This window comes from Cetorhinus maximus, chromosome 14 (assembly GCF_964194155.1).
Source record: "Cetorhinus maximus chromosome 14, sCetMax3.hap1.1, whole genome shotgun sequence".
In the NCBI taxonomy this organism is placed as follows: domain Eukaryota; kingdom Metazoa; phylum Chordata; class Chondrichthyes; order Lamniformes; family Cetorhinidae; genus Cetorhinus; species Cetorhinus maximus.
In genome coordinates, this window is record NC_135892.1 from 86,586,849 (window position 1) to 86,658,937 (window position 72,089).

The 72,089-nt window shown below is 43.8% G+C and overlaps 1 long non-coding RNA gene across 1 annotated transcript; it reads right to left on the reverse strand.

Annotated features, from left to right (window-relative positions):
• Window positions 1-337: 337 nt before the first annotated feature.
• LOC144690157 (uncharacterized) lies at window positions 338-26,666 on the reverse strand. The gene is made up of 3 exons (XR_013578778.1): window positions 26,466-26,666; window positions 12,545-12,595; window positions 338-3,550 (listed from the first exon to the last, which is right to left on the reverse strand). It is a non-coding gene; the product is annotated as an uncharacterized LOC144690157 (long non-coding RNA).
• Between the last annotated feature and the right edge of the window lie 45,423 nt (window positions 26,667-72,089).

Here is a 72,089-nt window from a genome sequence, read left to right on the forward strand (position 1 = left end):
AGTGTGTCATGTGATCCAGTTTTAGTTTCACTTTTGCTTTTGCGGGCACACACACAGCTCTGCTGCTGATGTCTTCAAGCTTTCTTTCCTTGTACATCTGTTCTCATGTGCCTAATCTAAATAAATGAACCCACACCATATTTACCCAATCTCTTATGGGTGATTGGTGCCTTCATATCATTATAACTTGACACTTGTCATGATCCAACCTCCCAAATTTGAACAATTCTCGCCTTTTGTGATCAAGTTAAGTCTCATTTTTAAAAAAATGTGTCATTTCTTTGACACATCCTGCTGTGGTTACCAATTTGTAACAGATTTGATGTGATACCAAATTGTAATTAATGTCTCATTTATTAATAGTTAAATCATACATATAAAAGTAACGAACATTAGAAGATGATTCTGCCAATACAGAAGTCAACACCACATTAAGCTCACACAGCAACAATGGAGATTAAGACAATATTACCCCATTTGGTCTCTGGGCAGGGTGCCATTGTTTTTAAATTCTCTGACTTCTGGGTAGCCTGGTGAGAGTTAGATGTTCCTCTGACAGCTGGATAGTCTTCACTCATACTTTTGCCTTGAACTCAAAAGGCACTGGATTTTGTTGCCCCCCCCTACCCCCATGCACAGAACTTCACACCATATATTGTTACTCACAAAACCCTTATAAATTAATAGTTTGCTTTTTAAAGAATTCAAGGTTTAACATTTATTATCAGGTCCTATCACTATCTTTGGACTTTTGTTCCATTTTTTGAGCCCTTGTTCGTCCTTATCATTTAACTGGTTTGCCTCACCCCTGAGTGTAACAAGGGCCAGTTATTAGTTTGGAATTCAGAAAAATAAACTACCCACTTAACTAAAAACATAGCACAGCCTGCAGAGAATGGTGGTAAGCAGTTTTAAGAAAATTATGTCAAATTCCCCCTATTTCCAGTATTCTTGCAGACCTTCACAGAAGAACATTTCTGGGACTTAAGACATCAATACCACAGGTTTACAAAAACTAACCTGCAGTTGATTAAAGCAAATTGGATGTTTAGGATACTGTATATTATAATCACATACTATGTCTTTCAGATTCAAGGGACAGAAAACCACAGGTTCCACTGAATGTATTTGGCAACAATCCCTGTGAACATTGAACCATGCCCTCTGATTTAATGGTATTAAGCCATCCATTTGGCAATAGCATTAGTGATTGTCAAACCATACTCTGTGGTTTATCACCATTCTTAGTATTTAATTCTTATTGTTGAAATCAAAATAACAAACAGAATGAAAACAGTAGGATGGATGTCAAGCAGGGAATCTGTATACAGCAAAATTAAATGTTTTAATTAGTCACACACTTGCCAAACATTTTCCTTTAATTATTTGTATCTCCCCTTTTCAAAGCTATTTATTCCACCACTTGGGTTTCATTGCACTCACCCTGTATCCCATCCCCCTGTCTAGCTGGATGACTGAATGGGATAAATAAAAAACTGTGGACACTGGAAATAAAAATAGAAAACGCTGGATGTGTACAACAAGCCACTGAGCACTGGAAAAGAGAAAATGCAGTTTAATGATTTAAGTGAAAAGCTTTAATCAGAGCTGAAGGATATGTGTTTGCAGTATTTATCTATTTTTATTGGGATAGTCAGATGAACCTCTCACACCTGTGCTTACAGGAAGTCCAGAAGAATAGTCTGTGGTTAGTAGCCTGTCACCATTCTTTTATTCTCTATGTAGTGGAACTGACACTCAACTTGGTACTTCCTTCGGTTACAGCTTTACCCTTATTTTCCTTTTCACTACCATGTTACAAAGATTTTTTTCTCTATCTTTACCATTGCAAGCTGGTGGAATATAAATAGCACTTGATAAATTTAATAGCTGCTGACTGGAAGATCTAGGCCTATATGTAAATACATATCAACGAAATGAGTACCTGAGTTTTGTAAGGGATGTTTTCAACCATAACGCACTGCTCCCCAGTATGTAGTGCATCAGAGTCTTAGGTATTAACTTGTAAATGTGGGTTCTCACATGTTAACCACTTAACTTCACTTGCTTTTTCTTTGGCAGGTCCAGAATAGAAAACAAACCATGAGGGAGGCCAGATAATCAAAAGGAGAATTATTTTTCCTCTTTCCTTACATCTCTAAGCAACTTGCTTTTACACAGACTGCTTTTCAAAACTACGTAGTTCTTGAATAATTTGCAACATCTTTCATTGTGCTGCAACAAGGGTTGCAATTTTTTTCTGGATTTGTTTTTTTTTAGAGGACCTGTGGAAACTTTTAAAGGAGTGTAGAAATGCCTGAAATTGCTATTTTGGTTGAAAATTCTGAGGATATGTTTGAGGAATTTTCATTACAGAAGGCCAAATTAATAGCAAGCAAAAATGACATTGTTGTGAAAGTTTCACAGTCTTAATGTATAAATATCTTACAACTCTTAAGGCAATATTATTTTTGTCTGCCAATTGTGAATCAACAATAAATTAAAATAATACATCTGTGTGCACTTCCTGTCAACTCTTTTGATTAAAGATTCCTATGTCATATTTAGAATGGAAATTGGGAATGTAAATACACCCTCCTGCCAAGGGCTATAGTGCCTCCATTGGTAGGAAGATGCAATAACTGTGACAAGTTTATATAGTCAGCTACCCATTTTATTTGTAGATAGAGGAATTCAAAATGAAAATATATAAGATGAGGACTAAATGTGTGACCTTCTAACTCTGCTTCAAGTGAAGGTTGTGCTTGATCTTGAATTCCTGTGTACCAATGTATTTATGGAAAGTTTTGCATCTGCCAGGCAGCTATCATGAAAATCATAAATGTCTCAAATTCCCCAAGAAACAATCAACAGCACTGTAGCTATCACTAAATTACTTTCCAAATTTTTTGTGTTGCTATATTACTTTCTCATTCTCTCTTTTCATATAATACAGTATACCCAACGATTTACCATCAGCAAGGCTGGTTTTATAATTAATAGCTTATGTTGCATATTGCAAAGTAAAATGTGGCTCTAAATTTGAATGGGGATTTTCTTAATCTCCTGCTGTAATCTCAGTTGGACATTGGAAGTATACCCTTAGAAAGGTATAAGTGGCTGAGAGCAAGCGTTTGTGCTATTCCTCTTGGAATTGTGCCAATCTCCTGCCAAAGTTATGATGGAGCTCAGCACAATCCCCACACATACTCAAGGCTTGTATAAAAAACCTGGTCAGCTTGATATGACAATATGGGAGGACTTCCAAGCTAAAGAGGTCTCCAAGTGGAATGTTTCAATCCTTTCTAATGTTCTGGAATTTAAAATGAAAAAAATATTCAAATCATGGTTTCTTTAATTTGTGATGAGCATAAAACCACAAAGGAAGACAACAAATACCACAGCTGCTGCCTGGCTGAATCAACTTGGAGAATGCACTGGTGATTCTACATAAGACAGCATTCTTGCTTCATATCCGGAAAAGAGTAGTTAAATACAGAAAAAAACTCAATTGTTCTTAAGTACTCTTGCAAGAGGTTTGTTCAGAAATCTAAAAGGAAGAGTTAGATAAGAAAGAATAAGGCACAAAACTCATTTAGTACAAAGCATTATTCATTTTGATGACACTTGCCCTTTCTATGCCCACTTTTCTGAGCTAAAAATAATACGGGTTTTAACTACTGGATGACTGCATGCCACATAATATTGAGCTATGCTTTAAAAACATCTCCACTGCACTTAACAATTACTGCATTGTACAGTTGATCCTTGAGGTCTGTTATTGCTTAAGTATATGCTGATACATATTAAATATTTTATGTATCATTTGGTAGCAAAGGAAGAATAAATTCCTCTTGCGAAATGTATTTGTTATAAATAGTAAAAACCCCCTTGGCATTATACTCATAAGTCCAGTGAACTGAACCATGAGATATTGTTCCTGGCTCTAAAAATGGTCAGACTTGCTGCTTGAAAGACATCTGGTGAGATCAGGACCTTAAATAAAATTATGTCTGTCAGACCCACATGCTGGCTGGTATTTTATTGGCAAGCTGTGAGCCCCAATGTCAGGACCAAAAGTGGGCCCTGAGCCTCTTAACTGCCCTCTGAAATAGCCTAGCAAGCTGTTCAGTTGTATTAAAACTGCTGAAAAGCCTACAAAAAAGGAATGAAACCAAATGGATCACCCAGCATCGACCTAGGCACCGGAAGCGACAATGGCAAACCCAACCCTGTTGACCCTGCAGAGTCCTCCATAAGAACATCTGGGGGCAAGGGCATAGAATATACACCGGGTGGGGTACTCCAATATGCATCACCAAGAGTGGCTCGGTAGCACCACTGCTGACCATGAGTTCTAAAGAACTTAGCTGCAAAGCCTGGTCTGTGGCAGGTGGTGAGGGAACCAACAAGGAGGAAAAACCTACTTGACCTCGTCCTCACTAATCTACCTGTCACAGTTGCATGTGCCCATGACATTAGCGGTAGGAGTGACCACCACGCAGTCCTTGTGGAGATGAAGCCCCATCTTCACATTGAGGATATCCTCCATTGTGTTTTATGGCACTACCACCGTGCCAAATGGGATAGATCTTGAACAGATCTAGCTACTCAAAACTGGGCATCCAGCAGGCACTGTGTGCCATCAGCAGCAGCAGAATTGTATACAATCACAATCTGTAACCTCATGGCCCAGCATATCCCCAACTCTACCATTACCATCAAGCTGGGGGAATCAACCCTAATTCAATTAAGAGGGCATGTCAGGAGCTGCACCAGGCATACCTAAAAATGAGGTGTCAACCTGGTGAAGCTACAACACAGGACTACTTACGTTCCAAACAGCGAAAGCAGCATGTGATAGACAGAGCTACGCATTCTCACAGCCAACGTATCTGATCTAAGCTCTGCAGCCCTGCCATATTCAGCTGAGAATTTTAAAAAAAATTCATTTGTGGGGTGTGGGTGTTGCAGGTTAGGCCAGCATTTATTGCCCATCCCTAATTTCCCTTGAGAAGGTGATGGTTAGATAACTTCTTGAACTTCTGCTGTCCTTGTGGTGTAGGTACACCGACAGTGCTGTTAGGGAGGGAGTTCCAGGATTTTGACTTAGCAACTGTTATGCTCCCAGTTGGTGTTATTACTGGACAAGCCAGATCCCAAGGTGGAACTCGGCTAGACAGATCCTAAATTTAATTTCTTGTTTAGAAACGTGGAGGGCGTTGATTGAACAGAGTCTCAGGAATCAGCTGGTGAATTTTTAGCAAAAGAATAAAACATTTATTAACAAAAAAGGATGAACTATATTACAATACTCTTTCACCCATAACTATACCTTTACAGATATATACAGATTCATAACACAAGTTATAAAGGCTATATTATACTCTAATGTTCACAGTAAGTACACAGTCCATATAAACCAATAGGCCACCTGTGGTCAGACACACCACACTCTGAAACCAACTGACAGATGCCACCCTAAAAAGATGCTATGGATCGCTCATCAACTCCCCCCAGGCGCTTGTCTCACCGTGAGCCAACTGGTCTCACTGAACTCTGTCTTTCACATGAGGGTTTCCAATCTCCACTCGAAGAAGCTGCTTTGGAATCTTCTCCCAAATGACGCTTTCTCTCAGATGCTTTACACCAGGGTCCACTTCCAGGGTTCAGAACTTTCCTTCCAATGGTTTCTCTCCCCTGGATTGCCGGTACATTCAAATTTCACCATCCACGCATGCTCTCTCTCAGATATTCGGCCGTGCCAACAGAGCACTTTCATTTATCCACTTATTATTTTTGTAATCCACTTATTTTTATTTTTATTCATTTATCCATGGTTTTATCCCCTTTTTTATACCCCCCTTCTATTCCATTTTCTATCCGGAGGCAGACATGGACCCTGGGGGGTGGGAAGGAGGAGGTCGGGGAGGTGCATGTGGTTGGGGGTGGGATTTTCCTGAAGGAAGGGAATGTGCACATTCACCTGGACATCCCCGAAGGAAAAGGTTTGTGGCTGGTAGGTTCCAGAGGGGAGGTGCAAGGTAACGCTCGGGGGGAAGGTGGGGGTGGGGCGGGGGGGTCAACTGTGATGGAGGAAAGGAAATGGGTGACTGCGGGAGGCGAAAGGATGGGAGTGTGAATGAAAAACTGAATCACCAAGCTGTCTAACTCGAAAGTGAAACGAGAGTCGTGGTGGGCGAGATCAGGCGCTGTATGGGAGTGTGATCAGTGGGTGGGCGGAGATGCAGGTCAGCTCAGATGGACAACTGAAAGTGAACCCCAGCAGACAGCAGTGAAAATGCTTGGGACATTGAGGTGAGTGAGATACGGGAGGGATCCGCGTGTGTGGGAGAGTGCTTGCATGAGGCTTCGAAAGACCCTGCCACACTCACACTCCTCCCTCCAGAATCACTCGTTGGCCAGCTGCCCCCTAGGCGGTGACAGAGGACGAGGTTGAGGGGCTCAAAGGCAAAGGGGATTTGGAGGGAGAGGACAGCCTCTATGATTCCTGAGTGGATGACCCAGGGCTGTTCAGCTGCTGCTCCTCCTCCCTTCGGATGGTGAGGGCCCCAGCCTGACTCCGTAAGGGGAAAGAGCACCTGGAGGGATGTCAATACCACTCTGTTGAGAGCTTCCAACAGCTCTGCATGATGTTCCCATGCCTTCTGCTGACTCTCCAGGATGAGATGGAAGGCCAAATCCAGAGGCTTGTCTTTTGACTCGGGCCTCACAGATGCCTCTTCCCCAGCAGTCCTCCGAGTGCTGGGGAGTTCAGCTGAACCTGCCTCCTCTTGCTGCGTACACATGTCCGTGCAGTGACCACCAGATTGTGAACCCGAGCCTGTTCTAGATCTAGAAGATGCGTGTCTCTGCCTTGTTGGAAGGTGTGGGTAAGCGCTGTGACTGGTCTTCCGGGCTGCTTATTTCCAGCTCTTCAATGGAGAAGGTGTCCTCTTGGCTGGAGGTAAGGACCTGCATGGAGTTGAGGGACTGGCTGGCTGAGGGTGTCGGTCCCTGTGAACCAAAGTAAAGATAATTAGTGCATGGCAGCAGAGTCAAAAGCAGGAGCCAGAGCACTCACATTTACGTTGAGAGAAATGGCATGTTTCCGGGGAATGCATAATTAATGTGATGGGTTTGCGATGATACGGCGTGAGAAGCCGCCATTGCAGTTGGTGGGTAAAATGTCGTTTTCCCCACCCACTCCCACACTTAGTGCAAATGTGGGACAAGTCCGCCCTCTGTGCCTGTGGGTCCTTTGCTCTGGACCCCTGTTGGTAGGCAACATCACAGTTTTTTCTACCTTGTGTTTGTTTTAACTTCCCTTCAAAAGTCATAAAACCTCATTAGAATGCAGGCATCTTTTAAAGTAAAGCTAAAACTCAGGTTCTCCCCTTTCTTCACACACCAATACAGAAACACAAATCAAACTTAAATTTAAAGCTAAAACTAATTCCTAACACTCGCGATATAAATATAACTTACTTAAGCTATCTCTAGTTCCTAACACGACAGTGAAGAAACAGCGATATATTTCCAAGTCAGGATGGTGAGTGGCTTGGAGGGGAACTTCCAGGTGGTGGTGTTCCCATGTGTCTGTTGCCCTTGTCCTTCTAGATGGAAGGTGTTGTCTAAGGATCCCTGGTGAGTTCTTGTAGTGCATCCTGTAGATGGTACACACTGCTGCTACTGTGCATTGGTTTGAATGCATACAAGGATGCATACACTGTGCGTTGGAGGGAGTGAATGTTTGTGCATGGGGTGCCAATCAAGGGGGTTGCTTTGTCCTGGATGGTGCCAAGCTACTTAGAGCTGCACTCATCCAGGCAAGTGGGGAATATTCCATCACACTCCAGACTTGTGCCTTGTAGATGGTGGACAGGCTTTGGGGAGTCAGGAGGTGAGTTACTTGCCATAGGATTCCTAGTCTCTGACCTGCTCTTGTATTTATATAGCTAGTCCAGTTCAGTTTCTGGTCAATGGAAACCCTCAGGATGTTGATAGTGAGGGATTCAGCAATGGGTAATGCCATTGAACGTCAAGCGGAGATGATTGGGTTCTCTTTTGTTGGAGATGGTCATTGCCTGGCACTTGTGTGGCATGAATATTACTTGCCACTTATCAGCCTAAGCCTGTTTAATTTTAGTGGTGAGCAAGGTTTTAGGAACAATTATTTGGGATAAAATTAGTAGTTATATGGAGAAATATGGGTTGATAAGGAAGAGCTGGCATGGATTTCTAAAAGGAAAATCATGTTTAACTAACTTGCTGGAGTTTTTTGAAGAGGTAACAGAAAAGGTTGATGAGGGTAATACTGTTGATGTGGTGTACATAGACTTTCAAAAGGCATTTGACACAGTGCCACACAACAGACTTGTGAGAAAAGTTATTGCCCTTGGAATAAAAGGGACAGTAGTAATGTGGATACAAAATTGGCTGAAAAATAAGAAGCAGAGAGTAATGGTCAATGGGTGTTTTTCGGGCTGGAGGAAGGTTTGCAGTGGAGTTCCCCAGGGGGCAGTTTTGGGACCCTTGCTTTTCCTGGTACATATCTAGATCTTGGTGTGCAGGGGACAATTTCAAAGTTTGTGGATGATACAAAGCTTGGGAATATTGTGAACTGCGAGGAGGGCAGTGTGGAACTTCGAGAGGACATAGACAAGTTGGTGGAGTGGGCAGATAGGTGGCAGATGAAGTTCAATGTGGAGAAGTGTGAAGTGATACATTTTGGTAGGAAGAACATGGACAGACAATATAAAATAAGGGGTGAAATTTTGAAGGGGTGCAGGAGCAGAAAGACTTGTTGCAGAATTTTGCCCTTGGTGGGCATGGGGGCCCCACTGGCTCAGTGGTGGGCAGACAGCTGACCTCCGCCACTGAAACGGGGCCTGCCGCCATTTTGAGTGGGCGGGCCAATTAAGGCCCGCCCAACGGCCTGCCCGACAGGAAGTGCTATACGCTGTAGCGGGGGGGGGGGGGGGGGGGGGGGGGGGGGGAATCCCCAACGTGCGCTCTTTTGCGCATGCACATGAAAGAGAGCACTGCTCCCTGAGACAAAGTGCTGTCTCAGGGAGATTACTGACAGTGCAAAAAACTTTAAAAATAGAAAAATTAAAAAATTAATAACATGTCCCCCTCATGTGACAATGTCACACGAGATGGGAAATGTTAATAAAAAGGACATAAACTTTATTACACTTTTTAAAAACGGACATGAAACCTCATCCCGCCAGTGGATGAGGTTTCATGCATTATCAGGAGCCTGCTGGGGCTCCTGGCCTGCCCACCAGCCTTAAGGTTGGACGGGCAGGTCTTTAATTATCTTAATTAGCCTTTCAATGGCCTCAATTGGCCATTGACAGGTTGGCGGGCAGACAGCTGATTTCGCTGTCCGCCCGCCTTCCTAAACATTTAAAAGGACCGGGATGACATCGGGGGTTCCTCCCAATGGGGGCCCCACCCCCAAATCGCCGACAGGAAAATTCACCAGTTGGTTGTATATGTGGATAGAGCATTGAAGGTGGCAGGACAGGTGGAGTGGGCAGTTAATAAAACATATAATGTCCTGGGCTTTATTAATAGAGGCATAGAGTACAAAGGCAGGGAGGTTATGCTGAATTTATATAAGACAATCATTAGACCTCATCGTGTATAGCTCTGGGCACCATATTATAGGAAGGATGTGAACACATTGGAGAGTGTGCAGAAAAGGTTTACAAGAATGGTTCCGGGGATGAGAAACTTCAGTTATGAGGATAGATTGAAGATGTTGGGACTGTTCTCATTGGAGAGAAGAAGGCTGAGAGGATGCTTGATAGAGATGTTCAAGATCATGCGGGGGTTGGACAGAGTAGATAGGGAGAAGCTGTTCCTGCTCGTAAAAGGATCAAGAATGAGAGGGCACAAATTTGAAGTGATTTGCAAAAGAAGCAAATGTGACGTGAGAAAAAACTTTTTCATGCAAGTGGTTCAGGTCTGGAACGCACTGCCTGGAAGTATGGTGGAGGCAGGTTCAATCAAGGCATTCAAGAGGGCATTAGATGCTTATTTGAATAGAAACAATATGCAAGGGTGTGGGGAAAAGGCAGGGCAATGGCACTAGGTCATAATGCTCATTTGGAGAGCCATTGCTGACATGATGGGCCGTATGTTCTCTTTCTGTGCTGTTTAAATTCTGTGATTCTGTGAATGTTGCCCAGGTCTTGCTGTAAATGGGCACGGACTGCTTCAGTATCTAAGGACTCACAAATGGTGCTGAACATTGTGCAATCATCAGCAAACATCCCCACTTCTACCTTATGACGGAAGGAAGGTCATTGATGAAGCAGCTGAAGATGGTTGGGCCGAGGACGCTACCCTGAGGAAATCCTGCAGTAATGTCCTGGAGCTGAGATGATTGACCTCCAACAACCACAACCATCTTCCTTTGTGTTAGATATGACTCCGCCCAGTGGAGGTGGGAATTGTGGTGCAAAATGCTGCACTTAGGTTTTTCTCGGAGGAAAATCAATTTTCCTCTGCCTTCCTGACTCTGTGCCATTTTTATGTGACCTTATCACAGGTCATGAAGGCCTGATGCGTAAAACGCATACCATATGAGGTTTTGGAAGCTCCAAAAAACACATCTCCTTGGAGAGGATGTGACCACAGGAGGAAGCCTACTGAGGAGTCAGGAACATTCTGACAGGTAGCTGTAAAATGTTTTGACACGTCATAATCTCCATGTGGTATCTTGACAAAGGCTTTCACGGAGTACATATACACAACATCCATATCATTTTCATCATTTACCATATTTTTTGCCTCCACGAAGAATTCTACAAAGTGTGTCACGCACGAACCTCCCTTTGGAAGTCCTTCTGGCTGCTTCAAAGCAGTTTCTCTTTACCTGGATACATGGTAATTACATCTTTAATTAATGAGTCTAAATTATTTTCTTACTGCAGGTGTTAAAATAATAGATCTGCTATTACCCAATTAGCTCTGTCTCCATTTTTAAAAATTGGTAATACATTGGCCACTCTCGAGTTCTCCACTTTCAAAAGAACACTAAAATAAAATTTCCAGGACTTCAAAAACATTCCCCCTTCAACTCCTTTAGAATCCTTGTATGCGTCCCATCAGACCTTGGTTCTTTGTTGTGATTAGCTTAACTAATCTAATATTTTCCTTTTACCCATCATAATATCACTTATTTCACTTTCAACTGCTTCAGGATTCACTTCCTCTCTGATATCTTCCCTTTCAGTAAAGATCACTGTAAAGTAGTTAGTAAACTACTAATAATGTATCTATTCCTTTATCCCTCTGAGCTTATCTAGTTTCTCCTCAAATGCATCTATGCTATTCACTTTGATTACCGCTTGTGGAAGAGAGTTCAACATTCTAATCATTCTTTGGGTAAAAAAGTTTCTCCTAAATTGATTATTGGATTTATTAGTGACTATCTTATGTCTTTGGTTCCTAGTTATGGTCTCGCCTACAAGTGAAAACATTTTCTTTACATCTACCCCAGCAACTCTTACATAATCTTGACGATTGCTATCAGTTCATTCCTCAACCTTTCCTTTTGAGAAAAAAGAACCCCAGTATGTTTAATCTTTCCTAATAGGTATAACCTCTCAATTCTGCTATCATCTTGCAAAACTTTTTTACACCTTCTCCAGCGCTTCAATGTCTTTCTTATGACATGGAGACTAGATAAGTGTAGTCTATTCAAGGTTCTATCCATGTTTAACATAACTTCTCTGCTTTTCAACTCTAGCCCTTTAGAAATAAACCCCAGTGCTTTATTTGCTTTTCTTTTAATGGCTTTGCTAACCTAGTCACTACTTTGGTGATGTGTACACCCCGATCTCTGTTCCTTTACCCCGCTTTGACACTTAGGGACACGTAGCCTCCTATTATTCCTACCAAAATGTACTCACTCACACTTGTCTATATTGAAGTTCATTTGCCAATGCCTTGCCTATTCTGCAAGTTCATTAATAGCTTCCTGCATTTTCTCACAGTTTTCTGTAAATTCTGCTCAAATGAGTAAAATATTTACACACTTCCAATATTTTGGAAATTTGGCTTTATTAGTAGATAGGCTCAATATTCAGTTGTAAAAACTGCAATCAGTTCTAACAGTTTTCATTCAACCTTTGTGATAAATTCTGGTTATATCACAATGCAATTTTGGATCATTACCAAGATTAAAAAAAAATCTCCAGCCAAGTTATTTCACTTTCGTGCAATGTATTCTGATCAATTGTGAGTGGAATGTTCCAGCTCTGAGATTGCCCATAGGCAATGCATTCAGAGGGATCATTGGGAAAATAAATCTTTTCACTAGGAAAATCCGAAGTGGAGCCCTCAGTGCAAGTCAAATTTCAGATCATATTCTTGACTGGTTTCAGATTAATGCTACAATACCATTGCTGTATGTTTTTTTTTCAAATAAGAGACAGCAAAAATCAGACAACCTATGACAGGGTTAATTAAATCCAAGTGGTTGTAGAGGTGCCTATTTATCAGCAGTGATTTCTGGTGCACTTACCGAGTATCATGCCTTGTGCTCAGTTCAATTCTTCCAACGTATCTTTGCCATCTAATGAAAATGACATCAAAATGCTCCATTAGTGTTCTGGCCTCTAGATAGCTGGCTGTAAGAAATGAGAACATTCGCCATCTAGTGTCTCGCAAAATAGCAGCAACAGGAACTTGGGAATGACACCCCTCCATTTTCAATTTTTTAACTGTTTGTTTTTGTTTTATAATTGCTCAGTATTTATACTGTGTCAGTGTATGCCACCTATGCAGAGTTTGGCAATTTATAAATAGAAATGGATGGCTTATGGACAAAGTTGGCAGTTTATGTTAGTAGTTACTATGTTTATCCTGAGGGCATTATTGCATCACTTTTATGGACTTGTCCCATCAGATTCCTGTGGTTTTCACTCTGGTGGGTGATTTGCCATATTTCTTTGCACTCCAGTGTTTTAACTTATTTGGTCAGCATCAGAGATACAATTGTCTACTCTTGGCAACAGTAAAGAATGCAAATAAAAATCCTGATAAATTCTCTTGGTTTAGCCTCAGCGAGAACTCTTTTTGGATTATGCCATATTCTACAGTGCCTCAAAGCATATTGATTGGTGGGGTGGCAGTAGAGGGGGATGGGTGTGGTTGGAAATAGGGAGAGTTATTTATTTGTTCTGTCACAGGATGTGGGTATCACTGGCTAGGCCAGTATTTGTTGCCCATCCCTAATTGCCCCTGAGAAGGTGGTGGTGAGCTGCCTTCTTGAACCGCTGCAGTCCATGTGGTATAGGAATACCCACAGTGCTGTTAGGAAAGGAGTTCCAGGATTTTGATCCAGTGACATTGAAGGAATGTCAATATATTTCCAAGTCAAGTTGGTGTTTGGCTTCGAGGGGAATTTCCAGGTGGTGGTGTTCCTGTGCATCTGGGGCCCTTGTCCTTCTAGGTGGGAGTTTGGGAGGTGCTGTCGAAGGAGCCTTGGTGATTTAATGTAGTGCATCTTGTAGATGGTACACACTGCTGCCACTGTGCATTGGTGATAGAGAGAGTGAATGTTTAATGTGGTTAATGGGATGCCAATCAAGCGGACTGCTTTTGACCTGGATGGTGTCAAACTTCTTGAGTGTTGTTGGAGCTGCACTCATCCAGGCAAGTGGAGAGTATTCCATCACACCCCTGCCTTGCATCTTGTAGATGGCGGACAGGCTTTGGGGAGTCAGGAGGTGAGTTACATGCTGCAGAATTCCCAGCCTTACTGATTTCTTATTGTCACAATATTTATATGGCTAGTCCAGTTCAGTTTCTGGACAATGGTAACCCCCAGGATGTTGCTAGTGGGTGATTTGGCAATGGTAATGCTGAATGTCAAGCGAAGACGGTTAGATTCTCACTTGTTGGAGATGGTCACTGCCCATTGCACTTGTGTGGTGCAAATGTTACTTGCCACTTACGAACCCAAGCCTGAACATTGTCCAGGTCTTGCTGCATTTGGATATGGACTGCTTCAGTATCTGAAGAGCTGTGAATGGTGCTGAACATTGTGCAATCATCAGGGAACATTCCCACTTCTGACCTTATGATGGAAGGAAGGTCATTGATGAAGCAGCTGATGATGGTTGGGCCTAGGACACTACCCTGAGGAACTCCACAGTGCTGCCCTGGGACTGAGATGATTGATCTCCAACAACCACAACCATTTCCTTCATGCTAGGTATGACTCCAACCAGTGACGCATTTTCCCCTAACTCCCATTGACTCCAGTTTTACTAGGGCTCCTTGAATGCACGCTCAGTCCAATGCTGCCTTGATGTCAAAGCAGTCACTCTCAACTCAGAATTAGGCCCTATTTGCTGCCACACAAATAGAATGCAGTTCAAAGAAAGCCCACAGATTTGTGCAGGCTGACATTTATCAGAGTCATTAAGGGGAAGCCACTCAGCTATTTTCATGTCAATAGAGAGATGCTCATTTTTTTAGCTCATGGAAGTCTACTTTTGGCCTTTTCGGTCGGGTCAGATCTACGGATTGTTCAAAAGATGTACAGGATTCACCATCCTCACAGGCCATTGCATTCTTTCCCAAGATTTGGGGAATCAGTTTGCCCAATCTTGAGGATAATATGGAACATGAGATATTTATATTAATCTATTTACCCAGATGAGATATTTAGGGCTGAATTTAATGGAGATGATGGGGGTAGAGCCCCATGTTGCCTCATCTGGGGAAGGCCCACTGAATTAAGCGCCACTCAAGCACTTAACTCAATAATGGCGGGTCTTTCCTAGGATCAAGGACACTGGGCGTGGAAGATCACCCTCTGGGAGCTGCCACCCAGTCAGAGGCCAGCAGCTCTACTGAACAGCAGCACAATCGGGGAGATGTTGGCTGCTGCCTGTAGGACACTCACCTAAAGCCACGGCTCATCACTGGTTCCCAGGCTACACCATGGTAGGATTGGGGCCACAGGGTTTGGGGGGGAGTCACTGGGAGGGTGGTCTGCATCAAGGACATTGGGATGATTTTCAGTGGGCCCACCCTTCCCGATGCTGGGTTCCTCAATCAGACACTGAGTGTCTTCAAACAAAGGAACCCCTGAGGGCCTGCAAGCAACTCCACATGGGTTTTCGTGCTGTTTTCCCCGCATGGCGAGCATCCTGCCCACCATTGCGTTAATACCAGCACCGGGGGAAAGAGCCCCTTAATTGGGTATTTACTGCCCATTTAAGGGCCTCAATTGGAGGCAGAAAGAAGTCATCTGTGGGCCTTCCTGCCGTGGACTTAAATGGGGTAGAGGCGGGAAGGTGGCGGGGTTCCCACCCGCCTCTATCCTGCCTGATTAAATGCTCCCCACCCAATACCAAACTCACCGCGGAGGAGGGCATTCAATTTAGTATGTTTCCTTTCCACGTTCTTTTTGGCGTGTTTGCAATTCCTGCAAACTTTGAAATAAATGCTCTTTTTTTTTCCATTTCACGTGGCTGGTAGGATGGACATGGTTTGGGTGAGGAGGACTGGCAAACGTGCTGGGGATCCATTATGCTGGATTATTGTGCAGTAAAAGCGCTTTTGTATTGGAGCTTCATTTAATGATTTAATTGAATTGTTATATCAGTATCATGAGCATAAGCCAGATTTCCTGATTTTTCTCATAATGTACTCAGTTTGTTGAGATGACATTGGGTGATTAGGGTCAAGCTGCTTTGGGGCAGATGGCAGGTAGCTGCTTAAAATGGAATCCGATATGTTTTTCCCATGATCACTTCAGAAAAGGGAGTGCCAGTGGATTTCTGAGACATGGATTTCTTAAGCTTGTTTTCTAAAAAATCATTTTAAAACATGTCAATTTTATTGGTAGCAAGATTTTTGATGAAAAATTGGCATTTAAGAATTCCTCTTGATTTTCCTCTTTTTATAAAAATTAAAACACAGGAATAATATTTGCCAGTAATAGTATTTTTCCTTCACTTGAGAAGTAGTCCTAATCGAATGTGCCAGCCCTGTTCTCATATCCTTTATTCTTCCTTCCTATGTAACATATTCTTAAGAATTGAAATACTCTCTGCACCAATCACCAATTCTGGTAATGCATTCCACAGTCTGACAAACTTTTGTTCTTTGTCCTAAATCTCAATCATTTTATTGTGCGTTAATGTCCTCTCATTTTAGATTCCTCAACTGGAAGCAACCTATTCTGCCCCATCCCTTCATAATTTTGAACCCTCGCAAAATATCCTCTGTTCTAACGAAGACAAAACAGGTAAAAGAAATTATGCAAGCCAGCTTCAATTGAAAAAGAGCTGAACTGCCCTTGCCTGTCTTTATCCGCACAGTTTTGTGTATCGATCTATGCAAACCTATCTGGAAATGTCTAATAAAAACCGCCTTTGCCAGCTTTGTTTCATCAGGCAAACAGAGATGGACTTGTATCGTCTGCTGGGAGGTAACCTGCCAGCAATCTTCTTTATATCGATGCTAATGCCAGTGGCAGACAAGGTCACCACATCACTGAACCTTTATGCCTCAGGCTCATTCCAAGTTGCAAGATGGGACATATTAAAAATATCAGTCAATCAGTAGGACACAGATGCATCAAAACGGGCCACCGATGTTTGACTCCCAGAGTGAACACCTTCATCATTTTCTCCATGGGGATCTTGCAGCAGAAGAAGAGTGCTTTATAATTCTTTCCCAGTTTCAGGATTTCTAGAGTGTTATTGATGGCATGCAAACTGGTGCACAGAGTGCCATGGTCTTCATGAAACATAAGGGGTTCTATTGCATCAATATACAGGTGGTTGGTGGACCAGCAGTACTGGGTCGTGCAGGTCAAAATCCATTCCCAAGACAGTGATTATGAAGCATTCATTTCATGGCAATTTTATGCGTCTGGACTATTTGAAGAAGCAGGCAACAAGGTTGGATCCTAGGAGACCAAGCTATGCTCTTCAACCTGGCTTGTCATTGTCAAACATAGCAGTTGATCAAACAGAGCATTGAGGCCTATGCAACCACTAGGATCATTGTCCAGTATACTATAAACATTTGAAGCAACTAGAGATGTCAGGACAAAGCACAGGGCATTTTATTATATACCTCTGCTGGTATCTCAAAGATTATCATTATCTGCTACACAATACACACCTTACCATGTAGAAAAGTCTTATCATGAAGCTGGTGGAGGAGATCCTCACAATGAACCTGAAGATATCACTGCTGCAGCAAGAACAATATGGCAATCTCTCACAGAAAAGATTTTAGCTAAGTACCACATCTGCCCAATGCATTAATACTCTGTCCATGTTTGCATGATGCTGGGGTCCAATTCATTATCAATGATACAACAGCAAAATGTGGCAGATGCTGGAAATCTGCAAAATTTCAGTCAATTGTTCTATGACAAGGCTTCCCAAATTGTGGGTTGTGACCCTAGTGGGGCTGTGAGACAAGATTCTGGGCTTGAGTTCTGAGGTAGCGATAGCTGCTTTGAAGCTTGGACTGAGTTCTGACATCTGCGACACCCTATCAAACCCTCGTGTTTTTTTCTGTTCGTTGGTGTGGCCGAATGGACTGCTCTCTGAGGCCCAGTTGATGCTGCAAAAAAAGCCTGTGAAAAGGGGGGTGTTCTTTTTCTTGTGGAAGCCATGCCTTTTCATCAATTCCCTCAATGCTCAATTTGTGATTCGCTGCCACCCCCAATCCCTGATCAAGAACTAAAGCCCCCCACTCAACCAATGAAGCCTTTTTGTCCTCTGCTCGACAACTGAAGCATCCCCCTGCTGAAGCAATGAAGCCCCTCACCTCCCCACCCCCGCTGAACAACAGAATTCTCTTCCCCCACTGCTCAACAACTGAGGCTTCCCAAACAACTCCCTTCCCCAACCCCGAACTCAACAGTTCTTGTACTATCACTCTGGGGTCCCGTGATGTCTGGGGAATTGAAATGGGGTCACACCGGGAGAAACTTTGGGAAGCACTGTTCTATGGCTCTGTCTGCTCCTGCTGTGGCTCACTGTTGCTTGCCACTTCTTAAATGCGTAGGACTGGACTCTCCTCCAGGATGGGACAGGAGTTCCACCTGCCTCCCTAGTCCCTGGATCGAGACGCAATCAAAGTGCAGGGCTGGCATTAAAAAGCCCATCATTGCTGGGCTGAAAAATTCAGTGGTACTGCAGGAGTGTTAAAGAAAAGGTTCAGCAGAATCTGGGGCAGGATTTTACCATCAATGAGCGGGGGCAGGGCCCGCTCGCCGACGTGTAAAATGACGCGGGATGACGTTGGATGGAACTCCCGATGTCACCCCACCCCATTTAAATTTTCAGACCATTGACAGGATCAATTAAGCAATTAAAGGACCTGCCCGTCCAACCTTAAGGTTGGCGGGCAGGCCAGGAGCCCCAGCGGCAACTAGAAAAAACATGAAACCTCATCCACCGGCGGGATGAGGTTTCATGTCGGGTTTTAAAAATTTTAATAAAGTTGTTATGGAAATTATGAACATGTCCCAATTGTCACATGAGGGGACATGTAAGGGAATTTTTTTTTTCTATTTTTAATATTGTTGAAAGTAGGGGCGATCTCCCTGAGGCAGCACTTAGCCTCAGGGAGATGAGCGCGCTCTTTCGTGTGCATGTGCAAAAGAGCGCACTCTCGATTTTAGGGATTCCCCCCCAGCCCGTGCAGGTAGCGCATAGCACTTCCCTGCGGACGTCACGCTGGACGGGCCTTAATTGGCCCGCCCACGCAAAATGGCGCCACGCCTCCAATCGGGGGCACCGATCGGAAGCGCGCCCGCACGCGCCCACCCATCAACTTCCCCCCCTGACAGGGGGAAAATTCTGCCTCTGAAGTGATATTTGATACAGGTAGAGATTCTGGGTGGAATTTTTTGGTGGCAGGATTTTCCGGTCCCACGAAGCCAATGGACTTTTCAATGGCTCACCACATTTTATGGCCCCGCCCCCGCCACAACGGGGCCGTAAATCCCTGACCTCCGAAGAGAAGGAGCAGTGGTCTTTCTCTTTTTCCCTCTCATGGCTTCAATAAGGCTGAATGCATGCAGCATGACATATAAGACAATTAGTCTGGACACCCTTGGGTGTAGAGATTGTGCAGTAAAGCTGATCCTAATCTTTCCAGACATGTGAAGTGCTGCTCAGGATAGCAAGTGTTTTGTTCAAAACTCATGCCGGTTGTGACTTGATCTTTGACACTTCTCCATTGTGTTTTTCTTGGGGTTGACACCTGGTTGCCAGGAACCATACCTGCACAAGGGTCACCTTGGTTACCCAGGAACCATCCTTCCATTTTTCATTCCACCATGAATAACCCTGGTCTTGAAACAAATTCAATACGAGAAATTTTGGGAATCCAGTATTAATCTGCATGATTCCGTGCTGGTCATTGTAACCCAGCAATCTCAAAAAAGCACATTAAGATCAATTATGGCACAATTTTGTGCATGGGGACCCAACTAACAACGCGAAGTGAAGTCAATGACTTTATGGTTTTAGAAAAATCAGATCTGTTGCCCTCTTACGTTGCTGCTGTTGGTCAGAGGCGGCATTGATGAAGTTAGGACTGATGAACAATATTTTGTAGTTTCCTTGAGACATCTGTAGACAGTAAAATTTTCTGCACTTTAGTTGGGCTCAGTGCTTGCCAAAAAAGGATTCAGAATAAAATTGAAGGCCATGCTGACTTTGACAGCTGTTGGCAATGGTTTCAGATGGTAAATGTTGTCCAGAAGACAGCAGTGGTACAGCTCTATCAATGCTTTCCTGCCAATTTTTGTTCACATCGCCAGTTAACTGTACCTGTTACTGGAGACCTGCTGTGTAGCAGAGCGGTGAGACTGATGGTGCACCATATGTGCCATTTGAACAGGACCATCCTTTCCTGCTTTTGCTAGTCCTCCTCCTCTGTGAAATACAATGCTATGAGAGCACTGAGTGCGGTCCTTATAGTGCACAAAAATATGATAAATGGAAACTGATTTTTAATCAACTCACTGTTAATGAAGGCTACAGCTTTCTCACTGTACTCTCTCAATTAATACATACTCCATTTGTGAGAGCACAATGTATCATATTATTAACAGATTATTGCTGTAATAAGAGCATCTTTCAACTTAAGTACCCAATTTGTTGCTTTTAATTGCCCTAAAACATAAATGGATTGCATTAGTAATTCAGCAACTTTTTTGCTTGTTAATTTTAAATGGGTTAAACCCTTCACTAAAATAGCAAAGGATTACCATGGAATGGGCTAAGTGTTCATCCACTAATATTGTCAACAGTGATTTTTTTTTTTACTACTGTTTGCCCACCAGTGTGACTTCTGTCTTTGAATTGTTTATTTTATGACTCAAATGGTTACTCTAATACTGACTGAAATGCTGGAACTTGAGATTCATAGGATGGTTAACAGTACAGGAGGAGGCCATTCAACCCATTGTGTCCGTGCTGATTCTATGCAAGAGTTATTCAGCTAGTCCCACTCTAGGCTGGGATTTTCTGGCCCTGACACCAGCGGGCATCATTGTGGGCGAGACAGGAAAATTTGGAGAGCCATTGACTTTTAACTTCATCCAAATTTCCCAGCCTCATCTGCAACAATGCCCACTGGTGTTGGGGCCGGAAGTTCCTGCCCATGGAATCAGAGAATCATAAAAACTTACAGCACAGATGAGGCCATTCATCCCATCATGTCCGCACCTGCCGAGAGGGAGCCATCCAGCCTAATCCCCCCATCCAGCCTAATCCCGCATTCCAGCTCTTGGTCTGTAGCCTTGTAAATTATGGCACTTCAAATGTATATCCAAGTACTTTTTAACTGTTGTGATGATTTCTGCACCTACCACCCTTTCAGGCAGTGAGTTCCAGATCCCTGCCACATTCTGGGCGAAAGTAGTTCCCATCAAATCTCCCCTAAACCTCCTCCTTCTTACCCTAAACCTATGCCCCCTGGCTATGGACCCCTCATCAAAAAGGAATAGGGCTTTCCTATCCACTCTATTGGGACCCCTCATAATTTTATATAATTCAATTAGGTCTCCCCTCAGCCTTCTCTGTTCCAAAGAAAATAACTCTAGCCTCATAACTACAATTCTCCAGTTCAGTCTTTACCCTCTCTAATGCAATCACATCTTTCCTATATTGCAGTGACCAGAACTGCACGCAGTACTCTAGCTGTGGCCTAACTAGTGTTTTATACATTTTCAGCATAACCTCCAAACTCTTATATTCTATGCCTTGGCTAATAAAGGAAAATATCCCATATGCCTTCTTAGCCACCTTATTGCTTTCCAGCCACATTCAGGGATCTGTGGACATGCAATTCAAGGACCCTCTGTTGCTCTACACTTCCCAGAATCCAACTATGTATTCCCTTGTCTTGTTAGCCCTCCCCAAATGCATTACCTCATGCTTCTCTGGATTGAACTCCATTTGCTACTGTTCCACCCACCTAACTAATCCATTCATATCGTCCTGCAGTCTATAGTTTTCTTCTTCATTATCAACCACATGTCCAACTTTCGTATCATTTATGAACTTCTGCATCATACTCTCTACGTTCAAGTCCAAATCATTGATGTATACCACAAAAAGCTAGGGACCTAGTTCTGAGCCCTGCACAACCACACTAGAAACAACTTTTCAGTCACTACCCTGCTCTTTCCCCATAGCCCTGCAAATTTTTTTCTCTTCAGATGCTTATCCAATTTCCTTTGAAAGCCATGATTGAATTTGTCTCTACCACACTCTCAGGAAGTGCATTCCAGAATCTAACCACTCGCTGCATAAAACGTTCTTCCTCATGTCGCCAATGGTTCCTTTGCCAAGCACCTTAAATTGATGTCCTCAGGTTCTTGACCCTTCTGTCATGGAACAGTTTTTCTTTATTTAGTCTGTCTAGACCCCTCATGATTTTGAATACCTCTATTAAATCTTCTCTCAACCTTCTATTCTCTAAGGAGAACAACCCCAGTTTATCCAATCTATCCATGTAACTGAAGTCCCTCACCCCGGAACCATTCTTGTAAATCTTTTCTGCCCCCTCTCTAAAGCCTTCACTGCTTGAACCGTGTTAAACTGACAATTTACTGATGTCTCCAGATGTGTTGGATGTGGCAGCCCAAATCTCTGCAGATTTGTTGGGCAGTTTAGACAGATAGTGTTGACCAGATTGAGAGAGGTATGTTATGGGAGGAAGGAGAGGGTAGGACAACACCTTTCCTGTGCTGAACTTGCACTTAAGTGGTCTGGTAATTCATTAACCCATGTTACTTTTGTCTGAACTTAGTTGCCCAAAAAATGCTTGTGATAGTTTGGAAGGGCGAGAATACACTTTTAGAACTGACATTCCTCTGTGCATTATTTTGGATGCAGGTGTTATCTGTTTTCTTAAATGGGTTAAAGTCTGACAAAATAGAGACAAAATAATATCACATGAACATGGCAAGTGCTCAGCTACAATATATTGGCAACAGTAATTTCTAGGTTACTGACAAGTAACTATCATCACTCAACAGATTGTTATACTTTTTTAATGCTGGGATTGGCACTGGTGATGATTCAATTTTTTAAATATAAAACATCAAATCAAAGCATAAAATCAAAACATGGCCAGGTTCAAAGTTTGTGTTATCAGACTTTCACTTTTATAAATGTAATTTATTGAAAAAAGATATAATTACATGTTTGCTTCTGTCCATTTAGTTAGTGACTGTTAAAACTACCTTTAGCTTCACAATTGGCAAATACTGCAACATGCCATTTTTTTTTAAAAGCCTTTGAAGGCATCTCTTGTACCAGTACTTAATTTTTTATTTCCTTTAAAAAAAAACTCTTCACTTTTCTGCCATATGCTACTGGAAGACTACTGACATGATTAAAAAAAAAACCTCCTCTCAGCTACTTTTTATATGTGACTTAGATGGATGAGATACGAAAGCTTTAGCGAGTTAAAGAGCAGGACATACTCAGCATCAACAGAAATGGCCCCATTTGAAGAACACAGTTCCACCAGCATTGAGCTATCTGTTAAGCCTTCTCAAACACTTGCAGGCAAGCACAGGCAGTTTTTTTTTAATATGCTTGAGTGAAGGAAGAAGCCAGGATTGAACACCACAGCTGAGTAACTTCAAATATAAATAGCCCCTTCATTAAAGTGGTTGTTCTTTAATTTATAATTGAACTTAAATAAAGAGTGACTTTAAAGCAGCTGTTTCTAATATTGGTTCCTCCTGCACATGAAAGGAACATTATTCTGACAGCAGTCTCGCTACCCTTGGGTGTTATCCGAAGAACATGTTTTGCACCCACCTAATGCATCTGAGGTAGCTTTCATTTATTTTCATTCCGATAAAATAAATGGTTTTGTAATTAAGTTTCTCCACTGGCTTTGTTTAATGGTTGCACTGACAAGTGCTAACGTAGAAATGAGTCGGGGAGCGTGAAACAAATCGCACTGTTTTTCAATCTGCAAGCAATTTTTGCATGAAGGAGCAATCAAATCTTGTGCAAGTGTAGCATTTTCATTAATCTGTTAATTCAATGCATACTGCCCACTCAGCAATAGAACATTTTTTATAAAACAAAAATATCATGAACTGAACCGTTGTTCGAAACCATCTTGTGGTCTCTGGCAGTATGGCTTGTGGAAATTCGCTGACATGACGCCATGAAATGTTGCAGCTGTCTGAAGGGACTGGCTGCCCTGAACATTTCCTAGCGTTGGCAAACTGTCAAACTCAAAGTCTGCCTCTTTCCCCCCCGCCACTCCGTCAAACGCACTTAGAAATAAATCTTGTAGAAGAAAATTGACAGCAGCTATTACTGATTTGGACTTCATCTCCTCCTCATAGTGAAAAAACTTGAAATGATAAAAAAAAATCAATTTAACTGTCATGTTTATAATCCTTCATTCAAGGAAAACACTAAACAAAGTTTGATCTTTGCCAGTGATTCCAACCGGGCATTGGGAAAGGGTTTAGATATAACTCTCATTAAATTAAGTAGGAGTAACTGATGTGAAAATAATGCCAAAAGAGCAAATGCAAAACAAAAAGAGAAATCAAAGCCTGAATGTCAAAGGTAAAGCTGAAAAAAATACTTTCCAAAGCCCTGCATTGCCCTGAAGTGGCCACTAGAGGGTTGATGCTGCCCGCAGCCGAGATTAAATGTACATTAAATACACTGGGCCATATGTGCATGCTTCTCTTGATAACAGGTTGACTATCATTAAACAGTCCCTCATCTAAACTTTAAGGTGTTCTGTTTTACATCAGTTCTTTGCTTTAATAATCGCAACTTCTTAAAAAATATTTGTATTTAAAATTACTAACCAAAACAAGAACTAGTGCTTCCTGATGCTTTGTATTATTTAAACAAACTAGCTAAGCACCCCCATAATCACTCTTGATTACTACTTGCACCATGCTGAGGTAGGGGACTCGGATACAATTCATATACATTTTTCAGTTTCCAGTTTATATGAAACCAATTATTTGAGGGACACTGTCTTCCAAAATCAGAACATAGTTCTAATTTCTCAGAGAAAACAAGACGAACAGAATCTCAGTAACTGGACTCTTGCACTCGGCTACAATACTGGCAGCAATCCAGGCAACCATTTTGTGCAATGTATATTGTAGCTGTGTGATGGCCAAGCAACTAATTAGCCAACTAAACTGGGCATATTTGCTTTCATTTTGTTTGGTTCTCAATTCCAATTTCATTGTCTGCATGAAATAAAAGTAAAATGGACTATCAAACATACGACTCTTTTTCCAGAACAGTTGTCATTACATCATAAGGTTAACATTAATCTCAGTAGTATGTTAATAAACTCCAAGAAGCTTGAGATGTCGAACAAGATTGATGATGGGTCAATTTAGGTTACTTCAAGAGTGTAAGATGGAGTTCATAAAATTTAGAAAAACTTTGTTCATACTTTTCATTTTTGAAATGCACACAGAATAAAAATTCATTGGAAGTGCATTACTGGTCACAAATATGAGAGTCAACCTCAGAATCTGTGAATGCCATTGTTCACAGTAGTAATCTTGTGTCATTTTTCTATTTATGTGGAGTTATAGTTATATACACTCCAGCATGGCTGCAAGGAACGTTTTCACTGCGGCCGCCAACCATAATGAAAATGGCCGTGGGTTGTTCTATCATGTGAAATTACACCCTATAGATGTCTCTGAAGGAATTCTAGATAACGTCTGACTACCGACGTTGTAGGCAAATCTCATGACTATACAGATTCATTGCACTGCCTGCAGCAGTCTAGATTCGAGGTTTGCCTGTAACATTGAGAGACAGAGTTTGGCACAGATTCTTTGGAGGTTTGTAAGTTATATAACATGATGGTGGTTGCTACATCAACAGCTATAACAAAAATGTTGCTTGGCTTTATCATGTATTAAAGACCCCAGGAGTACAACAGGGAAAAAGAATGGCTACTGTAAGTGAATGATGTATACCTGGACTAATTTCAAAACAATAATCTAATCAAAGGATTTAGATGGCTTATAGATATCGAATACTGAATATGTGGGTGAGTACTTTAAGTGGCAAAAACTATAGCTACAAAGCTCCATCTAATTACCTAAACTCGGAGATTAGACAAAAACCTTGCAATTGTTCCAATAAAGCTGTTACTTTTGTACTACCAGTTTGTACAGTTCAACATTATGGATTAGTTTTGTTCTCTTTTCGGATTTTCTGTATGCTGGCACTGAACAGCAGCTTGAGGATATTCACAATGAAGGGTTGGCCAATGCAATATTCTTGCTGGCAGTCTATCAAGAAATTACTTACTATGTCCTACTATTTATAGTTTGGAAAATATATTTATACGAATGGGGCTATAAAGGTGTGTTAATAGATATATTTTATAGTTTTAAGGCGAAACGAAGTAAATGAAGCAAGTGTTCTCAAGACCAGCTAAAATGCTGGATGGCTATTATATATATTGAAATATTTGAATTGGGGGTCCAATTGCAAAGACAAACAAACAAATAAATACTAGAGGCAGCAAAATTTCCAAGTGACCTGGTACTGAAAAGGTTAAAAGAAAATCAATTTAAAGAGTCTGGAACCCTTGATGCACAGCTATTTTGTTCTGATCTCTGGTGTAGCAGGTCAGCATTACTGGAGACAGAGTAATAGAAAACATTTCCAGAATTCCCATTTTAAGAGAATTCTGTACTGCCTGTTCCTTACTTAATCTTCCATTAGGCCTTTTAACGAGGGTACATCACATCTCATTAAACTAAATTAAATAGGATCATTTGCAGCAGGATTTAATGTTTTCCACGCTCAATATCATAGTATGCTTCATTCCAACATTGTTAAGTGTTTTGTAATTAAACCTACCACGAGTATCTATCAGAAACCATTTTTAAATAAAACATATTTTGTACTTACCACTAATTTATGTTGTCTTCTTTAAAAAAAAGAGCCTTGGTTCCTAGCTTAAATGAAAATGAACATTCTTTGCTGATGATGTGTTAGTAGACTCCAGATTAAATTAATCCGTTTTTTCTAATACAGGGATAATTAAAGTGTAGCTCTTTAGTCGAGCAGAAAATTCATGTTTTATTGTTCTCGTTCATATTCACCACAGATGCAACCCAGCACTTGTGCCTGTTGGCGCGTCGATTGCTGCAGACCACCAGCGCAGTTCTAAACAGCTGCAGATGGATGCCAGTTCATGAAAGCAACACAAACAGTGGGCAGCAAGTGTAGGCCTACAGCAATGTGTCAGCGTGACATTGAACCCTTCTTAGAGTATGGATGAAGCAAAAGATATGGAGCAGGGCCTTCAGTTACACTAGCGCTGATTTGTTGGCACAGTTTAGATGTGGCGAGCAAAAAAAAACATTCTTAAGCTTATCAGGTTTTTATAACCCAGCTCTGAGTCACCTCATCGCTTTGTTTCCTCTTATGCTCTTGTTAACCTTGCTAGTATCCTGTGCTTACAGGTCCAGCCCATTCACTTTGGTTTCTCAACACAGTCATGTTAACTGGAGCTTTAAATGAACAGACTATGAGGGCAATTTTTGACTGTACTCTCTTTCCAGAAAAAGCACATAATTGTTTACGTTACACTTTGATATTTTCCCGATAACCTTGATCAACGCAAGAAGACGCATGCAGTTGTTGGGAAGTGGGGTCCCGGTTTTCTCCATATCTGTGACATTTACTCTTTTCCTTCATGAGCAATAGTCAATATATAGATCTGCATCATTACACCATGTCCAACATTTCTTTCATCCAGTTCCAGTTTTCTCCCTCCCTCTAATCAGGCTGGGCTCAGTTGTGCAGCCCCTGTGTGCAGAGTGAGAATGAAACCAGCGGGCAGAATCTTATGGCACATTTGGTGGTGCGGGGGCATTTGATCAGGTGGGAGGGGGGGGCGGACCACCTTCTCACCTCCACCCCCATTAAGTCCGGATGGGAAGGCCTGTAGATGGTCTTCTTGCCCCGCTGCCAATTGAAGCACTTAAGTGGACAATTAATGCCCACTTAAGGGCCACATCCTGCTGCGGCTGATATTCACTTAACGGCAGGCGGGGACTTGCCATGTGAGGAACACGACAGGAAAACCCTTGCGTTCACTTGCAGGTTCCCGGCAGACGGGGTGCAGGGTGCGGTATCCTTTGATTCAAAGGCGCTCAGTGCCTGATCAAGGGACCTGACATTGGGCAGGGGGAGCCACTGAGAGACCATCCCCACTGTCCTTGCTGACTTCTCCCCCTACCCCACCTCCCGCCTCCCCACCATCACTGAGCTGTGCCTGGGTCCCTCCCCGATCCGAGACCTCGGGTGGGTGTTGTACCAGCAGCAGCCTCCACTTCTCCAGTGCTGCTGCTGAGTACACAACAGCTGCCAGCCTCCGATTGGCCAGCAGCTCTCGGCAGGTGGAATCTCCACCCCTGGAGTCCTTGATCCCGGGGAAAGGCCCGCTGCTGGCCTGGCAAGTTCCTGAGTGGTGCAAGATGCAACGGGCATTCTCAAAAAGAGGTGAGGCAGGCTTCTCGCCAGCTCTCCAACTGGCAGCCAGGACCCCTGTTGCCTCCACAAGATCCTGCTTGATGGATTTCTGTCCTGGCCACTGGAGCCCTGAGGAGAGGCAATATAAAATAAAGGATACAATTCAAAAAAAAGGTTCCTGGTACTGTTGGACTAAGCATTTTATGTGCACAAATCATTGGAGGTGGCAAGGCAAGCTGAGCAAGTGGTTCAAAAGTCATATGGGATCCTGGGCTTTATAAATAGAGGCATAGAGTACAAATATTCAAGGAGATGAACCTTAATAGAACAGTGATTTGGCCTCAACTGGAGTATTGTGTTCAATTCTTGGGCATTGCACTTTAGGAAGGACTTTATAGAGGGTGCAGGAAAGATTTATGAGAATGGCCCCATAACTTTAGTTATTTGGATAGAGTGGAGAAGCTAAAGTTGTTCTCCTTCGAGAGGAGAAGATTTGACCGAGATTTTCAAAACCAGGAGGGGTCTAGCCAGAGTAGACAAGGAGAAACTGTTCCTGTTAGCAGAAGAGTCAAGAGCCGATTTAAGGTGATTGGCAAAAGAACCAATGGTGACTTAAGGGAAAGCTTTTTTAATGCAGCGAGTGGTTAGAATCCAGAGTGCGCTGCCTGAGAGTGTTGTGGAGGCAGGTTCAGCCATGGCTTTTAAAAGAGATTTGGATAGCATCCGAAGAAAAAAAAATCCAGGGATACAAGGAATGGGTGGGGGAGTAGGACTAGCTAATTTGTTCTTCATGACTGGCACTGACACGATGGACCAAATGGCCAGGATGTGTTCAGTTTTTCCTTTGCTAGTAAGCATTAACAAATGAGCTGCTCTTAATTTCTGTCATTTCCACCACCCACCACTGCCCCCCACACCCCCACCCAACATCATGTGCTCAACACAGGATTGTGGGTGTGATATTGCTGATATTGCAGCCTGAAGTAACAGACTCTGGTTGAAGAAGGTTTCTACACAAATGCAGTTCATCTGAACTAACCATTCTTCCAGAGTGGGCAATTGGGTTTGTTGGCCATTAGCTGGAACTTCCATTGGCACATGCCTTGAATTACCTATTATGCTCCTTAACTGAGGTCCAAGAGCTCACTGTGCACACCCAGCTAGCCACAGAGCTGGTGGGTGGGACTCTATTCACAGATCACTATATCATACGTGATTGGGACAAAGCATCTCGCATTTTTAGGGTAAAATAAACCCCAGAGCTATATATGTTATGGGAAATGGGCAAGGAAATGAAAGGATTGTAATAAGATAACATGAATGAAATAAAGTGAATTGGCCTGAGAATCTAGGCAAATTCAAAACCTGGGAGGACTGAAATCAGACCATTACAGGCTCAGTAACACTGTTAACCTGTACCTGTGGTGTGAAACTGGATGAGATTGGATCACTTTACCATTCTGTAGACCTCCTCTTTATAAAATAATACACTAACACAACTTTTAATTTCCTAATCCCTGGTTGGTGAAGATTGGATAGTTAATGTTGTGGATAGAACCATACATTAAAGGGTGACAAATTTTCTTTTCAAATATATATTTCAAGGTTAATTTTAATTTATTTTCAATGAATACATTTTTAGGATATTGAACACCTGATTTCTTTTAGCGTGGAGTACTTGCCCCTTGCGGACAAGGCAGTAAATGATTGGATGATCTGCCTGTCAGCTTCTGTCAATGCCACTTTGTACTGACGAGATAAAATGTGCAGCAAAATGAGAATGCCATTCCTTCCTTTTCCAAATTGAAATATCTGATCGCTGTTCAGTGACTCCTGCTTGCACTATGTCTTAGACTTGGGAAGGGATAATTCTGTTATGACATGTTCATTCTCTAATAATTAATTATTTTCTTCTCTCCCTCCCTCCATCCTTTAGTTCAAGCGACGGACTGTTCCCGTGCTGAACCATGGAGCAATAGGATGGGACTTCACACTGAGAATAAAACAGCAGCATTGACTTCCCACTGATATTGGTATTGGAAATCACTTCCTAATCTCAACAGCATCACCACTGAGAAACTTTTGAGTAATGGTCAAATGTGGAGGAACAATTGAGAGAGTGAGAGAGAGAGAGGGGGGAAAGAGTAACACACCTTCAAGTGGCTGTTTGGAGCAGCATAACTGGTGAAAATTGGACAGGAGTTCAGCTGCATACTCACTGTCTGCTCTATTCCCATCTCCCTTTATCAGTCTTTACTTGAACTACATATCTGACCTTTTCTTAAATGTTGACATGGGCTCTTGATGACTTCATACGTCATCCATCTGTTTGCTACTATAAGAGGTTTTTACTCATTTATTTTAAATGGACTAATGTCTCCATTAATGAATGGAGGCACATTATATATATATTTTTCAGTTTGATACTGTTAACAGAAATTTCTATCCTTATATATATTTAGGTTAACATAACACTTAAAAAAAAGAAAGACTTGCAGTTATATAGCACTTTACTGGACATCTCAAAATGCTTTACAGCCAGTGAAGTACTTTGTGAAGCCTAGTTGCTGTTGTAATATAGGACACACTGCAGCCAATATGCACAAAGCAAACTCCCACAAGCAGCAATGTGATAATGCCCAGATAACGTAACACATAGTAGCTAAGCCATTTTGTGAACCTGGACCCCCACCCTTGCACAGATTAGAAGTGACTGAGGTGCAATCATATGTCATGTCAGCAGTAAGGCCTTTTACTGCTTTTCTTTCTTCCGATGATATTTATAGGTATGGAAGGCTGGGGCACTGAAAAATGTTCTGGATTATTCGGGCTTTACCTGATCCCAAACTGGAGACTTTACGAAGCCCAAATTTGATGCTGTCACTAAACTACGCAGGAACACTGAAAAATCCCTCCTCACCTTTAACACACTAAACCACGAGACATCAAGCTCACCAGTGGACCACACAAGAATATGAACGAGTTCTCCCCTTCCCCCCACACACACCCAGACTGCCAGATTGGATAGAAACAGACTGCTAAACCAACAGGAATAAGAGGCTTTCCTCCCCTGCCCATTAGTCCATCAGTTATTAAGTTGAAAAGAAAAATACTTACAGATATTCTACTTTTGGTATTGTTGCATTTAGTTTGTGTGCTGTGGTGAAACACCAAAAGCTATATTATTCTTAATATTATATCATCCATTTGCACAGGTGGATTATAATTTTCCTTTCACTAGACAGGCCTAGCCTGTGCCCAGCATTTCAAAGGAAACCAAGTTCAGGTTTCAACAGTAAACTGGCAATGTCTCAGAATGAATTAGTTTGCACTCTCAATTTAATATCTCACTTTGCTTCATTCGCAAATGCTTCAGACTTGTTTAATTTTTCCTACAACTGTCACGGTTTTCTACAGTGTGAAAAGCAGTACTGAATTATGGTTAAAGGTTGTTTCCCAGCCATTGAAATTATGGGGTATAAATTCATTCTGGGTGTCTGATTGACATCAATAGAAGAATTAATTTGGAGAAGTGTAATACAAACCAGCCAATTCACCGTCAGTTTGGGAAATTGCATTGGAATTCGTATTTAAAGCAGAAAGAAAATTAGAAATAAAATCTCAAAGAACAAACTAGAAATGCACAAATTTGTGGGAGTTAGAATTGTAATCGGAAGATCCTACTTGTAGCTCCATAGTAGCCCCACAAGTTTATCCAGTGAGCAGTTGAGTCATATAGACCATTTTCAGAGGAAGGTCCCAAAGTTGGATCCCTGGTCAGTGCAGAGTTAACTGATCTCAACCTGGGTGGCAATTAAACATTGTAATTGTTTTAGATACCCCTGGGGTTATGGAGGGGAAAATCAGCCGGGTATTCAGTCCTGTTTATTGCTCAGCAACGCCTGCTGGGGATATTGCGTAGACATGGGCAAAGAGTTAGATTTTGTTGTGTTGCTCCCTATGATTGCTAGCCTGTGATCATAATTATCAAGCCTTGTATGTATGAAAGTAATTCAGGAGGGTTACTTTTGGATGCCTGTGGAATTGTATCCTAGCCTGCAGAAAAGCAGCACTGGGAGAATTTGGCACCGAAAATTGGGAAGGAAAAGAAAAGTTCTATTTTTTGGCATTAGACGAAATGTTTCAGGGAAAAATTGATGGGGCTTGTTAATAAATTAGTACAGCTAACGTGTCTGATTATTTTTCATTATGTGCCATATGTGTGCTTGCAGGCATGTTTGCGTGCATGTTTGTGTTTATATCCACAGTTAGGCTGTAATTAATCTGAAAACCCTTTAAAGAATTTTAGACAGTTGGTAAAACTCCTGCATATCAGGATATGTAAAACTAGGCCTGTTCTGTGTCACCTTAATTGCTGAATCATGTTCACAATTACTTATCCTCTAAATAAAACGTCAGCACTGCTAAGAATATTATCTGCCTCCTGCTTGCAGAAAAACTGTTGGTCAAGTAGCCTTCTCACTGACACTGCACAAGTGGATGTACAAGTTATTATAGAGTCCAGTAACTAGGTTTGACTCCAATTAGCTGTCCAGTTTAATGAAAACCTAAAGGCAAAATCATAGTTTACCTCATGAATAATTTCAAATCTCTCATGTAATGACCTAATTTGCTCCATACTTGGTGCTATTAAATCACACTGGCTAAGAAATGACTACTGTTGCCATAACTTTCCCAGTGTGGTACTAAAAAAGCCACAAATCAAACACATGTAGAATAACCCACAACTGAGAGTGAGTAACCCTGCCATAATTTAGTTGAAGGGTACAGCTGATGTTATAAATTATGAGAATGCATTTCAGCCCTGAGATTGAATTGCAGCCTTTTTAAATCAGGCAGCATGACGATCCTGCATTTCGGAACCACAACGCACTACCTGTGTTTACACCTGTGATTCTCTTCAGGGGTGAGTTTGTGATTATAACAACTTGTACTTATATAGGATCATGACAATATGTCTCAAGTGCCGGTCAAGGAGATCAAAGGACAGCGAGTGTGAAATGGTTCAGAAATTAGAAGTAGTGAAGACCTGGCCAAAACTGTAGCTTTTGAGGAGGCTTTTGAAGTTGCAGGGAGAGATTGTGAGGTGGAAACATTGAAGATTTGAAGATTCTGTTATGTAAAGGTGGGATGGCTGCTGGTTTGGACTGAGGTGATTGGGAAAACAAAAGAACACCAGTTTAAACTGGGGAACAACAATACCAGCTTGAATGTGGGGGCGGCAAAAGATGTTCACTAGCTTGAACTGTGTTGTAGGGGGTGAAGAATGCCAGCAGGAGCTTTGGGAAGAGGAGACAATGGGGGTAAATTTCCTCAGGCCTTCTCTTGCTGTGTTGCCGTAACTTCAGAGGAGGTTCAGTAGAAACCCCATTTATGCTCCTAAAGGCCTGAGGAACCCTCACCCGGGGAGAAACAGTCACACACTGGGACATTGATGGGGCCGCCTCCTTAATGAGCACAAAGACAATTAAGGGCAGCAATGGGCTCTTGAAGCTGAAGCTGAAGAGCCAATCACAGAATTTTAACAGCACGGAAGGAGGCCATTCGGCCCATTGTGTCTGCACCGGCTCTCCAAATGAGCATTATGACCTAGTTCCATTGCCCTGCCTTTTTCCTGTACCCCTGCACATTGTTTCTATTCAAATAATCATCTAATGCACTCTTGAATGCCTTGATTGAACTTGCCTCCACCACACTTCCAGGCAGTGCGTTCCAGACCCTTGTGTGAAAAAGTTTTTTCACGTCACATTTGCTTCTTTTGCAAATTACTTTGAATCTGTGCCCTCTCGTTCTTGATCCTTTTACAAGCGGGAACAGCTTCTCCCTATCTACTCTGTCCAGCCCCCTCATGATTTTTAACTCCTCTATCGAATCTCCACTCAGCCTTCTTCTCTCCAAGGAGAACAGTCCCAACCTTTCCAATCTATCCTCATAGCTGAAGTTTCTCATCCCTGGAACCATTCTTGTAAACCTCTTCTGCACACTCTCCAATGTGTTCACATCCTTCACATAATATGATGCCCAGAACTGTACACAATATTCCAGCTGAGGTCTAATGAGTGTCTTATATAAATTCAGCATAACCTCCCTGCTCTTGTACTCTATGCCCAAATTAATAAAGCCCAGGATACTATATGCTTTATTAGCTGCTCTCTCCACCTGTCCTGCCACCTTCAATGATCTATGGACATATACACCCAGGTCTTTTTGCTCCTGCACCCCCTTCAAAATTTCACCCCCTATTTTATATTGTCTGTCCATGTTCTTTCAACCAAAATGCATCACCTCACAACTTCTCCACATTGAACTTCATCTGCCACCTATCTGTCCACTCCACCAACTTATGTATGTCCTCTTGAAGTTCTACACTGTCCTCCTCACAGTTCACAACACTCCCAAGTTTCGTATTATCCGTAAACTTTGAAATTCCCTGCACACCAAGATCAAGATCATTAATATATATCAGGAAAAACAAGGGTCCCAATACCACACCCTGGAGAACTCTACTACAAACCTTCCTCCAGCCCAAAAGCTATCCATTGACCATTACTCTCTACTTGCTGTTTTTCAGCCAACTTTGTATCCATGTTGCTATTGTCCCTTTTATTCCCAGAGGCCTTCAAGCTTCAGCGGAGTATCGAGCTGCAGTAAATGGTAACTGAGAGGGTACTTCAACAAGAGGGTGCCCTCTCAGCCACTTTTTAAAAAGCCCTTCTGCTGGGCAACCTTTGGCTGCACTGCACCCAGGTAGGTAGGGAGGGCCTGTAGGCCTGACTGGAACACTCGCAACCCAGCCTTTTGCTCGGTGCCTGCATTCAGGCAGTTAAATTGCCCTCAATCGCTTTGCAAAACTGAAGTCTGACTGGTAACCCCTAGTCAGACTCCATAATCCCTGGTTAACTAGACTCTTAGCAAACTAATTGCCTGCCTGCCTTGTGGAGGTAGGCAGCCTTGTTGGCCACCGAACCTGCGTCATCCAAAATGGCTGACATTGGAAACATAGTTGGGAAACCTACAGACTGGCCAGCCTCGTAATTTTTGGGTCACACCTGCCTTCCTCCTGACCTCTGCAGGACTGGAAAATTCAGTACAGAGAGTGTTTACACTTGTGGGGAAGAGGTAAACTAGAGGCCATCAATATAAGACAGTCACCAAGAAACAAAATAGGGAATTGAGGAGAAACTTCTTTACCCAGAGAGCGGTGAGAATGTGGAATTCACTATCACATGGGGCAGGATTTTGCCCTTGGCGGGGGTACTCAGCGGGCAGGGGTGGACGGGCAGCCAACCGCTGCCTGAGATTGGCTCCGCACCGCGATTTCACGCAGGCGGGCCAATTAAGGACCGCCCTGCTTGGATCGCGAGCAACAGCACTGAGAGCTGCCTGTGCAGGTGGGAGGAAGAGGGAGAGCTGGGCCTAGAGTGTAGTTCATGCATGCACGCGAAAGAGCACTTCAATCTTCCTGAGGCACGAAGCTGACTCAGGGAGATTGAAGTGCTTTTTTAAAAAAATTAATAAAGACAGTAAAAATTTAATAAAACATGTCTCCTCATGTTTTTAAATCCAAAATAAAGTTTTTATTTAATGTTTATTTGCTTTAGGAAACCTCATCCCGCTCGCGGATGAGGTTTCCTAAAAAATGTAAAGGCCGCTTGGCCTTTTCACCTGCCCGCCAACCGTAAGGTTGGACGGGCAACGTAGAATTGAATTTAATTAGCTTGTTAATGGCCTTAATAGGCCTTTTAATTATCGGCGGGTGTGCAGCTGACACTGGTGCACGCCGCTGCATGAAATATCGTGCAAGTGCGAGATGGCATTGGAGCGCACGCCTGATGTCATCGCGCGTCATTTTATGCTCGAGTGTGTCGGGCGCACGCCTGCACGCCAAGCGTAAAATTCTGCCCATGGAGTGGTTGAGACAAATCATATCAATGCATTTAAGGGGAAGTTAATTAAATATATGAGGGAAGAGAGAGAGCTATGCTGATAGAGTTAGGTGAAGGAGGATAGGAGAAGGCTTGAATGGAGCATAAATGCTGACATGGACTGGTTGGACCAAACAGCCTGTTTTTATGCTGTATATTCTATGTAATTCTATGTAACTACTAAAACAGCACTGTAAATGAGCCACCATGGGAATTAGTGAAAGGGGGCTGGGTTTGAAATTCTCTTAAAATCAAACATTCATTATAATGATCTGTGATATTTGGATCTCTGCTGCGTGTTGGCATTGTTGGAAATGTTAATAGTTGATTTAGTACAATGACGCTTTTGATGAAGATCTTTGTTTAGTGCAGCTGTTATTATGAAATGTTAGGGTACCTCATCTATCCTGATGTATCCTCAATTAAGTTTAAAATGATGGCCCAATTAGATGGTGATTTTAGGGTTCCCCTGAAGTTTGTGTGATTTAAGACTATCCAGCAAGGTTTCAGGTTTGATGATTGGCATCTGTGCTGAGTTGGCTGATCCCAGTTGAGGAGGCTACATGTAATCTTAGTGTCCTTGCAGGTGAAGAAAAATAAGCTAGGATTCTCCTACTGATTGCTACTTAATAACTCTTGCTAGAAATGTATATATGTTATAGCCATTGAATACTTCTCCCCCTCCAGTTTTAGATCCTGCCAATAAATACAAAGGAATATAGGATTGCTAGATGAAAAAGGAGCACAGTGTTTTAGTACTCCTTCTACCATTCTGGTAGTTGCATGATACAATGATAATGGTGCTGCTGGCTAATCATTGCAATCAATCTCTATCAATCAGATCCAGACAAGAGGTGAGGAGAACCCCAATGAGGCAAAGCTTTTAGAATCATAGGCCCAAATCAACCTGTTCCTCCCAAGCAACGTACACTTATCACATGATATGTCTCAGATACCAAATCCCAAAATATAATTTTCTGTAAGAAATCTATCTAATATAAGACACTAGCATAAGACACTAGTTAGGCCTCAACTGGAGTACTGCGCCCAGTTCTGGGTGCCATACTTGAGGAAGGATGTGAAGGCATTGGAGAGAGTACAGAGGAGATTCACAAGAATGATTCCTGGGATGAAGAACTGAAGCTATGGGGGTAGATTGGAGAGATTGGGAATGTTTTCCTTGGAGAAAAGAAGGTTGAGAGGAGACTTGATAGAGGCATTCAAGATCCTGAGGGGTATGGACAGGGTGAATAATGAGAAACTGTTCCACTCAAGAAAGCATCAAGAACTAGGGGGCAAAGATTCAAAATAATTGGCAAAAAGAGTAAACGTAATGTGAGGAAAACTTTTTTCACCCAGGGGGTGGTTGGAGTCTGGAACAAACTTCCTGAAAGAGTGGTGGAGGCAGGTTCGATCGAGGTCTTCAAAAGGGAATTGGATTGCTACCTGAAAAGAGAGAATGTGCAAGATTACGGGGATAAGGCAGGGGAGTGAGACTAGGTGGAATGCTCTTTCAGAGAACCAGTGCAGACTTGATGGGCCAAATGGCTTCCTTCTGCACTGTAAGGATACTGTGACACTGTGATAATCTGCATTTGATTTAATCAACTACATCTGCTTTCATCATCGCCCTCAGGAGCCTGTTCCATAGATTTGGCACTCACAGACTGGAATAGTGTCTGCAGATTAGCTTTGAATTTAGATTCTTTCAAGTTCAGGCCATGTCCCCTGATTCTGCTTTTCTGGACGTGGTGAAGCAAGAGGCTTGCTGCTGCTCCCCATGGAATCGTGGCTTAGAATGAGTGAGCATTGTCCAGGGATCAAAAAGGTGAAGTTGTCTACAAGTATACAGGGTAAATACAAAGTGTAAACCCAAGCATAATTGAAGCACCCATTACCCGAATCAATGCCAGTTATGTCTAAAATGTCAGAGTACATATGGGTGTAGCTCCCACATTCCTTGTTGACTGAAGCTGCACAACCCCATAATGTTTTCCTAACTGAAAAAATACATTAGACATTGAAAAAATATGTTATTAATTAGAATTGACACTTAAATATTCCCTCTCTGAAAAAAAAACATTTTTAAAGGATTGTTTACAGTAGTGCACTGTTTATTTCTTTTCTCTGAAACTGACATTCCCGCCACAGGCACTGAGTCCCACCCGCAGAGACCGGGATTTTTGTCCTGCTTGTTTGTTGAATGGGATATGGAGCCAATCCTTAGACCTGCAGTTTGGCTGGCAGCTGAACTGTGAGTGAAATGCAAACTAAAGCGTAATCATTTTACATTCAAGTCAGAAGCCTTTTCCAGTTCCACAACTCTGAAATAAAATTGGGATTGAGTCATGCATCCAGACTTGACTCTTTAACCTTTCTGGAGATACTGAATAAAGTAAAAAAAATACTGTGATTTATTTCAGCTTTTAACAAAGATAATGGAAAGATGCGAACAGGGGATAAGGGGATAAGCAGGCTTAAGGGGCTGAGTGGCCTATTCCTGCTCCTAATTTTTATGTTCATACCTATCAAAGAAAGTATACAATGTGGGTGGGGAGAAGATTGCAGGTTGGTAGGGGAAATCATAGCTCGACAATCTAATTCTACTTTTCCATAATGCAAAAATTTTAATTTGAGTTGATGTAACTGCAACTGGCTCAAGTTATCCACATCCTATCAATGGCTTAGACCTTGTAAATTCAAGCACAAGGAGTCAAAGGCTTCAGCTACTGGAAAAAATTAGCAAAACGATTCTGACATGATCCTGGTGCATTCAAATTGTATTGCTGAAAAGTAGATTAGATCCTTTTGTTTATAGAATTTGGCAGATGATTTGTTTGGACAACCTGCTTGCACTAAATTGCAGACCTGGTTTTAAATATTAAGATTTGCGTAATATTCCCAGTGAAAAGAAAATTCAGGTTCTAAATCAGACAACCTTGAACTAGCATCATATTAATAAACATTTAAGAAAAAAAGCCTTCCTACCCAGATGCATAATTAGCACAATTTTTCACATATATATATTAACTGTGAAACAAAAATGATATATTAGCGTGCTTCGAAAATATCCATATTAGGACATATATTAACAGAGTAAATAAAATGTAGCAATTGCTTTTACAGAAAGTTTAATTTAACCACCTTTTTCTACTCATCTGAAATTAATTAACTCCATAGGGCTGTGTGGACCAGGACTAAGTTTACCGCAGGCAGCAACTCAGGGTCTAGATAATCAAAAGGGCACATGTTGAATGAATACAATTTAGTTAAGGTTAATCCAGTGAAGATGATCCCTTACTGTTCTTAATTAGGTGATAGATTGAGGAATGGGAGAATAGGAAGGAAAGGAAATGCTGTCCTGCCGGCCTAGCAGGAATTTCTGATTCAATTTAGCACAGTCTGTTTTCACAGGAGCACATGGTAACATGGCCAGGAGGGCTGCATCCCCTCAGTCTTAAAAAAAAGCTGTTTATTGCAGAGCTTCCTGTTGAAGTAAATCAAAAAACTTGTCAAATAACTTGCCCTTATTATCGGTTTAGTGACATATTTCTGCTCAACTGCAGTATCTATTTCTGATTTATTAACACATGATCCCTGGTTTCCTGTCATTGATCAACCCTGACTAATACTGTGCTCAGCTGATGGCTTTAAAAGAAATTTGATCTCACAGGAAAAAGGAAAAACTAGTCCCATTTCTAGTTCTTTTTTCAGAACATGACATAAATTTAAGATATATGTTTATTAAAAAATGCTCAGCTTTTTAATTCAGAACTTTTAGACTTCATCTTGAAAAATTTGTCTTCCTGGTACAGATAAAATCCAATCCAAATGAAAAAATCTTCGGATTCATCACTTAAGCCAGTGTTTGTTCAGTGTCAGTCACATTTTGTAAACTGTATATAAATTTACACCCCATCGGCATAACATAGTTTCACCTCACTACTGACCAGCTGTCTGCCATTCAATATGTAGCTAAGTCATGGTCAAGGAGGTCACTCCTTGCCAACATCTGGATTTGATCACTCTACACGTAATAGGGGCCTTCCTAGTGCTTGACTGCCTCACAATTCTTTAAGAACTGTGAAGTATAATGCCCCGAGCCACCCTCAACCCAGTCGCTGCACCATCCTTTTTTTTCCCAGAAGGGATCTCCACATAAACTTTATTTGTGCTACTTCAAGAAAGTGCACTTAGCTACACAAGATTAAAGCTTTCCTTCCATTTATGGACATGTTCAGAGGGATTCTGGAAATTACAGCCTTGGAAGAAGATTGTTGATGTCACCCATTGTTACTGTGCTCCTCATGGACATCGGTAATTGGTATAAATATTGGCATAGTCAATGATTGGATATGTAACAATAAAGCAACATAATGGTGAACTTAAATGGGGAATTGCAACGTGGTCTGCATTCATGGTTCATATTGTCATTGTCAGTTCAGTTTATGATAGCACTGCAACCAAAGTTGGTGCCATAATGTTAACACCACATAATACACTATGATATGATTAGAACTTTGATCTGCTTCATACAGAGAAAAAGTCAACATTATGACTAGCTGCTTGAGAGGGTAAAGTGAATCTCAAATACATTCAGGAAAATTCGGATTAATTCTTAGTCACCATTAAAATAGTCACTGCATTACCAAATCCCAAGTTTGGAATTATCTGTTGCCGTCATGAGCCTTTTATTGTCAAACGACGATGAAAATAATTCCACTAAGTAAAATTATTGAAGAGATTTTTAAGTTAATCTCTTCAATGGTCATTAAAAAGTTATCAGAGAGATGGAGTAAGATTTCTTTAGCCGAAACTTCATTTTGCTTCCCTGGTTTTTTTGTCTGAAAGGGTGGATGAGCTAGCAAGCTGTTTCCACGTCTTTGGCTATACAACTATCAGGAGGTATGTGACAGAGGCCTGAGGGTGTTTCTTTCTTTACTTCCTATCCCCTCTCATCCCCCACCTCCCCTGGGAAGCACCTGATCTCCACTTGGCACTTCATTGCAGCGCAGCTAGGTTAGAAATTTATTAGAGTGGAATATCAAACCTGCTACCCCTACAGAACATCCTGCTTTTCAACTCACTGCAATACCTTGCACTCATTTCCTACAACAAAACTGTCAGAAGTCCCAATTTCTTGTACCGAAACATGCTGCTTTTCAACTAAATTTCTGGCAGCATTCTATTTGAGACAGGTACGAGACTGTTGTGCAGTAAAAATGAGATCCCTATAGCCTCTTCTTTGATTAGATTTTGTTAGAAAGACTAAATTTATGGAGATTAGATTTACACTTCAAGAACCCTAAGATTTGATAGGTAATAATTAGGCTAAAAAAGGGATTCTATTTCCTTAAACCTAACCAAATATAAAAATGCAATTCCATCATAATGTATGTGATCTTTTGGTGAATCATGTAAAAACTTTATTGCAATACATCACAATACCTATGATTTAGTTGCTTCCCCTCTTTAAATTTTGGTAAGCTATAGACCACCTTCTCAGGTAAGCAATAGACCACCTCCTCAGGTATGAGAACAAAACCTTCCCAGGTGCCATCTTTTAAACGCGACCCCTGTGAGGAAAGCTTGTAAAAAGTATACTCTTATTAAAGTCAATCAAATAAAAAACACAATACCCCATAGAGGCACAACACATAGGGAACCATGTCAAAAAGAATATCACATCACAGAATATCACACCACAGAGAGTATCATATCAGAGAGTGTATCACATCACAGAGAATAATGCACCACAGAGAGTATCGCACCACAAAGAGTATCGCACCACACACAGTATCACACCACAGAAAGTATCACACCACAGAGTTAACACCACAGAGAGTATCACACTACAGGCAGTATTGCACCACACGCAGTGTCACAACACACACTATCACACCACACACAGTATCGCACCACGCACAGTATCACACCACAAAGAATTAATACCACAGAGGGTATCACACCACCGGCAGTATCACACCACGCGCAGTATCACATCACACACAGTATAACACCACAGAAAGTATCACATCACAGAGTATCATATCACAGAGAATATATCACAGGGAGTATAAGACCACAGTGAGTAGCACCTCACAGAGTGTATCACACCACAGAGCGTATCATTCCAAATAAGGTATCATACCACAGAGGATATCATACCACAGAGGATATCACACCACATAGGGTATCACACCACAGTGAATATCACATCACATGGAGTATCACATCACAGAGAGCATCACAGCACATGGAATATCACACCACAAAGAGTATCACATCACAGAGAGCATCACAGCACATGGAATATCACACCACAAAGAGTATCACATCACAGAGATTATCACAGCACATTGAGGTTCTCACCACAAAGGCTATCACACCACAGAGAGTATCACATCACAGAGTATTACATCACAGAGTATTACATCACATAAGAGTATCACACCACACAGAATATCACACCTCAGAGAGTATCACACCACAGAGAGTATCACACCACAGAGAGTATCACACCACAGAGAGCATCACATCACAGAAAGTATCACTTTACATAGGGCAGAATTTTCTGCCTGTCGGGTGGGCAGGCCTGGCCCAATCTCCGGCAGGCGGGGAGACGATCCCCGCCGGAGAAGCGGGCTGCGCCGCCAATTAAGGCCCGCCCAGTGTGATGTCCGGTGGGAAGAGCTTCCTGTGCGGGCGGGGGGGATTCCCCAAAGGCGAGAGTCCGCTCTTTCGCACATGTGCATGAAAGAGCACACACCTCCCTGAGGCAGGGAGATCGCTTCCACTTTGAAAAAGATTAAAAATAGAAAAAAAAGTCCCTAACATGTCCCTCTCACATGAGATGGGACATGTTCATAATTTACACTATAACTTTATTAAACATTTTAAAACCCTGCATGAAACCTCATCCCACTGGTGGATGAGATTTCATGTTTTTTCTATTTGCCGCCGGGCTCCTGGCCTGCCTGCCAACCTTAAAGTTGGACGGGCAGGTCCGTTAATTGTTTAAATGATCCTGTCAATGGCCTCAATTGGCCATTGACAGGTCAACGGGCCCACAGCTGATTTTGCTGCACCCCCGCCTTCCTGAAAATTTAAATGGGATGGGATGACACTGGGAGTTCCGCCCAACGTCATCCCGCGTCATTTTATGCATCAGCGAGCAGGCCTCGCCCCCTGCTTGCTGACGGCAAAATTCTGCCCATAGGGTATCACACCACAGAGAATATCACACCGCATAGAATATCACACCGCATAGAATATCACATCACATAGAATATCACACCGCAGAGAATATCACATCACATAGAATATCACATCACAGAGAGTATTATGCCACACAGGGTATTACACCACAAGGAGTATCACACCACAGTGAGTATCACCTTACAGAGTATATCGCACCACAGAGAGTATCATGCCACATAAGGTATCACGCCACAGAGGTTATCACACCACAGATTATCACACCACATAAAGTATTGCACCACAGAGAGTATCACACCACAGAGTGAATGTTACACCACGTAAAGTATCACACCACAGAGAATATCACACCACATAAGGTATCACACCACTGAGGGTATCACACCACAGAGAATATCACACCACATAAGGTATCACACCACAGAGAGTATCACACCACATAAGGTATCACACCACTGAGGGTATCACACCACAGAGAATATCACACCACATAAGGTATCACACCACAGAGAGTATCACATCACAGAGAGAATCACATCACTAGAGAATCACATCACTAGAGAATCACATCACAGAGAGTATCACACCACACAGAATATCACACCACAGAGAGCATCACATCACAGAAAGTATCACTTTACATGAGGCAGAATTTTCTGCCTGTCGGGTGGGCGGGTCCGGCCCAATCTCCGGCAGGCGGGGAGACGATCCCCGCCGGAGAAGCGGGCTGCACTGCCAAATAAGGCCCGCCCAGTGTGACATCCGGTGGGAAGAGCTTCCTGTGCAGGCGGGGGGGATTCCCCAAAGGCGAAAGTGCGCTTTTTTGCACATGTGCACGAAAGAGCGCGCACCTCCCTGAGGCAAAGTGCAGCCTCAGGGAGATCGCTTCCACTTTGAAAAAGATTAAAAATAGAAAAAAAAGTCTCTAACATGTCCCTCTCATGTGACAATGTCACATGAGATGGGACATGTTCATAATTTACACTATAACTTTATTAAACATTTTAAAACCCTGCATGAAACCTCATCCCGCTGGTGGATGAGATTTCATGTTTTTTCTATTTACCACCAAGGCTCCTGGCCTGCCTGCCAACCTTAAGGTTGGACGGGCAGATCCTTTAATTGTTTAAATGATCCTGTCAATGGCCTCAATTGGCTGGGAGTTCCGCCCAACATCATCCCGCGTCATTTTATGCATCATCAAGCAGGACCCGCCCCCAGCTCGCCGACGGCAAAATTCTGCCCATAGAGTATCACACCATAGAGAATATCACATCACATAGAATATCACATCACAGAGAGTATTATGCCACACAGGGTATTACACCACAAGGAGTATCATACCACAGTGAGTATCACCTTACAGAGTATATCACACCACAGAGAGTATCATGACACATAAGGTATCACACCACAGACAGTATCGCACCACAGAGAGTATCACACCACAGAGGGAATGTCACACCACATAAAGTATCACACCACATAAAGTATCACACCACATAAAGTATCACACCACATAAAGTATCACACCATATAAAGTATCACACCACAAAGAGTATCACACCACAGAGAGTATCATATTACATCACAGAGAGTATCACAGCACAGAGAGTATCACATCACAGAGAGTATCACAATACAGAGAGCTTGAGTATCACACCACAAAGAGTATCACACCACAAAGAGTATCACACCACAAAGAGTATCACACCACATAAAGTATCACACCACATAAAGTATCACACCACACAACGTATCACACCACAAAGAGTATCACACCACAAAGAGTATCACACCACAAAGAGTATCACAATACAGAGAGCTTGAGTATCACACTACAGAGAGTATCACAGCACATAGAGTATCACACCACAGAGGGTGTCACACTACAGAGAGTATCACATCACAGATGGTATCTCATCACGTAGCAGTTTCAGGGTTGCCCCACTAGAGCTGATTCCATGGAAGCTGGAGGCCCTCAAAATGGTGCCGGCAGCATGTTCAGCCACTTATGACACCCATGTGGACATAACACATGTGCCAGAAGGATGCGGAGTGAACCGTCATTGACATTAAAAAACCTCCCAGGCTGTTCAAACTTGGACCATGTAGGTCCAGTTAATGCCCTGTCATAATCTCTCTCAGCTGGACATGGGTACATTGCATGAGGCCTCCTTTGCCCTTCCCCAATGTCCCTTTCCCCACAAACTGGCATTATTTAGGGGGCCAATCATTCAACTTGCACGTAACTGGCTTTTGATGTCTGCTTGCTCTTGGAAAGTTTGTGGAAGTACTGTGTTTGGTTCTTGGACAAGCTTTGGTTACTTGTTGATTTTGTAAGGGAGTGTTGTTGCATCCTGACAGGGAGGTCAGAGGAGTTTTACGACGTGTCCACAGAAAGGCTGCTACAATTATGGGGACTATAGTTATGGTCTTGCTGAGCCCCCACCCAACAGGGAGATGGAGTTGTTGCTGCAGAGAGACGAAGCTCTGTGCAGAGGCAGGAGGACGAGGGCTCTCCATAGAAAGCCTTACCCACCAAGGGTCTTCCGGAAGAATTCTTCCTACCTTCACTTCAGCCAGAAGCAATGCTTGCCTGTGACTCATCATCTGTGACAGAAATGCACCACCTCTTCAACAGGACCCACAGCCTCACAGCAGGGCGAGGTTGATACTGCCATGGCTGTCAAGGTCACTATCGCTCTCAACTCCTACATAACTGAAACCTTCCACGTGTGAGCAGGCAACATTACCAACATTTCTCAGTTCGCCATCCATCACTGCATCTTAGAGATAGTGAAGGCTCTGTGCGCCAGGAGAGGAAACTTCATCGCCTTCTCTCTAACAGAGAGAAACCAGGTGAGCGGGCACATGGCTTTGCCAGGGCACCCATGCTGTGTGACCGTGCCCAGGCCATCACATCAGTAAATGCCCACTATCCTGGCAGCAGCCACGACGTCATCCTGAGGCATTCTGCTGTTACTGCCATCTTTGGGCTACCACTTTGAATCAGGCTGCCCGCTTGGAGACAAGGTATATCCCCTATACACGTGGCTCATGGCTCTTCTCTGCCACCCTACCACACAAGAATAATGGGCCTACAATGAGAGCCACACTGCCATGAGGAACATTATGGAGCGGACCATTGGCATTCTCAAGCAATGTTTCTGCTCCCTGGACCACACAGGGGGACCCAGAGCATATCTCCAAATTCATGATGGCTTGCTGCATCCTCCACAACTTAACCATTATGAGGGCACGGCCCTTGCCAACAGAAATACTGAGAGCATCTCGGGAGGAGGAAAAGGAGGAAGGGAGGAGGCATCTGGGATCTCTTCACTCCAGATGTATTGTCCATGAGAACATACTGAAACTCCAGTCCTCTTAGGATGCCATCCCTACATTCCACCATAGCATTCTCTTGGTCACAATCCTGCAATAAAAGCCACCAATAATAAACCTTTCCATTATAACTTCATCCAACAGCACATCCAATTATACATCATTGTGGTTAAATTCCTCGTTGTCTGAGTATGTCCAAACTGTAAATTATTTCATTGTCTTCTGTGGGTCCTCTCATGACTGAAGAACTAATGCAGGATCGGCATGCAAGTATGCAGAGCTGAAACTTCCTATTGTCATTGTTGGTGCTTGGGGGAAATGTCTGCAGCTGCACCACCTCTGGGCATGTCAGGTATTGTTGTAGTCAGTAATACGTACAAAAATAAACTATTGGCCCTTGTCCTTCCATGTTGCTGGTGCTCCTACACAGTTCTACCCCAATGGCTGCAGCATGGCTGGTAGAAGCTGTTGATTTTTAGTGCAGGATACTGCAAATGGCCATTCAAGATGCGTTTGAGCAGTTCTGAATCTTGACAGCCCGTCTTCAAACTGTACCACCTTGGCAATGGTGGCAGCAGTCAGAGCTGGCTGGCTGCCAGGTGACTGAATGGGCACTTTGGCGGTGGTGGGAGCATGGATGCCGTCATCCTGCGAGAGAACTGTAATTTTGTACTCCACAGAGCCACTTCCACTCCTTCAGGGGGGCGCCTAGCAATCCCGGTAAACTGCTGGAACACAGATTGCTGGAGTAACGTGAGAACCTGCATGTCCATTTGAGCTCTGAGATCCACAGCTGTGATGGCAGCAGCCTGCAATGCATCTCATGGCCTTAGTCTGAGCTTCCACTGAGGTACTGAGACATTGAATAGATTACGCATGTGCTGCAATAGAAGTTGAGACCTTGGCCATGTGATGCTGTGTCATGGCCAGTTCCGCAAGTGCTGCCATGGAGTTGGCCATTCCTTCCACAATGGAACAGATAGGCTCCAAGCTCTGCATGAAGCCCTCTGCCAAGTTGGAGCTGGACTCCTCCAAATCCCTTGACGGTGACAAAAGGGTTTGTTGTAGGCCTGTCAATGTTCATGCTCATCAGAGTTCCCCTGTATGTCGCCCCATTGAAATACTCATCTGAGTCACCTGTAGCAGAACTCATCCGGGAAAATGGTTTGTCTTGTCCTTCTGGCCTGGCTGCAGCCCACTTACGTGCAGTGACACCATGTGCAGATCCTGGCTCTGCACTACCCTCTAAGGTATGCAGAGTGTTATTATCTGAGCTGGTGGCTCCAAATGTCAGATCAAGTGATGGGGCTCCTTCATCAGAGGGGTGGTGCAGCTCTCATCCTTCTTCATGGGGCTGCAGTAGTTGGCCAGGGTATCTTGGCTCTTGGGTATCTGAAAGCAGAAAATCATAAGGGAACGGTCGGAGTGAGGAAAGGGGGTTGGGATGGAAAGTAACAGGTCCACAATCCGCAGCTTGCACTTCATGTCAGATAGAAGATGAGGGTGAAGTAGGATTTGAGAAAGGGCTATAAGAAAGGAACATACTGTCATTCTAAATGTTCTCAGCAGCACTGGTTGCAACAGCCTCTGTTACAGCTATGCTGCTCAGCACAGTTACCTTCAGCAAGCTTAGGTGGTACATGCGTGTCTGTCCTCCTCTAGTTCTGCTCTGCTCTCTGCAGTTATGTACCACCTTGTTTTGCAAGAGAGAGGGAAGAATATGTTGCAATGTGTTTGGGTGGTGTACTTACACTAGCTGAATAGCTAGAAGTATGTGGAGACTGTGAGAGGTGTGTGTGAGTCGAGCATCATTGGAAAGTGTGTGAGGGTTAGGTGGAGCATCTGAATGTTAGGCTCAGTTCTGTTGCTGGAGATTGTTGATGGGTGAGTGATGGGGGTGCAGTGTATTGAACAGTTGGTGGTGAGATGGGTAAGAGCTGCCATTTGAAGATGCATTCACTGATTTTTGACCACCTGGACAAGGCCACTGAACTTCTTGTCGCACTGCTGCCAGGTACTTGGAGCCAGACACCAAATTGATATCCCTGACCATCTACTCCCATTCCCTTCTCAGAATGTTATTTGCGGGCCTCTTGTGCCCCACAGAAACATGAACTCTCTTCTCCTATTGATCTGGGCTAAGGTATCAACACATCAAAAAGCTGGGAGACCGCTCTCTTGGCTGTTGCTCCATTTGATGTCCTTTGCACTACAAGCTGTCAGCAGCAAATTGTGTGTAATGGGTGCAGCTCCACTTTAAGAGGTGCAGGCTAGCTGAAACATGTGCTAGCCATGCACATTGCTAAGCCCCATGTTGAGCATTCAGTCAGGCAGCTGCATGGTTCGGCTGAATGCTTCAATCATTTAAATGAGACAACAGGAAGTCTGCCTGTTGCCTGCCTCAATGGAGCTGGGTGTGGATTGTGGTTCCCGTACCTGAAAACAGGAGCAATCCAACTTTTAGCCCAGAATATCATATCACAGGAAGTATCATACCACATAGAAATTCACACAATTACTTGCATGTAGGAAAACACCCCAAGGCGCTTAACATGAGAGTAATCAGATAAAAAAATCGACATTGAGCCAAAGAAGGGCACATTAAACAAAAGGGATCTAAAAAGAGACCTCTGTGTGATCCTATCAGTAACATTCACCAAGGCTGGTGACGATCCTTGTATCAGCATCCTTTGGCTTCTATCAATTTTACATACGATTGGGTAGATTATACGGCACAGAAACAGGCCATTCAGCCCAACCACGACATGCGGGGTTTACACTCCGCTTGAGCCTCCTCCCATCTTCTCTCCGCTAAGTATCTCATTATAACCATTTATTTTCTTCTCTGTCATAAGCTTGTCCACTTAAATGTATCTATACTATTCACTTCAACAACTCATTGTAGTTGCAAGTTCCACATTCTCACCATTCTTTGGCTAAAACTTATTGAATTTCTTGGTGACTATCTTACTTTGATGGCCTGTGGATTTCCTGTGGCCTACAAGAGGAAACATTCTCTCCACATCCACTCTATCACAATCCTTCATAATTCCAAATGCATCCATTAGGTCACCCCTTCAGCCTTCTTTTTCAAAAGAGATCCAGCCTGTCAATCCTTTCCTGATATTTTGGAGTGGGAAACCTTCAGGCAGGACTTCCACCCCATTGTTCTGCCAAAAAAAAAACTTGTTCCATTATATACTGAACTTACACTGAAAATACACTAAAAATGATGTGGAGTTTCTAGCCATTATATTTTGTCACTATTTTGACAAAATTGAATGTTTTCATCCATCTTACTATTTGCAACCTATTCATACACACATTAGATAACAGCTTACATCTCTTACGTTAGCAGGTAGCTAATCAAATTGCACCAGGCAGGTGCCAAGGCTCCTCTTGAGCTGAGAACTTAGAAGTGTGAAAGAATATCTTGTCCTTTGACTCCCTTATCCCTCTCCCTCCAGCAAATCCCCTCAACCACCCACACCTGCTCCCCATGATAGGCACCTGGGTTCCACTTGATATTTTGCCTGACAGTCAATACTCAGATCAGAACTTCACCGCACGGAGGATCATGCAGAGAGCTGGGAGAATGTGTGTCCTTGCATAACATGCTAAGAGGGCTTTGAAAGCCTAACATGCTTTGTCGCCATGCTAATCGTCCTGCCTTTTCTTAACATTTCATAACAGAGTTCATAAAATCGCTTCTTCATTTTTTTTACATTCACTTTCCTAAAGTGTTTCAGTCTTTTGCAGAACATCAATAGTTCCCCTTTCATCAAGACAGTGTTCGGTACGAATGAAGAAAATCTGTGTGCAGCATGGGGATGGAAGATTCATTTCTTTATTGACATAATTCCTGAACAAATATGTTTATGTCTTTTGACAGGGTGCTAAGTTGGTACTAGAGTCTCCAGATGATAAAGCTATTTAGCTAAGTCCATTCAACAGTCAATCAGCAGAGTGAAATAGAGTCTGTCTCATCTTCCACGTAGAGGGCAAGAGGGACACAGGCTGAGGCATGCAGGCCAAAATGAAACCTGAGACAAGTCTTTACCAGTGCTCTTATGTCTTTGTGCATGGGCGGTTTTTGTCACACAGACGCTGACAAATTATTCATCTCGACATTACATACCAACACACTTGTCAATCAGAGAAGAGTCTATTTTTGATGAGACTAAATGATCCATGCAGATACATTACTCAAAAGATAGTTTCACTGATATATGGATATGACTAATTTTTCTACCATAACGTAGCCAGATGCTTTTGAGTTTGTGATATTTCTAGTCAAAATGGAATGCTGAGTTATCGGAGAACAAAATCCATGAATGTTAACCCCTCCAAATCTGCAATGTGCAATGTTCCTTCCTTCTTTTTAAGTGCCTCATCATCGCCAATTAATCAACCTTCATAGGATCCTCTATATTGTAGAATTGTTTCCAGTAAAGACAGTTCTCCAAAGGACTGTAAATATCATCACATTCAATACACAGACTTCAGAACATTGGAGGCAACAAGGAAACATTTGCTGATCCAAAAGTCAATTTACTTTATATGACATTGTGTGAATGTTTCTAATTTGCACTAATGCTCCTGTGATCTGCTGTGGGATGTTTTATTACGATAAGAGTGCTATGTAAATGCAAGTTGTTGTTGTTGATATCTGTAGTCTATACATATTTGAAAACATGGGCCCAGATTTTTGCTCCCGGGTCGGGTATGCAGAGATGGGAGAATTCCAGGTTTCACAAACCCGAGAGCTAGAATAGGATTCGGGGCAGGTGACCCTGGAAGTAGTGAGTGGTCGAAAGTGGGCTAAATGACTTGGAAGCAGTTGCTGAAAGCCCCATGTGATATGTAGGTCATCAATAGTAAAGGCCCTATGCCTCAGAGGAGACATCATTGCCTTGTCAGGTGAGTGTCCAAGCTGTAAACAATTGTTAGCTGACCCTGGACCAGATGGCCCATCTTGGGCTTTCCCTGTGGGAGAATTGTCATTGTTATTGCCTAATCAAAGTGTACTGTGCTGAAACACTGGCCAGAATTTTACACACTCCCACTGGCGGGCTTTTACGTGGGGTGGGGGGGAGCATGAAATTGAAGGGATGGGAATTAATGGCCACTTAAGTGCCGTTTCCCACCCAGCCTCAATATTTAGGCTGGCGGAAAAATTGAACTTCTGTGGGGAAAGCCCGAAATACATCGAACTTACATCCCAGGCTCCTCCATCTGAAGCCCCCTTCTGAAGTCGGGCACCCCTCCCCCTTAAGGTCCGGTGGGCTCTAGACCTCCCTGCCCCTGGCCTCTCCACCGAGAATCCAATAGCCCTTGTGGCCCCCCCAGGCCTTCCCTACCCTCCCACCATGGGACCCCCTGAACTTAGCTTGGCCTCTGGTTCCCAGATTTAGTCTCTGGTGTCTTCTTGAACTTTCTCTTCTGTCCATTGCAATCCATCAGATTGGCCAGCAGCTCTCTCAGGTAGGACTTCCTCCCAAGTGAGGGGCGGAAGTGCTGCCTGTAGCCAATTAATGCCCGTTGGAGTGTAAATTGGCTGCGGGGCAGTCGGAGTCAGTGGGGATGTGTTCCCCTCTGACTATTTGGATGGCAGGAAACAAGACCCCACCATCCTAAAAATTTAGGCCTGAAAGCATGGAGTGGGTCCTCAATACAGAGCCATGGAGATGGCATCATCTTGCCACTACTTCCTGATACAGATATTAAGCAGTTATGTAGTTAGCTGCCAACGGTCAGTGAGTGGGTGAATGATGAACACTGCCATGCTTATTATCCTATTCACTTGCTCTTTTGCCACCCATCTCTCAAGGTGTGCTCACACTGTTGACCCTTGACCAGGTCCCTCACAGCTGCACACCATCATTGCATATGAGATAGTAGATGCATTGGTTCTAATTTTCAAAACTTCCCTTGGTTCTGGAAAAGTTCCATCAGATTGGAAAATAGCTAATGTGATTCCTCTATTCAAGAAAGGAAGGAAACGACAGGCCAGTTAGCTTAACTTTTTTTATTTGTTCTGGGATGTGGGTGACGCTGGCTAGGCCAGCATTTATTGTCCATTCCTAACTGTTCACTGGACAGTTAAGAGTCAACCATATTGCTGTGGGTCTGGAGTCACATGTAGGCCATACCAGCTAAGGACAGCAGGTTTCCTTATGTCAATGGAGGATCCTATGAGAATCTATTTTGCACAAGGACCCCTCTGTGCAGGAGGGGATCATTACCAGAGTCAGCCCTGGTTATATGGCCTTGCCTGCTGCTCTGTCATTGACTGCCTCCTCATCCTCGTCTGCTTTGGAATATTCAGAATGGACAGGGGCTTCTACCCCAATCACCCTCGCCCCCCCATCCCCACCCACACCACCCCCCCGCCGTCTTCCTCATCTTCTCCTTCTCAGAGGTTGAAGTTCTGCCCATGGCATTGTCGCCATTGAATTGTAGATCCCTCCACTGGGCAATATTGTGGAGCGTGCAGCACACCAATACGATTCTGTTATCTTTGCTGGGGCATCTTTGTAGAGCTCCACCTGAGTGATCGAGGCATCTGAAGCGCATCTTTAAAATGCCAATTGCCTGCTCAATGGTAACAACATGGCTGCTATTGTAGTTGCGCTCTGCCTCTGTTTGTGAGCTCCTAAAGGGGGCCATTATCCATGGTCATCCATAGGGCTGCATTGGTGGCTGAAATAGCTGAGTGATTTGCAACTTCTTAGTATGAAGACTTCGTGGCAGCTGCCAGGAAACCTTGCACACACTTGAGGATATTGTTGTGGTCACAAACCAGCTGTACATCGATTGAGTGGAAGGACTTCCAGTTGAGTTGGGGCCTTTATTGCAACATTGGTACAATCAATAACAGTCTGCACCTGAGGGAAGCCTACTAATTAGGCAAGGGCTGTGGTTCTTTGTGTCTGAGGCACCAAATCAATAGAGAAATTAGCGTGATCCCCACACGAGCAAACAGGGCATTAGTTAAGGCCTTAATGCAGCTGTGTGCTGCTGACTGGGACATACCAGACAGGTCTCCTGATGATCCCAGGAAAGAACCTGAGGTATAAAAGTTGAGAGTAAGGGTTACCTTCATAGCGATTGGCAAGGCATGGGGGTCAATGGTTTGTGGCTTACGTTGCTGCTGGGCCATGCGAAACATGTCTGTCACCACCTCACGGCTTAGCCTCAGTTGCTTTCGGCATCAGTCATATTGAGGTAAGATGTCCTAGGTCTGTACACACTTTCCACAGGGTAGTACCTGGTTGTCCTGCCTCTCCTCCTCTGGTGTGCGGGCCTGATCTTCTGCCCTCTCTCTGGCCTCTGCCTGCTCACGGTGACTGGCTTCTCTGTCTCAATGTGCGAGGGTGCCATGCCCATCTTTTATGTTTCTTTGCACTAAGTGCTATTCGCCCTTCTCCAGCACAAAGTTCTTCCTGGCACCTGGGTGCATGAGTCAGTCAGGGCAACAATTATTGCCCTGTGAGATCAGGACCCCCACCCTTCTACTCCCTTGGTTAAGGGGAGAGAATTGAAATTTGTTTTGTGCCATTTCTGGGCAGTGAATAACATTTTAAAGCACATTCCACAGGGGTAACCTACCTCTCCAAAGGCTTTCCAAGCAAATACACCAAGTTCAGACCTACTCTTACCAGATCTACTTTGCCAACTTTGGTATTCACACTCCTAGGCTACCAAGGTCTGACTAGAGTGGGGGCACCAGATGATTTAAATGGCCAGCTGTCTCCATAAAATGCACATGCACAAAATGTGCCCTGCCCCATTCCCATCCTACGAAAATGGGAAGTACTGTGTTTGGGGAGCAGGGCTTCTGATGTTTGGGAAATTCCACTATTTTTGCTATGATAGAGAGGCTCTCCATTGTGGTGAAAATCTGGACCATTGTATGCTGAATTGCTGAACTTTCAAACAGGCCAGAGTGAGGAGAGCTTTGGCAGATATTGTAATCAGCCAGGCTAGCAATTTTCAAATTCTGCAAATGACCAGAAATACAAAGCAGAGGATCAAATTGCAGCAGAAACTCTGAATGAACGTTAATAATGAACTTTGTCATGACTAAACTGAATATAGCAAGCCAATAGAAGGATAGGACCAGCAACATCGTTTTCGAGGCTGATTTCCCTGTGCTGAATTACACAGTAATTGCTTTTCCCTTTCATTATTAATGCACAGAGTGGAAATTTCTGTGTCATTTACAGCAACTCAATGCGATTAATAGTTGTTTATTTTATAAAAATCAATCAAAATCTCTCTCTTACATTATATCGTAACTGCAACAACTTTTAAAAAATTCTTTCATGGGCTGTGGGTGTAACTGGCAAGGCCAGCATTTATTGCCCATTCCTAATTGCCTTTGGGAAAATGCTGCAACTGCCATTGGTATAGAGCTGGCACCCCAAGAGTACGAACCACCAGTGTGCTGCAAAGACATGTCTAAATCTGCACCTGAAGCTACACCCATGAGATGGAGTGCAAACATCACCTTTCTCTTTCAATGTTTAAAAACTATTCTGGGTTAAACTCTGCCATTAGAGCAAAATCTAGCCCCACATTTCCTTCGAGGTAAAGTTCCAAGTCTTCATTCTAGATTGGTTTAGCCTTGAGGGACAGGGAAGAAAAGTTGAGGGGAGAGCCATGGCAACCCATGCTTGATGACATTGGTGAAATTTTTCCCAAAGATGATATCAGATGTATTCATTCAGGTGTGTTATAATAGGAGGCAAGTAGCAAGGTGACAATGTGTCAAGTATTAGCAAGAGTTTGTGCCTACATCTAACTGCATGCCTTTAGAGCTGAACTCTCAGATAGTGAATTTAACCTCAAATTTCTCCAGACATATTGGGGTAAATTTTTGTCTCTGTTATACCAAATTAATGAGTGTAGAACAGACAAAAACGAATGAAAAAAAAGGCAAAGATCACTCCTCCCAGATCTCGTCTTATTTTCTGGCTGATGCTAGTTTTTGGTTTGGATCGCACATGGAGGCGGATATTCCTCCCAAAATAAATGGGATTTTCAGATTGGCCCGAGCTTTGCGGTTGCCAAGATGGGAAACTGTCAGCATTCGCTGGCATCACAGCTGTAAAGCTGGTCAGCAACCTCTTGCACCTCCACATGTACAGTTAAACGCGGGAATCCTAATGTTGCTGCCAGCAATTCCCGAGTCTTCCACAGGGTGGACTCCTGAAATCCCTGCAGGCAGCAAGCAATTAGAAATCACTGAACTGATGAAAAGGTACCCTTTTACACTCTAATATCGCTGTTAAAAATCCCTAAAGTAGTAAAGCCTTGTTAATGAGGTGTAACTGGGTTTTTAATGGTGTACTAAATCATAACTACTGCTAAAGACCCTCTCTGGAACCGGAAAAATAATTTTACATTTGTGTAAAATTGTTTTTTTTCCATTATGATACAAACTCCACAGCTTTTTAATGTAATAAAAATTATATTTTTTAGAGTTTGTTTATTATACTTCAGCTTTTAATGTATATATCGCACTCTCTGTAAAAATTTATAAAAATGAAGAATAATCAGTGAATTTTACTCCCTGTCTTGCACTCAGTGAAATTTCTTCAATGTGACTGGTTATCCTATGTGATAACATCACTATTATTGGGCACCTGGGGATCCCCTTGACTTGGCGCCAGACTCAAGCTAAAGTCGGAAAAGGGAAAATCCATGATCAAAGATCACTAGAACTTTGTAAATGGCTGTTCTTGAAGTGAATGGCTTGCACCATTATTTTGCTGCTGACAACAAAAATATGACGGAGTGACTTAATTTACTTGTTCAACCGGCTTGCTAGTCGTTCACTAGCAGATATCTTAGGGCAGAATCGCCCAGTCCCTTGGGCATCAATTCACCCCTTAGGTAAATCACCAGAATCATCCCCCCATGTCAAATTTACTGCCCAAATCAGTGTGACTTCAGAACAGCTTGCTTCCTGACTCGCTTTAAAAGGCGTGCACCCAGCGACCTGGACTTCGAGGGGAACTCAGAGCTGAGTGCACATAACCTTGTGCAGCACTTGTGAGCTTTGTCTGTAGAGCATCAAGGAAGAGGCGCCGTACATTCGTGTAGGGTATAGTCAAGTCGTTTTTTCCCGACTGGTTTTCAGTGAAGGGCCGGGGCAAGGGTTCCAGTGCGGGTCAGGCTGGGGAGGGCTGGGTGGGGGGCAAAACCCCCTAGATTGAAGATTGAAAGAACTACACAAGCACATGCAGGGTGGATGGGGGGAGCAGGGTGAGGGGAGTGGCCAAGGACTTAGAAATGCTTGTCAAAAGTGAGCATTCTTCCACAGCTGAGACTGTTCAGTTGCAGCTCCATTGATGAGCTTGGAGTCGGGCCTCTGAAGCTTTTCAGCCCACTCAAGCAACGTAAAAGCATGAAAGTGCCACCAACTGCTCCAGAACTATTCACTCCTTGGGTGCAGACAGCAAATTAATTTACGTTTTAGGGGGCAGTAGAGCAATTGACCAACTGGGCAAGTTGTAGAATCCCCTTGCGAAAGGAGGCCATGGCGCAGTCACTGGTGGAGTCGCTCACAGCCCCTTGCAATCTCTTTATTAAGATTTGGACCAGCATCCATCATGGTTCAAGCTAACAGCGCAGCCTTGCAGTGCGGGTTCGGAGAATGCCTGAGCTGAGAGCACAGCAGTCCAATGGCCGAAGCTGCCGCCAATCGGTCAAGTGGAGAGGAGCGGAGGTGGGTGTGGTTTTGAACAGCTGATGAGTGCACTACACACTGGCCATCCAAGTGGTGGCCAGCACTCTCCTGAATGCGTGAAGGGGCTTCAGACTTGACCAAGGCCAGTTCTTAGGACACCTATACTAACCCACACGTCTCTCTCTTTGATCCTGCAGGAGGGGACCATCAGGATCATGGAGACTGGTGATGTAGGGCATGCCTTATGGCTTAAAGACAGCAGAGCAGAAGAAGAAGAGAGCAGTGGGGGCAACTGGCTCGGCGAAGGGAGGAATACCTCTCTCAAGATGAAAGGGCGACAGGGCCTGCTGTGCATGCAGCTGAAAAGCCACAGTGAGCTGTCGCTTGTAGGCGTTTCTCTAGACCCAGGGTCTAAAGACAGCGCTTGTCATTCCTGCAGATGACTGAGAACCAATGTCACTGAAGACTGTGCATGTCTATGGAACTGGTCAGTCACATATGCCACCTGCTGCAGGATTTTGTGCCAAGGGGACATGGGGAGCATCCACTGCCAGTGGCTGTGAAAGTGACTGTGGCACTCAATTTTTACACCAGTGGCTCCTTCCAAGGCTTCATAGGTGACCTGTGCAGGATCTTTCAAGCCTCCACATACAAGTGTATCCAGGAGGTCATGGACGCTATCTTCGCGAAGGCACAGAACTTTGTACATTTCGCCCGGGATTAGGAAAGCCAGGAAGCAAGAGCACTTTGAATTGCGCAGATCTCTGGTTTTCCACAGGTGCAGGGTGCCATCAACTGCACTCACGTGGCACTGAGATCTCCATGGCAACAAGCTGTCAACCATGTCAACCACAAGGGCTTCCACTCACTGAATGTTCAGCTGGTGTGCGACCACCACAAACACATCCTGCAGGTCTGCGCACGACTCCCAGGGAGCGTCCACAACTCCTACATCCTCAGCAGGTCTCAAATCCCTGACATCTTCTAGGGTCCAGAGAGGCCACAGGGTTGGCTCCTCGGGGAGAAGGGCTACCCACAGAGGAGGAGGCTGATGATGCCTATGCGGCAGCCTCAGACTGAAGCAGAGAGACGGTATAATGAGGCTCATGCCGCAACCCGAACTTTGGTGGAGTGAACGATAGGCATTTTGAAAATGAGGTTTAGGTGCCTCGACAGGTCCAGTGGAGCACTGCAATACTGTCCGCAGAGGGTGTCGCGCATCATCGTTACTTGCTGTGCACTCCACAACCTGGCACTGCAATAGGGGGAGGACCTGGCTGAGGAGGAGATGGAGGAGCTACACGTCTCCTCCGAAGAGGAGAACAATGAAGGGGATGACGATGGTGAGGTCCTCGAAGGTGAAGATGCTGGTGATGAGGCCATCGCACTACCAGATGAGGCAAGCATGCTCAGGAGGTCGTTATAGCTGCAAGATTCATGGAGGATGATGATAAGATGCAGTGAGAACAGTCCTGACATCCTCACCTTGCATCTGTGAACGTTTGACTGTGTGATTGATGGCAGTGCACATACCCTCAGTGCTCAGGCTCATGTCATGGAGCAGAGACCTTAATAGTCACTAGATTCAGGAGGGTGATGACAATATACAGTGAGGACACTCCATAAATCTTCACATTGCCTCTGAGAATGTCTGACTCCTGTCTGGCTGAGGGCAGCTCGCTTGCGTTCTGTGATCAGGGTCATAACATGGAGATGCAGCCATGAAACTTTAAATGCATCTGATCCTTTGTCAGCCTTCAGCACCAGACCCCCTTCAGAAGCACAGAGTCACCGGTCACAGATGCTGAAGAGATGGGGAGCCAGCCCCACCTCAAAGCTGCCGAGAGCACACAGAGAGAGTGAGGGAACTCTGTGTCGCCTGCCCACGACATTCTGGCAGCAATGACAAGCACCATCGAGGTGCAGGCATCACTAATGAGTCCAGTGAGTGTGAAGCTGGACCATCACTTTGGACTGAAGGTTACAACTGCACAAGGAAGAGGCCCTGGACTGAGGTGCCTGCCTTTATCTTGTGCAGGAACCAAGGTTTCACTTCTCAGTGATACAAACACTGCTCATCATAACAAGGAGCCATAGGCAGGGAGACATTCTTGGGTGTTTATTTACAATAGTGAACATTAAGTACAACTGATTAACACCCACGTAGCTACATCTTTTTAACCATCCTAACCCTGTTCTAACCATCCTAATCATCCTAACCTTTGTGTTCCCTGACATCCACAGTGGAGGTGGAGGCAGCCTGCTGACTGCTGCGCCCTGTGATGACCATGGTGGGTGTCTTCTGGAGGTCTGAAAGCTGGAGGTCCCTGGCCTGCTTTGGGTGCCCTGTGTGGGCCAGCAGCACCCTCCTTAGCCTGCGGAGTTGGAGCTGATGGGGTCACAGAAAGAGGGGATTCGGACGGACCGGAGTCAGCTGGGTGGACGGCCCTGGGGTGTCGAACTGCCGGCCCTCCTTCCTATGGGTGCCTGACGGCCCCTGGATGACTCCTTGAGAAGAAGGTGAAGCTGGAGCGAGATCAAGATGTCCCACACTCTTCTTGAGTTGACGCTATTGGAGGCTAACTGTGGCATCAGTGATTGAGTTCAGCCCCTGCAGCAGTGGAGGATCGATATCCTGGACCGAGGTCTCCATCCTACCATTGTTGACCTCAATACTTTGGCACGCTGGGTGGGTGCCCAGTGATGTAAGACCATATGTTTGAACACAAAGTTATTTGAGGGAACAGTCAGCATCTTGAAAGTGTGATAACAAGTTTACTTAAACTTTGGGAGAACTTTTCTTTCATTGTGCACCCTGTACATGAAGAGGGTTTAAAAGCCGGATTTTGGGGCCCCCGCTTCTGAAAACTTCCTATCTCTTTGACAATGGATATCAGCATGATATCCTCTTTGGTTGACTTCCTTGAGCAAAGAACAGGACAAAGAAGGCAGGGAAGAAAGGCAAGCTACAAAATATTGTAAAACCCACAGCTGCTCTGCCCCAATAGGGCCAAAGAGAAACATTATTTTTGTTTAGTTTTCAGTTCCAGAAGGAGTAATTCATTCTACAACCAAAGTAATCAATCCTCTCAGGGATCTATCATCTTAGTCTAGTAAAGTTTAGGATCTTACAGAAGGGTTCAAAGGGATTGATGCCACCTCTCAGATGATATGAGTTCTGTTGGGATCTTTTACTGTTGTAAATGGCAGAATTCCCCAGAAAAGCTCAGGAGCTTCCCCAACAGACTCTCTTGATGTGGGAGTGGTGTATTCCCTGCATAATCAGGTTCTTCCCCTAGACAAAACCCTCCTCTGCACCAGGAAGTTTGGGGCATAAATTAATTTAGGAGAATTTATGAACTATAAATTTTATACAGTCTTTTGAAGGAAATAGTTTTAATTGACCATATGCTTTTTTATCATTTAATATATTGGTCTGAAATTTCATTGGAACATTTGACTTAGGAGCAGGAGTAAGCCATTCGGCCCTTCTAGCCTGCTCCGTCATTCAATAAAATCATGGCTGATCTGGTTGTGGTCTCAACTCCACTTTCTTGTCTGGCCCCCCCCACCATAACCCTTGACTCCCTTCTCTGTCAAAAATCTGTCTAACTCTGCCTTGAATAAGTTCAATGACCCACCCTCCCCTGCTTTCTGGGGAAGAGAATTCCACATACTAACGATCCTCTGAGAGAAAAAAATCTCCTCATCTCAGTCTAAAAAGGGAGACCTCTTATTCTTAAACTGGGCTCCCTAGTCCTGGGCTCCCCCATGAGGAAACATCCTCCTGGTATCGAACTTGTCAAGTCCCATCAGGATCAAATATGTTTCAACGGAATTACCCCTCATTCTTCTGAACTCCAATGGGTATTTCCTGTGCAAAACCACCCATTTTCAGACCAAGCTGATACAGGAAATAAAGTAAAATGGGATGATATGGTTTATTGTCTTACCTTGCCCCAAAAATAACCAACAAAGTATTTCCCAAAAAGAATCACCAGATGGCATTGGAGCCCACCTTGAGTCTACAACTGGGGATAGGTGGGTATGTTCAATGTTCCCAGACAATTGCCTCTAACCTTCTGCACCTAAAATGACCTCCCAAAGAACCAACACCATGTGAGTGACAATATAAACAATAGAGCTGTGTCATTGAACAGGTGACCTGCCATTCTAACGTGCTGTAGGATCTTTCTGTAGACTTAACCTAGTGGTTTTTGGGAGTACCTGAGAAAGTAAGTTAATGGACTAGGGAAATGGATTTTTCAATGGGACTGCCTTTATTCTTGTGCTATGAAGAAGAGGAAGATGAAGTAAAGAAGGCATTTACTTCCAACACATGGATATCTGTTATACAGGGTTTACAGATTTGGAAAGTCACATTTAGGTTTTACTGCCAATCAATTTCTCAGATGGCTGTGCTTCTCCCTTGTCTGTAGGAAGTGAAAATATCTTCCTTCTTACACCCCTTGTTCCTACAACAAACTCCAATGCTGTTGTTTTCTTTGAGGTGTTCTACAGCTCATTAGAAATTTCCTGCAATATATTGCAAATGTATGTCGTGGACTCAGCTCAAGTCTCCATCAGCTCAATTATAGGAACGAAAATCATTTCCATTGTCTGCGCATGATAGCTATGTGCTTGAATTATAATTTTGACAGTTGGGCCTCCAAGATTTGCATCTCTAGGCTCCTCAGCAGGGCAATTATTTCTCCACCCATTGTGCAGGAATGCTACTCTCCCCTTCTTCTACTCCCAGGTCCTCCTGTTCAGTAGTGCTTGGAGTCTCACCCAGTCTGACTGCTTGAGTAGTTCCTCCTGAGTGGAGCTATCAGGGTTGGTGCTGGAGCAGATAAAATCCCCTATTAAAACTAGTCGTCAATGGGCAAGAGTTTGGATCTTTATAAGCCCAACTGCTCCTCTGAGTTACTGACCTCTTCAAGATATCCTCATGGGTTTCAAAAAGAAAAAAAGTTTGTTGAGCTTAAACATTTGCAGGTCTTCTTACAGGAATAGCCCTTGAGAGAATGGCTATGGCTATTTTATTGAGAATCCACATGAAGCTTAAATAACTAGTGCTGTCCTTTGCCCTGCCTTTTCCTCCCTGATCTTGGCACCATACCTTGTATTTTCACACCTCTTGCAGCACCTTCTGTTTGGCTCCTTGCAAGCCGTAAAGCTTCATTCTCAGGCACACATAACCTTTTGAGCATTGGTATTGGTATTCATCCTCCAATTGCAGTTCTTTGGCACAGGTTATACACAGCCTTTTCATCTGCAAAGAATTAAGAAAGTGTTGGAGGAATCTGATTGTCACTCAAACTTCTTTTTACCCAGGAGACTGCATCTATCCCATTATTCTAATATTTGTATGTGCTGACGCTCTTTAAACACAACTTTCACGGCAGGCTGTGTGAGTTCACACCATGGTATGGAGTCAAAAACATGCAATATTGATGGCAGAAGTTACTTCTGAATAATGCAGGCTTGCCATCAGCTAGTTCATCTTATTGAGTGGAAATGACAAGTTGGAGGGAGGTTCCAGTCTCTGCACTGGAAATAATGTCTTCACTTATCTTATTCAAGCTTGTTTTCTTTTAATCCATTCATGGGATGTGGGCTTCGCTGGCTGGGCCAGCATTTATTGCCCATCTCTAGTTGCCCTTGAGAAGGTGGTGGTGAGCTGCCTTCTTGAACTGCTGCAATCCATGTGGTGCACCTACACCCACAGTGCTGTTAGGGAGGGAGTCCCAGGATTTTGACCCAGTGACAGTGAAGGAACAGCGATATATTTCCAAGTCAGGATGGTGAGTGACTTGGAGGGGAACTTCCAAGTGGTGATGTTCCCATCTATTCCCATCTGCCCTTGTCTTTCTAGATGGTAGTGGTCGTGGGTTTGGGAGGTGCTATCTAAGGAGCCTTGGTGAAATTCTGCATTGCATCTTGTAGATGGTACACACTGCTGCTACCGTGCGTTGGTGACGGAGGGAATGAATGTTTGTGGATGTGATGCCAATCAAGGAGGCTGCTTTGTCCTGGATGGTGTCAAGCTTCTTGAGTATTGTAGGAGCTGCATTCATCCAGGCAAGTGGAGAGTATTCCATCACACTCCTGACTTGTGCCTTGTAGATAGTGGACAGGCTTTGGGGAGTCAGGAGGTGACTCATTGCACGATTCCTAGCCTCTGACCTGCTCTTGTAGCCATAGTATTTATATGGCTAGTCCAGTTCAGTTTCTGGTCAATGGTAACTCTCAGGATGTTGATAGTGGGGGATTCAGTGATGGTAATGCCGTTGAATGTCAAGGGGCGATGGTTAGATTCTCTCTTGTTGGAGATGGTCATTGCCTGGCACTTGTGTGGCGCAAATGTTACTTGCCACTTGTCAGCCCAAGCCTGGATATTGTCCAGGTCATGCTGCATTTGTACATGGACTGTTTCAGTATCTGAGGAGTCATGAATGGTGCTGAACATTGTGCAATCATCAGCGAACATCCCCACTTCTGACCTTATAATGGAAGGAAGGTCATTAATGAAGCAGCTGAAGATGGTTGGGCCAAGGATACTACCCTGAGGAACTCCTGCAGTGATGTCCTGGAGCTGAGTTGACCGGTCTCCAACAAGCATAACCATTGTCCTTTGTGCTAGGTATGACTCTAACCAGTGGAGGGTTTTCCCCCTGATTCCCGTTGACTCCAGTTTTGTTAGGGCTCCTTGATGCCACACGCGGTCAAATGCCACCTTGATGTCAAGGGCAGTCACTCTCACCTCACCTCTTGAGTTCAGCGTTTTTGTCCATGTTTGAACCAAGGCTGTAATGAAGTCAGGAGCTGAGTGGCCCTGGCGGAACCCAAACTGGGCATCAGTGAGCAGGCTATTGCTAAGCAAGTGCTGCTTGATAGCACTGTTGATGACCCCTTCCATTACTTTACTAATGATCAAGAGTGGACTGATGGGGTAGTAATTGGCTGGGTTGCATTTGCCCTGCTTTTTGTGCATATGACATACCTGGGCAATTTTCTACATAATCGAGTAGATACCAGTATTGTAGCTGTACTTGAACAGCTTGGCTAGGGGTGTGGCAAATTCTGGAGCACAAGTCTTCAGTAATATTGCCAGAATATTGTCAGGCCCCATAGCCTTTGCACTATCCAGTGCTTTCAACCATTTCTTGATATCACGTGGAGTGAATCGAATTGGCTGAAGACTGGCATGTATGATGCTGGGGACCTCGGGAGGAGGCCAAGATGGATCATCCACTAGGCACTTCTGGCTGAAGATTGTAGCAAATGCTTCAGCCTTATCTTTTGCATTAATGTGCTGGGCTTCCCCATCATTGAGGATGGAGATATTTGTGGAGCCTCCTCCTCCAGTGAGTTGTTTAGTTGTGAACCACCATTCACAACTAGATCTGGAAGGTCTGCAGAGCTTAGATCTGATCCGTTGGTTGTGGGATTGCTTAGCTCTATCTAACACTTGCTACTTATTCTGTTTGGCACACAAGTAGTCCTGTGTTATAGCTTCCCACCTCATTTTTAGGCATGATATTCTGCACTCTTCATTGAACCAGGGTTGAATGGTAATGGTAACGGTAGATTGGCAGATATGCCAGGCCATGAGGTTACAGATTGTGTTCGAGTACAATTCTGTTGCACTGATGGCTCTCAGCGCCTCATGGATGCTCAGTCTTGAGTTGCTAGATCTTTTTGAAATCGACCCATTTAGCACGGTGGTAGTACCACACAACACATTGGAGGGTATCCTCAATGTGAAGGTGGGACTTTATCTGCATAACGACTGTGTGGTGGTCACTCCTACCAATACTGTCATGGACAGATGCATCTGCGACAGGCAGGTTGGTGAGGATAAGTATGTTTTTCCCTCACCACCTGCCGCAGTCTAGCAGCTATGTCCTTTAGGACTCAGCCAACTTAGTCAATAGTAGTGCTACTGAGCCACCCTGGGTGACGGACACTGAGGTCCCCCATGCAGAGTACATTCTGTACCCTTGCCACCCTCAGTGCTTCCACCAAGTGGTGTTCAACATGGAGGAGTTGTTTCATCAGCTGAGGAAGGGCAATATAGGTTTCCTTCCCCCATGTTTGGCCTGCTGCCATGAGACTTCATGGGGTCAAGGGTCAATTTTGGGGACTCCTGGGATAACTCCCTCCTGACTGTATACCCCACCACCTCTGCTGGATCTGTCCTGCTGGTGGGACAGGACAGAGTGATGGATGGTGATGGTGGTGCCTGGGACACTCTCCCACTTTTGGCACTAGCCCCTAGATGTTAGTAAGGAGGACTTTGCAGGGTCAACAGGGCTTGGTTTGCCTAAGTCAATGCCAGGTGCTCCATTCAGTTTCATTCCTTTCTTGATACAACTGAGCGGCTTGCTAGGGCTAGGCCATTTCAGAGTGGCTTCATGGTCATCATTAGACTTTTAATTCCAGATTTTTACTGGATTCAAATTCCACCATTTACTGTGGCAGGATTTTAACCTGGGTCCCCAGGGCATTACTCTTTGGGTTACTAGTCCAGCAGCCATCATCTCTTACTGCACCATAAGCACTTATTGAGGTTACACCGACGTCCCCAGTGATCTCTGTACTTAATGTTTGAAACAATCTCTCATATAGCTTACTGTTCTCAGTACCCAGAGGACTGTCCCTTATTCTGCTACTAATACATCAACAAATGAATCAGGAAACTCCTCCTGAGGCTGTGCCCTCTCCCCAAATTGCAACTCCTTCTTCAGCTGCTGCTTTCACTGACAACCGTGTAGCCTTTTAATCAGCTTCAGTGTTCTAAATCAGAGTTCAATTTCCCCTTCTCCCAGTGGTGGTAAACCAATAACCAGCAGTTTTACCACCACCATCTAACCCTGCATAATTAACAAGACCCTTAGGCACTTCTAAGGTAATTTGAGTGGATTATTGGCTATGACTGGGTAGAAGACCCACCCCAATGGAAACCTGCCAATGAGAGCAGAATCCAGTCCATTGTCTTTTATTATTAGAAATTAATCTTTCCAAGGTTACAAACTGATGCTCAAGGATAAATTGATTATAAACCACATGCTCTCAAGTGTGGATAGCAGTAATAAAACAGCATAATGGGTTTTTAAAAGCTGCATAAATGATAGTTTGTGGTCAGACATTTCACTCAACCAAACCTCTGTGGCAATTGACTCATCTCCTAACTCCCGAAAGCCTTCTCGCCAGGGTTCAAAGTACACTGAGGGGGCGGGAAAACCTGCCCTCAAAGTCCCAAAAGAGCCCATGAAAAATCAAATATGTGGTGCAAAAAATGAGAGAAAAGTCACCCCATATATATTGCCTTTGCATTATGGATCTTCCATAGTCCAAACGGGGCTAAACATTTGAAGGCGCAAGCATCACTAGGACTGGAAAAATAATGCACAGTTCTGACTACAGAAGAATATGGGAGAGATGGAATCTGTGAGGAGCTGCCCCTCCAATTAAGAGCCTGTCTCCCCATACTCACTGTGCCAGATCCTCCAATCACAGGTTCCCTCCCTTCTGCTCTTGCTGCTCCCCTGGGACAGAATCAATGATTAGTCATTTTTATTCTGTGTGACTATAAAAGAGAAGTATTATAGACACTTCTACCATGCAGATTGTCACAGTGAAACTCCATTCTGTTCTCGTCTAATCATCACCTATGTCTGCACATGTGTACTTTTTCACTGGATGTCACAGTGTGGTGATCAGGCACTGGAATATTGACTGATTTTTTTCCCTCCTTATCCCAAGGCAGTTGGAGCTTATAGCCCCTACTACCATCCCACATGAGATTAACTAACTGAGTACAAAACAAAAAAAAGACCCAGGGATTTTCTGTTCTGTGTGGTTTGGTTGCATGATGCCTTTGTCTTGAGCTATTGGGGATATACCGACCTAAAAATTTGATTCCCTAATTAAAAACAAATATATTTTCATTTTGGTTCACAGCAAGTACATTTGGAATAGATTGAATTAAAAACACCCCTTGTTAGTTGGTGGCTGATGAAGATTCCTGAGGGGAGAGGACCTGAGTTCCACTCATTGTTGCCCAATTTGTGTGGGGGGGGCGACATAAACAGGCACAAGGCTTCAAAAAGAGTTGAACCCAATTTGAGGTTAAAGGATTTTCAGGCTATCTTGGAATACAGGATATTGGTGCCCCAAATTGGACCTTGTTGCACTTATTTTATGTCTTTAATTAGGGAACAATGAAGTATAATTTCTACCCCAATACCTGTAAAGTAATTTCCAAATTCCCCAATTAATCCAAACTGGGACAATTCAGGAATGCGTTTGAATTTGCTCAGTTTGAATCAATTTGGCTCCTTAAAAACAGAATTAAATCCTTTCCTGTCTTCGCCACAATCTACCAATAAAATAAAGTGGAATTTGAGATTAGTGCCGTTCAGACTCAATATTATACTAATGAGAAACCTGAATACATGGATCCTACTCATGATCCTCCCATTACTATCAGCTACATGTCATCAAGGACAAGGTTTTGTACTAAGAACATAAGAAATAGGAGCAGGAGTAGGCCACACTGCCCCTCGGCCTGCTTGACCTTTCAATAAGATAATGGCTGATCATCTACCTCAACTTCACTTTCCCGTCCTATCACCATATCCCTTGATTCCCTTACTGTCCAAAAATCTATTGGTCCCAGTCTTGAATATACTTAACAACCGAGCATCCATAGCCCTCTGGGATACAGAATTCCAAAGATTCACAACACCCTGAGTGAAGAAATTTCTTCTCATCTCTGCCCTATACAGCAGACCCTTTCTCCTGAGGCCAGATCCTATAAATGAGGAAACTATTATGTTGCTCCATAATACATAGGTCAGATGTTTGTCTAGGTTTATGTTTAGGTAGAAACACAATATGTTGGGATTGTTATGACCTTGGTGGAGATCACTAACTTTTGAAAAGAAATTTGTTCTCCATGTTATTAACTGAAAGAATTAAACCGCGAGGCTTTGTGTTTTAAACAAAAACTTTTACTGTACAAGAATTAAACAAAGCAAGTACTACCAACAATACTATGGATGGGATTTTCCAGTCCTGCTAGCAGTGGGCAGGCAGGTCCAGAAAATATGGAGGAAGGCGAAAAGTCTGTTTTCTGCCAGTGTAAAAACAGGACGATATTGTCTGCTCTCGACTTTAATGGCAGCTGAGGTGTCCTGCCGCGCCATGTCGGGAACGGTATTTGCATGGATTTAAATATTATGAATGCTCATTATGAAGCTAGCTTACCAGAATCATGCACCAATTCCTGATCAGGAGCCCATGCTGGCATCTAATTAGACTTGGCGTGATTCACGATTGGATATAAGTGACATGCACCTGGCGGCCTGCACTTCACTCGTGAATTTGAGGTACATTCGCCTAGCTTTCATTGCGCTGTGCTTGCAGCTGCTCCAACTCTGTGCCAGGCTGCGCGGGCAAGACCAATGGGAACTCAAGGAGGTTCAGAGGCAAGGATTTCCATCCTAGACCAGTGGTAAGGCAGGGGGAGGTTGGATGGGGCTGGAGGAGAAAGGCTTGCCCCGGGGGGGGTGATGTCACACAAGACAGAGGCAAGGGAAGGGGCTGGAGGGCAAAGGCTCAGCTGGGCGATGGGGGAAGACTGGGGAAGCATGCACACAGACACACGATTTGGGAGGCCAGACTGGGGAAGGGGGCACACAAACACATGGCTGTGGGAGGAGGGGGGAAATGTACTTGGGGCCAGAATGAAAAGACAGCCCAGTGCAGAAGCACAAATGCTAGTTAGGGCCAGAATGGAAAGGCAGTTCTGTGTTAATGCACACAATTTAGATGGCTGATCTTGGAAAGACTGTCCTTGTCCCAGTCCAGCAATGGGGAGGGCCTTTCAGTCCTGTTTCAGTCATGTCCAGCATGGTGTGCACAGGGCATGGTGACCCCCTGATGCACGTCGGTCCTGGGGGTTTCTGGCTTCATACTCGGCTGCAGGTGGCACAGTCACAGTTAGGGGAGCTATCTGCAGCCTATAGATAGGAAAGAGGTAATGTAGGGGCAGGCACTCAGTGTCTCATGGGAGGTATGTGACAATGCAGTAGGCCTCGAGATGGAGAGGGGTCAGGTCAAAATAGGGCACAGGGACATTAACATCAAAAGGTGCAGCCGTGGAGGGGTTTCCACAACAATGATAATGGGATCAGGATTAGAGGGGGAGAAAGGAGAGTGATTAAAGGGAGGGAATCCTGTGAAATACGCTTCTCCAGGACGATGGGAGGGATTGCCAAATTATGAGGGATTGGGGAGGGTTAAAACTGGTCTGGAAGTAGAACTTCAGCACCACCATTTTCCAACCTGAACCTATGGCTTAGCTGCTATATCCAGACTCCCACAGGTGCAGGCTGCTATCGACTGCACTCACGTGGCTTGAAGAGCTCCCTGGCAGCAACCACTCCCATTCATCAACATGAAAGGGTCCCAATCTCTCGATGTACAGCTGGTCTGCAACCACCAGAAACACACTATGCAGGTATGTGCCAGATACCCAGGAAGTTGCCACGACACGTACATCTTGAGTCAATCGCAGGTCCTGCAGACCTTCCAGGGACCTCAGCACATCCAGGGTTGGATCCTCAGGGACAAAGGCTACCCGCTAAAGACATGGCTGATAACGCCCATTCGGCAGCCTGGAAGTGCCTCTGAGGAAAGTTATAATGCTGCTCATGCCTCAGCACGCTCATTGATAGAACAGACCATTGGCATCTTAAAGATGTGATTACGATGTCTGGATAGGTCAGGCAGCGCTCTCCAGTACACCCGCCAGAGGGTCTCACACATCATTGTGGCTTGCTATGCCCTACACAGCCTGGTGCTGCAAAGGTGCTGAGATGCAAGAGCTGATCATGTCCTCTGATGATGAGGACATTGAGAGGGCTGATGGTGATGACGATGAGGAAGCTGAGGGAGCAGGGGAAGAGGCCATTGTAGTGGCTAGATGTGGCAGACATGCACGTGCAACGCTAATAGCCACCAATTTCCAGGAGGACGATGATGATGAGCTCTGATGATCCTCTTTGACCAGTGTCCTCCATGCTGGGTCCACCTTTCACCTTCATTGCTCTCCTCCTCATCTCAATGATTCACGTCCATCTCTGAATGGGTAATTACACTCTTGCATCAATATGTCCTCATTCTAGGAAGGTCCAGCAGCCTCAGGAGCATGTGGCCTTTCGGTATGTGACCATATCTATAACAGGGCGTTTCGTGAGCACGACTTGGATAGTGCAGCATCTTCTAGCATTTCGCCAACATTCCACTGGCTACAGCAGCCTACAAGAGGCAGGAGCAGCACTGTAATCCTCAGTGCGCTGATGGCAGTATGCCAGCATTATGATAAGGTGTCTCCAGGAGGTCCATCTCCACTTAGTGCACATCACATTCATTTGTGAGCTCAATTGTGATAGCACAATGTGGTTTTTGGGCTCGGCCAGCTGTTAAGGCAAGAAAAGTGTGGATGCCTCCACATCATACTCAGTCCTCATCATCACATACATCCTCAGGACACAGTCATCTCAGTGAAGTATGCAGGACTGTGGTTCACCTGGCATTTCAGTTGACTGCAAATACTTCATGAGCTCCATATTCTGATGCCTGTGCACCACTCTGGAACATGCTTCTGTCTTGACCCTCCAATTTTCCTCTATTGCCCAGGCCTGCCCTTTGTGCTCCCGAAAAGACAGACACGCCAATTAGCTTTCAATGTCCCAAATCGTACATAATAAAGAGCACACATCAGCTGCTATCTATCCTCACTCTTAGCCCATTTCACAGCTGCACATTTTCATCCCTGCAGCATGAAATATGCACACTGAAACCAGCCACAACAATGCCATTGTTAGTTCCACTTTATCATTTGGATTGAGCATCTGGGAGCTTGCAAAGGATTCATGTCATGAGACGCGAGACAGAATTTATGGCCCTGCGCTGCTCCTCTCATGAATGCGGTAGCCATGTGGTGAAAAGGCACGCAATCCCTAGGTCACAAACTTTTAAACATATAGCAGGAAATACTAGGACAGAAATGTGTCGGCGACATTCTCAGCTCAGAAACATGGAGGTGGGAAAATCGGCACTAATACAGGAGTGCTGTTGACATTTCTATGCTGACATTAGAGGACACTGCAGGTGGACATGATACGAGCGCAGAGTTTGGCCTCATAGATAGACCACGCTCAAGACTGACAGACAGTACATGGAGGTCAATGGAAGATAGCCTGTCTCCATGTGCCCCTACATTTCATCATCTACCTAATGCACTGACCATTCTACAATGCAGAAGTATTGTGGGACTACATGAGCCTCCACCTTACACCATCATGACTGAAGATCACAGTAACCTCTAAAGATGGTCTCAGAGATGCTTTGGGCAAGCACAGATTTCTTTGAGGCTTATGCTTCACTGATGTCTGCACTGAGCAGAGGATGGACAGACACTGTCATGAGATAGTTTTGATGGTTGTACACAACGTTGGGCTGAGGCACATGATGGGACACCTACAAGAAGTTTGGGTTGGGGGTGGAAATGTGTGAAACTTGATTGACCACAAAATACTTCAGACAGAAGAGGCAAACACACCAGGAAAAGTGGATGGGTGGAAATTTGTGTACATGATATACAGGTTGTGAAAACCCGTGCTCCTATTATTTTTTAATCTTCATAACCCTACCACTATATCTTGGTGCATCCCTGACATATACAGCTAAGGTGGAGGAAGACTGCTGAATGCTATGCCCTGCTTTCTGAGATGAATTTGGTGGGTGTCCTCTGGAGGGTCAAGACTTGGAGGG